The sequence below is a fragment of the Chamaea fasciata genome, unplaced genomic scaffold (assembly GCF_029207755.1).
Source record: "Chamaea fasciata isolate MVZ Bird 193981 ecotype frontalis unplaced genomic scaffold, bChaFas1.0.hap1 SCAF_287, whole genome shotgun sequence".
Classification (NCBI taxonomy): Eukaryota; Metazoa; Chordata; class Aves; order Passeriformes; family Sylviidae; genus Chamaea; species Chamaea fasciata.
This window is the reverse complement of record NW_027094372.1, coordinates 39,265-109,766: the sequence shown is the minus strand read 5'-3', so window position 1 is coordinate 109,766 and position 70,502 is coordinate 39,265. Positions and strand designations below refer to the sequence as shown.

Below are 70,502 nucleotides of genomic sequence, written 5' to 3'. Positions count from 1 at the left end.
AGACAGTTTATAGATACTGCCCTCCCCTGGTAGGTAGCTCTTCCTTGCACTTCCCTGGAGCAGATTTACTCCATCCTTTCTTCCCAAAAGCACCTCTCCAGCACAAATCCCACTTCTTGGACACAAACCAAACAGAAATCTACTACAGCGCGGCCTGGGGGGGGGCCGGGGTGGAGCCCAAGGCCACTGTCCAACCAGTGCTGCCTCTGGCTCCTCGTTATTTACACTGAGAGCATATTGTAGGACGCTCTGCAGCCTTTCTTTGCCATTCTGTATTGGAAAGAGGATGGATAGTAATGACACACACGTCCACAAACAGTCTTTACGGTTCTTCAAAAAGTTAATAATGCCTGTAATAAAAATGGTAAGTAATATTGTGTCTCAGATTGTTTAAGAAAGTGGAAGTTCGAGCTTTAATGTCCTCCTGAGAGACGCTGAATAAAATCTGTCCCCTGAGTTTGCACACAGAAATAAAATACCGATTTTTTTGATCAAACAAGTTAGGTCTGTATGAAAACAGCTGAGGAGGCTTTCATGGCTCAGTGTGATAATGGCAGAGCACAGAACATTAAAGACGGAATGTTAGTTCCCTGAATTAATGCCCTGATGGAGATAAATTCTTTTGCAAAGAGACACAATAGTTTCCTCTCCTTGTTTCTGAGTTTCCGAGCGATCCTGTAATTCCTAACCTGCACGAGTGCAGACCCATCTGACACGGGTAAGTGACATATCCGGCTCCTGGGCTCCAAGCCACGTGTCCCCGATGTCAACGGAAGTCAGGAACACAAAAACAGCTGTGGAAGAAAGTTGAGAGAAAAATCAGAACATATATTCTTCCCTTTCCACACAGTAATACCAAGCCAAGCTGTTCACCTCCAGGATTATGTTTTTAAATGGCTCCCTAACTACTTTTCCTAGATGGAAAATCTGGAGGTGCTTTGCCCATGCAAAACTAATGATCCTACTCACAAGAAGGAACAAACCAGTCTCCTGTTAAACAAAACAGTTTGAAATCTGACCTGTCAGCTGCTATCATTGACCAGCAATAGCAGTCAGCATCCAGGCCTAAGTGGACATTTTTTTGCAGACTATCTCCCCTCTTGAAATCATTTTGGGTTTTTTTTTTTTTACACCTTTTGTTTCATTTTAGTCCTTGTGTCCCAACACAAAATTTTGTGTCCTAACACGATCAACAACAAATACAGAATTAGCTCAATAAAACCGCACTTTTCTGATGGAAATGTCACCCCTAGAAACTGCAAGGTTTTTATAGGAATACTGTCTCAAGAATTCAGTAACTTCAGGTATTCCATACCACATGATCCTGAGATTGCTTGGGCATCCAGAGTTTATAGTATTGGCTGAACTGGTAGAGCTGAGGATACTTAACAACTTTCAGGGACTTGAGATCTTTATCATAGGGCTGGAACATCAAGCAGAGAGCAAGTGGTTCTCTCTGAGAGGGCAGGAGGTCAGTGAAAACAGCAACAAGGTACTCCACGATGCGTGCTCCTAGAAAAGTAAAAATAAATTAAACTATTAACATGAGCACAGACACTGGGGCAACCCTCATTCCTTTGGGCCTCGGCAGCAGCCCACAAAGCATCACTCAGAAAAGTATTGAATAAGATCAAGAAGTGTTTGTAGTGACCTAGACAAATGTTCCTGACCACTGAGATACCTGAAAAATCCTCCACACATCAGTACTTGCTGAAGTAAATAATCCACCCTCACTGTGTTGTGCTAAATATGCCTGTATTTCAACAGCAAAACACCCCTGCCAAGCCCCACCTCAGCGAAGAGCTGATTTGCACCGGGGGCACGCACCCCAGTGAACGTGTGCAAGTTAAATAGAATTTTCTTTCAGAATTGGGACTTCCAGTCCACCCCCGGTGCTACTCGATCGCCAAATACACCCAGAGAACGCAGTGAGGTGCTGTGGAGTTGGCAAGTCCTGCTCCAAGCCCGCCTGATGCCCCTGGGACTCCAGCGCTTTCTTCAAGGAGGTGGCAGAACTTTGCCACCAGAGCTTCATTTCTGGAATAGTTTTCTTTGGAAAATGCATCCATTTCCTATTTAACAGCGCAGTCCTCTCTCCCTGATCTCGGAAGAGCTGCCTACAGCCATGGAAACCACTTTCCTCTCCTGGTCTCCACACTCTGTCCTTTAAAACACTGTGTTACTGAAGCCAACTACCTCCAGACCCAGACTGTCCATGCAGGGGCAGTGTCTCTTCTCTTCAAGGTCAGGGAAAAGTGGCAGAAGCACCTACAGAGCTTCAATGCCTCTCTTGAGCAAGAAACACCGTGGATTTGAATCTCCTTCTGCTTGCAGGGAAGATAATGTCATGTCTTAAGCTAAAAAACGATAAATGGTAAAAAAATTATTAAAAATGGGTAAAAATGATGCCACTTCTCACTCCACTGGTAGAAATGACACATTAAACCAAAAAATCTGTACCTGTTCCAGTTTCAGACTGAAGCAACAGCATATTCCTGGCTTCTAACGCAGCAGGAACAACAGCACTGAAGGGAAATGTTTGGACATCACATCTTCATTTAAAGAGAGCCCAATTTCTTCATCTAAGCCATCACTGCCCTCGATCAGGACATCCACCATATAATCAGGACACCTAATAAGTGAAGAAAAAAATCTAAGCAGAGGATCTAGACTAACTGGGAAAACAACAGAGGCAGAACGCAACACTCCAGGAATATAAGGCATTTTTTTTAAATTCAATCCCTCCAAAAAAAAAAAAAAAATATCAAAGAAAGGATGAAAGCCCCATTTGTCACGCAATACATTGTTAAGTGCAACACAAAAATCACAGCTGAACTTCACTCTGCCTGTCAATGCTGCTGTCCAGCACAGGCTGCTCAGAGAAGCTGTCGCTGCCCCTGGATCCCCGGCAGTGCCCAAAGCCAGGCTGGATGGGGCTTGGAGCACCCTGGGCTACTGAAAGGTCTCCCTGTCCATAGCAGGGGGTGGAACTGACAAGCTTTAAGGGGCCTCCCCATCCAAACCATTCTGGGATTCCACAATTCTATGAACAGCCCCAGGCAGAAGGACTAAATTTCCATTTGAGTTCAAAAATGCTGCTGCAAGAGCATGAATAGAGACTTCAAATACTGTTAAAGTGGCACAACCACATCAGAAATTACTTTTGGGGGTTAAAGTGGTAACTGCAACTCCAACTTCTACTTCTGATACCAAGTTCACATGGAGGGCTGAGTCCTGGAGGTCCTTACTTAACAGGATTTCTATAGTTATCCATCCCCAGTTTGCTTACTGGGGATAGAAAATGTAGCCCCAAGTCGTGAAATTGTGTTTGAGGAGTCACCACATACCAGCAATGTGAGAGACGGGGATGCTGATGTTATCAGAGTCCTGTTTAATTAAACACGGTGACCTGGAGCATGCTGGCTTCCTGAACCAGGTCTGCTGCCTTGTCTGTGCAGGGGCAGGGCTCTGGCACCAGCTTCAGCAGGATCTGTCAGCAAAGGTGGAGAGGAAGGTAAGTGCGCTGGCTGTCAAGCGCAGGGGAAGCATATGCTGCTAAGAAAGACCGTGTGCAAAAAGGTGTTGGAAGATGGGCAGGTTTTAGAAGGACAACTTCCATATCACTTCTGCAGCCTTCTGTCTACGGTTCCTTCTCTGCATGGGAGTGGAAAAAAGAAAGGTCCACTGCAATTTGGCATCCAGATTGCTACCACAGACTGAGTCCCTGGGGAGACCGCACTGGAAATGAAGCACTGGGCATTCAACATCCTGAAGAGTAACAGCAAGTGTCAGCTTTCCTTGTAAAAGACCACAATTCACTGAGGTCTGATAATTTTGGCACCTAAAGAGGAGATAAAAGGTACCACACATACGGCTCTCTACACTTATACCAACAATGCTGTAATAAGAACTGATCCTTTTGGATTGCATTTTCCTGCAAATAATTTTCCTGTCCTCCCATTTGAGACAAGAATGATGCCACCTCTGTATAAAGAACCCCAAATAATGCTTTTCTGAGAATCCATTCACTGGTCTTTGACAGGTTTCTCAACAACAGAACAAGATCTCTAGTTCCCACCAACATTATTCTTTGCATTGTTCATCCAGCTAATTTGAACACTGTTACCCTTTCCAAAAACTGAATCACTGCTTCCTTCTGGTCTTCTTTTGCATTATCCAAATGTTCCAGCCAAACTGAAAGTTCCCTTCCATGTGTACTCAAACACGCCACTGTCACGTAAAACCTGTCCAGGAAACAAAGGGGGAGGTGTGTAAATAAACCTCAAAACACCTCAAATACAAAACTCCAAGAGATGCAGATCTTTTTGTACAGTAACTTCATGATCCCTTCTTTTGGGAAAGGAAAGAGGAAGCGCAGGTCGATGAAAAGAAGTACCTGCCACTCTCCTCACCCCCTCAACTCAAGAGGCCTTTTCTTTCCACTCACTAGTGGGACTTGTCAACTGCATAGTGGACAATAAAAACCTTACCTCTATAATTTCTGGAAAGCAGGTTATACTGCTTTCAGAGGGTTGTACATCTTCATGTCATCACAGGCAGAAAAAAAGTGCGCCTTACAAATAGCCTGTAGGACAGTTTAGAAAACTACTGATCTAACAAAGAAAATCATCGCTAAATTAAACCTGAATCCGGTGTCGACCACACAATCATGCAGTAAAGGTATCTGCTGCTTCAAGAACAAATTTTACCATCCTGGCATTTCAGACCTGTGGGATATAGTGAATATCCCGATATTTCAATTCAAATACGTACCCTGAAGATTAATTGTTTGCTGGAAGTTTTCAGATGACAGTGGGTACTTGTAACAAACATTTTCATCAGTAAATAGAAGACTGATTTTTCACCAGATAGCTTCTCTGTTTCAGAGATGTCCTACAAGAAAAATGTATTAGAATTCCTCTGCTACAGCAACACTGTATAGGACTATGTTGCACTGACAATGATACGCAAGGTAAGCGTGTTACTTTATAGACCTGCCCAAAAGTCCCAAGGCCAGAAACCAGTGGGATCATTTACACTACTTTGCAGTCAATGAGCCAGCATCGTTGCATTCATTTGCAAAATGTTTGCCCGAAAAGCGGAAGAAGACCGTAGTAACAGAAACCCCCAACTATTGAAAGGGCCCGAGACAAAGCAACTTCCCTCATCAATCATATTTCATTCCCTAATCATTCCATGTCTATCCCTGCTACCTCCTCAAAGCCAGGTCCACTCTTTTCTCCTGACATGACAAGCCAAGTCTTGACAGAGTTCTTATTTGACAAGCCTGCAGTAAAATAGAGTTGGGGCCCTGATGGCTTCCACCAATTATGGAGAGCATTAAAAAATGTTGGAATCCTCCTTGGGAAGGGGTGGGACAGCTCCCATCAGTAGCTCATTTCCCTGGTCTGCAGCTCAGGCTTTCCAGACAAGTGGAATCCAGCACACTCTTTCTTGTGAGGGAACATCTCCAGAGACACAAAGAGCTACAGCAACATCCTCCTCCGTTCATCAGGGAGGCAAAAAATGTTTTCCCTGTAAAAAACCTTCCAGCTCAGAAGGGAGTTTTCACTACTGCTAAGACTGTAATTCCTGCTGCTTTACAAAAGGGTCACCCCTAAAATGTCTGGACTAATTTAAAACAAGGCGATGCCAGAGGAAAACATTTGAGGACAACAGAGCAAGCAAACATAACTTTGCACCAGCCTCTTACCTGTACTCTGAACCAGGCAAACTTGTTGGCAGGAAGTTCCAAAGCCACTTTCAGGATCTGGTGCTGCAGAAGAGGAGGGACCTCCTCCCGCAGGCCCTTTCCAGTGACGATACCTGAGGTGCGAACGCAAGAAACAAACTTCACATCGGTCCATCTGCCTGAGACTTCAGAACATTCCTGTTTTAGGGTTTAGAACACAACTGTGAGACAAGCTGGCAATTCACAGATCTTCATGTCATGGGATCCCCAGACACACTGCAGCGAAGGCTGGCCAACCCAAGGCGGGAATCCAGCCCTCAGAGGGAGATTTCATCACCTAACCCCAGCACAAAGCACTGGTCGTGCATGGAAATATAAAATCTCTTCTATCAGTCTCAGCAACCTTGAAAAGCTGTGACCTACAGGCAGGACAAAGGACAAACTGGAGAGCAAAATACAGAATTTAACTCAACAAATGCTTATACCACGACAATACTTGCTCCAGACAATGGAACTTCACACTCATGTCTCTCCCTGCATCCCTGCTATCACCAGCTCATGAATAACCTCACTTATTCTTGTGACAGGTCAGGGAGCTCTCGCAGTGCAATCAGAACCTGAGCTGCCCCCATCTGACCTGACATCAGCAGCACAAAGCACTGGTGTCTGAGCCTCTCGGAGCCTGGGTAGGATCTTTGTGGCCCTCATCAGAGAAACAACAACACATTTTAAAAAGTCACCACCCAGGCAATCCAACAGTAAGACCAAACAACAAAAACTTAATAAATAATAAAAACAGAACAGAGAAACTAAAATGGGCTACTTTTAGAAAACAGTTCCTTTATCTCCACAGAAAAGCAAACCTTCCCTTCTGCTGTGGACTTTGTAAACAGCCAGAGAAAACACTGGAGGAAATACAAACCCCCATCACATACCTTTTAGCAGCTTGCTAAAATCAAAGTTGCTTTGTGCTACCAAGTGGGGCACAACCTTCTGATAAAGACATGACCTGAAGCAGTGCAGCTTTCAGAAGCAGCATCTCAGCATCATCTGAACCTAAACAAAATATTTCCACAATTGGCTTCTCCTTCCTTCACAGCAAGAGTGGAGTGTCGCACCTCCATTACCCAGCACAAGCATTAGCAACTTTATTTCCAGCACGCTTGCCTAGGAAATGACCTGCCGTCTTCCCAACAGGAATGAGAAAAACACCCACAGAATCCCCAGTTTCCTTCCCCACACCTTCCTGTATGAATACTTTCAAAACTAAATCCACTTATTCGGTGCTTAGATCGAGAGCTGCCGTTTCTAATTTGACTCACAAGTGCTCACACATATAAAGCACAACCTGAGCATCTGAATACTCCCTGTAAGAACCCCACCAGTCCCACTGCTGTTCAGTGCAGGGCTGAACAACAGGAAAAAGCGAAGGAAAGGATATGGTCGTGCTGCCGATTTCTGGGCGCGCTACTTTTAGCTAATGTCAGGTAGGTTTGGCTGGGGAAGTGCACGAGACAGTACACTACAGTTTGTGGCAAATTTATTATTTCACTTAAAAATTTCTCTCTTTCCCTTTCCCCTTTCAAAATAAGACTTGCCAGCGTAAGCTTTTGGCAAGAGGCAGACAACAAATACCTGTCTGAGAGAAACAGCAGTAGCACTTAATGCAACTGTTCACTTCCTAGGAAAAGCCATCTCAGGTTTCAGTTGTAACAGGAGGAGGCATAAAAGCTACTTGTTATCCAGCCATTAATGAAAGCAAGCAAAGCACATGGACCAAAACAATCAGCACCTAACTCTTCCCTGTTAACTTCATCTCCCTCAGGGAGCTAGAAAGAACTGGATGAATGCCACAAATAAACTTTGTTTGCCTGAGTCTCAGCTCCCATTAGAAAGGAATTCTCTAGAGGCCACTATGCAAATAAAGCTGTTAAAGGTGAACTGGGAGTAAGTGACAGCATGATGACCACAGAATGCTGAGGAACTACAGCTGCAGTCCTACAGAACCTAGCTGCCCCACTGGTTTCCAAGCCTTGGACTGTCAGTGCTGACATTTTGCTGCCCCATTAGTGCTCTCTACCTGGTTTGCATTTTAATTAGGTCATGTAAATGACCGTGCCTTAGAAAACAAAAACCCAAATGCAATTATGAAGTACCTTTTAATTCCAGCACCTGTGCCAAGACTGCATTGCCACCAGCAATGAGAAAGGAGAGAGCAAACTGAATACAGGCCATGCGGGCATCTGTTCTCCCCTGGAAACATAAAAATGTAAATATAAAATTAAAAAAAAAGCTGTCAGCACACAGGCGGTACCCAACTGCAGAATCAATACTGCAACTGCTGATTACCTGTACCAGCGCCACAAATGGGTAAATGAAACAACTTCTGTAAACATGCTGCATGCAGCCACAGACCCACATTTACATGCAATACATCCACAGTGTATTCAGCTAAAACGCTTCTGGCATGAAGCAGATCACTTTTACCTAAAAAGGAAAATGTGCTAGTTCACGTGCTCTTCAATTCCAGAGATATGAGACCAGGCCACAGATCTAAAGAAAAAGGAAACATGAACAGCAGTTTCATGCCAAACCCTGCGTCACTGAACCTCCTCACTTGTGCCCTGCTTGGTCAGGTCACAAAAATGCCCATTAAAAGGGGCAAGTATAAAACTACCAACTCAGGCACAGTGGAAGCAGCGACACCCTGACCTGTAACAGCACCACAGGATATGAACAACGGATCACAGAATGGTTCGAGTTGGAAAGGATCCTAAGGATCACCTCATTCACCTCCTGCCATGGGCAGAGATGGCTTCCACTATCCCAGGGTGCTCCAAGCCCTGTCCAACCTGACCTTGGACACTTCCAGGGACAGGGCAGTGACAGCTTCTCTGGGCAACCTGTGCTGGACAGCGTCTCACCACCCTCATGGCCAAGAATCTCCCCCCAATATCCTATGTAAATACACCCTCTTTTAAAAAAAACCTCATCCCTCATCCTATCACTACACTCCTTGACAGAGTCCCCCCATGGTTTACAATTTTTTATAAACCTGCTGTGCAAAATAATCTGCATGTAAAGATGATTCTGTGTATGCAAAAGATAAGGCAGCAGGGACTCATGAAAAGGCTGAAAGAAGAAATATAGAAACAAACAAAATTTTGCTGGAAGCTTTGGGCCTGGTATTTTTGTGTTAAAAACTCACCTCTGATAACCAGCTGTGACACAATTTCATGGAAAGCTGTACAAGAGTAAGACCTTTTGGATGCTGTTTCCTTGTACCTTACTGGAGCACTTGAGCAGCTTGTGGTCAAAAGACTACACCCAAGCACTCAAAATTAAGGGTGGAGGTACTCCTGCAGACAACTCCTGCAGTGAGGTCAAAACTCGAGGAATCTGACAGTTCCAGAACTATAAAAGGTGGTTCCAGGGAAAAAGGGATGTTTGGTTTTTTGCCTTCCATTTGACTGCTTAATAAAGAAAACGTCTGAATTTTCACCTCACATGGCACAAACCTAACACAAACTTACACATTCACTCTGCAAGTAATCTTTAAAATCTAGAAACAATATGTCAACATTGCAAACAATACTGGATTAATTTTATACTTGCATTTGGAATGACACTTAGATATTCTTGTTCTGGTTTGTGTCAATCCTGACTATTTTTAGCAAACAGGGAGGAAACAAGAGATAGTTTCTTCAGGAAAAAGAGGAGTGACTTCTTCCCCTCACTCACATATTCCTCTTAAGGATTTCCAGTTAGAGATAATTTGGATTATTCTGTTTATGCTTTCAAACACAATTACCCTGTATTAGTACTGAGCAATATCCCCTCTCCAACTTCCATTTATTTCAGTGGGACCAAACCACAAAATGACTGACTAGTTTCCAGGAGTGTACTATCGCTTTCACTCTGTTTTAGACACCAGAAGGACAGTTCACAGAAACTGTACATTTATGTTTCTCCACAGCTCGTTGGCAACACGTAAGGCATTTTCATGTGTCCAGTTAGGCACAGTCAAGGACTTCAGCCTGACACAGGACAGGAAGGGAGAGTTAAGCTCTTGCAGATGAAAATACAACAAACATTGGCAACAGTTTGTTCCCAACAGTTAGCTAAAAAAGCTGGTGGAGCCATGGCATAGCATTTCATTGCATGCAGGACCTTAATTTACCTTCTTGCATCTTCTTTCCAACAATCCAGGCAGGTATTTGTCATTGAAATCGAAATGACTATATAGATCCCTTGCTGAACCCGGGCCCTGAGCCACCATTGCTGACAGCAGTGTAAGGCACCCCTGGCTCATCCTAAAAAGACAAAGCAGAGGGAAAACCTGCAGGTTATTTCCAGGATCATGGTTATACTAATCACCAAACCAACAGATTAAAACTTCAAGAGAAAATAGAAGGGAAGTTAAATAATCAAAGCAATTATTTTAGGTAGTAATAACAGCAGCTGGGAAAGAGGGGTGAGGGAGGAAGGGAGAAGGAAATGCCTTTTCATATTCTTCCCCAAAATTAGGCCATAAGGTGAGGCTGGATGTTCCCTTTATCAAGTAGTTTAAAAGGGTGAAAGTGCCAAAACGAACAACTCTAAGATGACCTGTTCATGGCAGTGGGGCTGGACTACGCAAGCCTTAATTATGATTCTATGAACTCCTAAATTCATAGAGGTCTGCCATTTATTTCAACAGGAATACATAAGAGGACAGCAGACCTCCATCATCTGAACAGCCACTACCATGAACACATTTGTAACTTGTCCATCGTGCATCTGTCATGGACAATCTGTAAAAAGCCGTGTGGTTCAAGCAGAGATCCCATCTAGACATGCAATAAAGAAAATCCCTCTGCACAGCAAAGAGGTTGCACAGAAAATGCAGAGCATCTCCCACCAGAAATCTGCAGCCCCCTCTGTGCAGGTTCTAGAAGGATTCCTCCAGAACCTGCAATCTTTAAACATTTCATCAGAAGTGCACATCTTGCACAGCCTCAAAATTTGTTTCCAGTTTACACATTTGAGATTCTTTGTCAGGTTAAAAAGCCTGCTGCAATAAGATCAACTGCACAGCTCAGGAAGCACAGCTGTGCCTATGAACTAGGCAAGCAGAGAAAAGGTTTTCCAGTTCTGCTCAAAGACTGAAAGATGAGTCATTTGCCTCGGCCAAGTCAATTTCAGTCTGATTTTTTCTCTGCTTCCCTCTTCCTCCCAGGTCTGTACTGAAATGTCTCTGGCATTTGCAACTTTTTTCCCCATCCACAGGAGCATGAGAAATTGTTTGGTCTGGACTAAATAACAACAGTTATTGAGCAACCTAAAATGACCTCAGTTTTAGGAGACTGAAAAAATTACAGAAAAAGCCAGTCTGAAAGAGAAAAATCTATTATAAACACGGCAACCTGACTCCAAAAAAAATACAGGAAAACAAAGAACTCAAGAGCAGCTCTTTTTGCTGTCACAGGAAGACTGCCCAGCCCTGTTCCACGCAGTACATTCCACCCCACAAATCAAGCAGCAATAAAGTAAGAGGACTCAAGGTACCACCAGTGTTAGCTCTCACCAGGGCAGGCCCAACCGATGAAAACTACACCTTCAGGAAATTATCCTACAGCACTGGATTGTATGATGCATCAGAGCTTTCACTTTGCAAAGACTTCCACAGGCAATTATTTTATGACAAGTGGAAAAGGATTATTAAATAAAGGTGGATTATTAGCAATAACTCAAGATGAATTTTGAAACGTCCCGTACAGTCCCTCCAGATCAACTGACAGAGATTCTCCAGCAGAGCACCAAGAAGACTTACTTGTGATTTTCAGAATACAAAGCAGCATAGACCAGTCTCATATAGGAATGAATCAACTTTCTGACGATGTTCATTCCCACAAATGTGAGCGGTCGCTGGCTGTCCTCAGTAAAATGGCTTCTAGGGCTTGAAAGACTAACAGCATCTGCCGGATAAAAAAGTATGTTAGCATCTGACAATATCAGGTAAGACTTGAAATTATTAGCTGAGCAAATAGTAATAACCACCATCGATAAAGGGTAACCCCACCCCAAGAGGAAAGCTTCCACACACGAAAGTGACATTAACTTTTAGATTCTCTCCCAAATTAACGCTTCCTCTCGGAAAAGATCACTTTGGAGAGCATGTAGTTTCAAGGAATCATTGCTTTAAGAGACGGCTGCTCCTAAGTGGACGACGAAAAACAAAATGTCCCCGAGAAAAACACTGGGGCTGTTCCGGTCTTGCAATTATTTCCCTGCAGAGGAATCCAGAAACCACACAGCACTGGGCTGCGCCCATTACAAACACCAGCCCCTGTGAGCAATGGGATATTGAGGGAAGGCTGTCACTGAACACGACACAGATAAAAATGATACTGGAAGACAAAGAATAGCAGGCGATGGTTAAAAAGCCACACAATACAGTACTATGTTGTAAGCAGTCAGCAATGCTGCACCAGCATTCAGAGTGAAAAATTATTGAACTCTTTGTTCATTCGTCATATTCTGATGAGGATAAATTGTGTCCAGCTAAAATAAGAAAAATGAGGTCAACTTTACCAGCGGCTTCCTAGAAATACTGATATATCAGGGAGATACCTAAGAACATTTACTTTCACCAGACTATTGTTTTGCTTACTTAACTGCTTTTATTGATCCCCTTATTTCCTAAAAGATCTTTTGATAACATTTAAAGAACCTTAACAGCTTGATTTGGACGGGACGATTGGCTGTGTGTGTCATTAAATCCAGGAACATCTATGAACTGAAAAGAGCATCTCCCACTCGGTAGGTGCTTCTGCCACTGCTACTTCCAGAAAAAAAAGAAAAAAACCAAACCAAAGCCATAATCAATTATCAGAGTTATCTACACCACAAAGCATTTATTCACAGAACCACAGAGTATCTTGAGCTGGACCCACAAGGATCATCCAGTCCAACTCCTGGTCCTGCACAGCCACCCCAACAGTCCCACGCCTGACAGCGCTGCCCAAACCTTCCTGGAGCTCTGGCAGCCTTGGCCACTGTGACCATTTTCTGGCAACCTTTTGTCGCTTCTTCTCCAGGGTGGGATTGTTGGGACTGCAGCCGCCAGTCCCTGAATTACAAGCCCCCTGTCCAACTTACTTCACTTTCAGGCTTCCTTTCTCCATCGAGAAGCTTGAATATCTCAGCACACTCCATGGAAATTTTCACGTATCCCTCCACGACATCGTACACTTGGGCCGATGGCAGCGTCCTGGCGACGGACACGAACGTCTCCAGCCCTGCAAAGGCGCAGCGTCAACCCGGGGCACCGGCGCCCCGTGCAGGGCCCGCTCCGGCCCGGCCGCGACCCTGAGGGGCCGAGCGGTGCCATGTGCGCCAGCCCCGCCAGCAGCAGCACCGGTGCCACCCACCCCCTGCGACGTGCCCCGGGACAGCCGCCTCCGCCCGGGACGGCGCGGCCGCCGCAGCCCGGGACGGCGCGGCCGCCTCTGCCCAGCGCAGCCGCCTCAGCCCGGGGCGGCGCGGCGCGGCCGCCGCAGCCCGGGACGGCGCGGCGCGGCCGCCTCTGCCCGGGACGGCGCGGCGCGGCCGCCTCTGCCCGGGACGGCGCGGCGCGGCCGCCCCTGCCCAGCGCAGCCGCCTCCGCCCGGGACGGCGCGGCGCGGCGCGGCCGCCTCCGCCCGGGACGGCGCGGCGCGGCGCGGCCGCCTCCGCCCGGGACGGCGCGGCGCGGCGCGGCCGCCTCCGCCCGGGACGGCGCGGCGCGGCGCGGCCGCCTCCGCCCGGGACGGCGCGGCGCGGCGCGGCCGCCTCCCCCTGGGACGGCGCGGCCGCCTTTATCCAGCGCAGCCGCCTCAGCCCGGGACGGCGCGGCCGCCTCAGCCCGGGACGGCGCGGCCGCCTTTGTCCAGCGCGGCCCCCTCTGCCCGGGACGGCGCGGCGCGGCCGCCTCCGCCCGGGACGGCGCGGCGCGGCCGCCTCCGCCCGGGACGGCGCGGCGCGGCCGCCTCTGCCCGGGACGGCGCGGCGCGGCCGCCTCTGCCCAGCGCAGCCGCCTCCGCCCGGGACGGCGCGGCGCGGCGCGGCCGCCTCCGCCCGGGACGGCGCGGCGCAGCGCGGCCGCCTCCGCCCGGGACGGCGCGGCCGCCTTTGTCCAGCGCAGCCGCCTCAGCCCGGGACGGCGCGGCCGCCTTTGTCCAGCGCGGCCCCCTCTGCCCGGGACGGCGCGGCGCGGCCGCCTCCGCCCGGGACGGCGCGGCGCGGCCGCCTCCGCCCGGGACGGCGCGGCGCGGCCGCCTCCGCCCGGGACGGCGCGGCGCGGCGCGGCCGCCTCCGCCCGGGACGGCGCGGCGCGGCGCGGCCGCCTCCGCCCGGGACGGCGCGGCGCGGCCGCCTCCGCCCGGGACGGCGCGGCGCGGCGCGGCCGCCTCCGCCCGGGACGGCGCGGCGCGGCGCGGCCGCCTCCCCCTGGGACGGCGCGGCCGCCTTTATCCAGCGCAGCCGCCTCAGCCCGGGACGGCGCGGCCGCCTCAGCCCGGGACGGCGCGGCCGCCTTTGTCCAGCGCGGCCCCCTCTGCCCGGGACGGCGCGGCGCGGCCGCCTCCGCCCGGGACGGCGCGGCGCGGCGCGGCCGCCTCCGCCCGGGACGGCGCGGCGCGGCGCGGCCGCCTCCGCCCGGGACGGCGCGGCGCGGCCGCCTCTGCCCGGGACGGCGCGGCGCGGCCGCCTCTGCCCGGGACGGCGCGGCGCGGCCGCCTCTGCCCAGCGCAGCCGCCTCCGCCCGGGACGGCGCGGCGCGGCGCGGCCGCCTCCGCCCGGGACGGCGCGGCCGCCTTTGTCCAGCGCAGCCGCCTCAGCCCGGGACGGCGCGGCCGCCTTTGTCCAGCGCGGCCCCCTCTGCCCGGGACGGCGCGGCGCGGCCGCCTCCGCCCGGGACGGCGCGGCGCGGCGCGGCCGCCTCTGCCCGGGACGGCGCGGCGCGGCCGCCTCTGCCCAGCGCAGCCGCCGGCGCCCGGGACGGCGCGGCGCGGCGCGGCCGCCTCCGCCCGGGACGGCGCGGCGCGGCGCGGCCGCCTCCGCCCGGGACGGCGCGGCCCCCGCAGCCCGGGACGGCGCGGCCGCCTCCGCCCGGGACGGCGCGGCCCCCGCAGCCCGGGACGGCGCGGCCGCCTTTGTCCAGCGCAGCCGCCTCAGCCCGGGACGGCGCGGCCGCCTCAGCCCCGGGACGGCGCGGCCGCCTTTGTCCAGCGCGGCCGCCTCAGGGCGCGCCTTTCCCGCCACGCAGAGCCCCTCACCTTTGGCGGCGGCCGCGGGGTTCCGCAGCAGCGCCGTGAGGCGGGCGCCATCGAACTCCTCGTCCCGCGGGCCGCAGGCGCCCCGCTCCGCTTCCCGGCCATGCCCGGTTCGGAGCCGGCACGGCGGCACCCCGGAATCGCCGCTGCTCCCGCAGGCAGGGGCGGGCGGAGCGGGAGCGGCAGCGGCCCGGAGATATCGCGGCCCGGGCAGGGTGGTGCTCCCGCGGTCCCGCCCCGGCCGAGTTGTCGGGCCTGCCCAGCGACCGGTGCTCAGGTGAGCAAAAAGAGTTAAAAATAGTTACCATGGAACGGCACAGAGTCCCCCTCCGGTTCACAAATTCAGAGTGTGCAGAGCCCGTTTTTATACAGTTTTTGGGCTTGGGCAACCGATTACGTCATGGGTTCTTTGTGTGTATGATTCTTGATTCATATTCATCTAGGGTCTTTTACGGTTGCAAGTCAGGTGAATAGTTTTTTCCGGGGAGACAGAAGCTTTTGTCCGGGTTTGCTGGAACCGGGTATTGAGATGTATGTCCTTGACGACAGTCGGGATGATGGCTGTGGGGCGCTGAGCACTCGGCTGACGGTGGCTGATGGCGGTGCTCAGCTCCATCAGCCAGGGGTCACACCCTCCTTTCTCTCCGCGATGGGTGATTATCGTCCCTCTCGGCAGAGGAATGTCTTCCAGGAACCCCGCATTCCTTTACGCTTAAGAAAGTGATGTTATCCAGTAAAACACAAACTAACTCTAAAATATCTACTACACAGGCTTATAAAGTATATTATTAAAAAACCCACGAATTAATCTCAAAACATTCACCTCAATCTCGTTCCACCATCCCTTCCCACCCCCTGCCGTGGGCAGGACACCCAGGCGGCTTTACCTCTAGTTCAGTCAGGCCACAGGGATCCGGGGCAGCCACAGCTTCTCTGGGCCCTGTGCCAGGGCCTCGGCACCCTCACAGACGAGAATTCCTTCCCAGTATCCCATCTGCAGCAGTCTCTCTCTTTTGTTTCAGCCTTACAGTTTTCTTGAAACTTAAATTTATGCAGGTATCCAAATACATTGGCAATTCCAGAAATCGGTAAGCACATAATATGGAAAGTAAATAACATTCTCAAGAGGGAGTTGCTCTGTTTTTGAGGGGGCGAAAAGAAAGGCTAGTGCTAGCAGAACTAGGGAAAAAAAAATTGATTTAACTCTGTTTTAAAAGGCTTAAAGTACCCATACTGAGATCTTCAAGGTAAAAGTCCTAGTTACCAGGCTTACAAGCCTGATAGTTATCATCACACCATATTTCACGGTTCTAGTATTTTAAAAGTACTGCAGAATGCTACTGAAAATTATTTTTATTTCAACTTGAAGTGAAATTATTCTCTCCCCTCACTGCCTGTGGAGCTGTTAGAGGCTTCCAGGAGGCTGGGGAAGCAGACTACGGGTTTCATTTCCAGCCAGGTCACTTCCATGTTCTGCTGGAGTGGACTTTGAAGCCTGTGTCCTTTTCTTTCTCTATTATATCTGACAACTTTCCTCCCCCGAGTCTGCTTTTTGGCAAGACGCATTTACGGAGGGTCAGTCGAAGACCTCAGGCTCAGAAAAAAATCATCTGTTCTGCTGTGCTTACGTGTGCAACAGATGGGAGCAGCAATGAGTCGAGTAGTAACTTCTGAGCTGCCCGGTTTTTCAGTAAATCAAAATATTCTGTGATTCTTGCCAGATGAACTTATCATCATATCCAAGTTACACACACCCCTCTGGCATTTTCAAGGCTAAAAAGCAATTCCTGGTCCCTTGCATGAACCTCAGCTCCCCCCCTTGTTCAAGGAACAATTCTAGATACAAGACTAACTGAGCCAAGCGACCCTTTCCTGCCTCAGTTACGTCCTCTGAGGCCTTTACTGTCCTGAACAGAAGGTAAACAGCCAAGCCCCAGCCCCGCAGTCCTGCCCAACTTGCCTTTGCTCCCAAACCTGAACCTTTTTCTTTGCTGTGGGATTCCTTACTCGTGCAATCCTGAAGACAAATATCTGATTTGGCAGATGAGACCATTTCTAACACAAAATCTTCACCGAGGTTTCTCTTCTGATTTCAGCCTTAAGCACTCCCGTCCTTCTCAGGCAGCCCCTATCTCCAGCCGTTAGCCATGGATCCTTGCTGTTCTATAGCTGACATTGCCACCCCTCAAGTCTCTTGATACGCATTTACATCACTCCGTAACGGCGTCCTCCTGACCCTTCCCAAACTCAGCCTGATCTCCAGGCCTACAGCCTCTCCCTGCAGATGAGGGACTATGAGAAGGGCTGCAGACAGACCTTTGCATGACCCCAGCTATACAGCCCATGCTAATCCCAGCCCAAACCTGTCCTGCTGTTGGGATACCCCACTTACAGTTACAGTAACCCCTGTGGTGGTTTCACTTCACTTCATCTGTGAGTTGCAATCTCCCACCCTTCACTCCTTTGGTAAGAAACGCATTAGTGTCTTAAAATAAATGTTTCTTTTTATGTATAAATTAAGTATAGAAAGCATTCAGAGGGAATACATTTAATCCAAAATCGCACCTTAAAACTGTAGCTCTCAGTGTTCGCTCTCAGTTTACACAACTATTACACAGAAAAGTTTCCTTCAGTTTTTCCCCAAATTTCAAGTGTGATATAGAGCTCTTTGTCAAATCTTCCTGCTTTCCAGCCTTTGGCACCCTGAGGCATGGGATGACAGAAGGAGAGAGGGTGACGCTGCCCAGGGATGGGCTGACAGGACCACCTCCTCGGCACGGCCTCCCAAGAAGGGAATGCTCCCAACACTATCTCTTCTTTGTCATCACATGTCCAAATGCCCTGTGCCCTGCACCTCCATGATCCTTGCTGGGATCAGCCCAGTGCCAGCTCACACACTTGGACACAGTCATTGCAGAGCTTGAATTCCAGGAGTTTGGCATCGAGGAGTCCAGGGTATGTGCAAGGTCCGTGTATGGACCCAGGAGACGAGTGGGCTGGCAAGGCTGAGGTAAAACCACAACTTTTTTTACTCTAGATGCTGTAAAACAAAATCATCTCTCCTCCTCTTCTTCCTCCTCCTCCAATCCCGTAGTTATTTCAGCTGGAGTGCAAGGAGTGCATTTTAAGCCTGACTAATGGCAATTTATCTTCCTCCCACGAGGAATATTAGAGCCTGTCGATATGGGAGGATCTGCCGACCAGGCATTATGAGCATCAGGGGTTTGAGTCAGAGCATGGGGAGACTCTGGAACTGGGCCGCATGCCCAGGTGCTGAAGATGGGTGGAAAGATCAGAAAAAGAGGGAAGAGGACAGAAAAGTGTCAATGAGCAGGCTGTGCATAGCCAGAGGAGGCATTTGCTGAGAGCACCTCTGAGTATCTACTGCGATTCTCGGGTATTTCTGTGTACTGAAATCCTTCCCACCTTATACACATGGAATAATCTTCAAGCATCATCCAGTCTGAGTTTGACAAAGTCACTGAGTCACAGAATTTACCAGGGAGCCCTTACAGTCTTGATGGGAAAAGCAGGCACTTATAAGCACTGCAATATCATTTTAAATTTTTGTTATATGCTTCTAATTTCACTGTGCTCAGGTCGAATTAGCCTGAGGTCTGGATCTCAAAACTATTAACTCTCACTGATTAGATATTGATACGGGCTATTCTTTTCTGAAACACCATCAGTTTTGCATGCCTTTGCATACCTAACTTGAGACATCTGGAAGCCCGAGTTTTTCAAGGCTCTTGGAAAAGCCACAGTTTTTTCAGTGTTTTGACATTGATTCTGTGGCTTTGAAAAGCTTCTGTCTTGAATTTCAAGTACGTAGTCATTGGTCATTTTGGAAAATCTTGTCTTAAATACTTACGGAAGGGGAACAGTGTCATGATAACGACCCATCAGAGGCAGGCTCATAAAACCGTAGTAAAGCACTTTGACAAAGAGGGTGATTTCCCTGACCGTGCTCCACCCAGTAACTGTGGCCTAATGTCCTTCCTAACTGAGGGGCAGGACACACAGTCTTTCCCACTGTGTCTTTGAAACATCATGTCGGGAAGTGACCAGGGACATTCTCTTGTTTGCAGCAGTAAGCTCTCTGAGATGGGCCATGCCTCTCACTTCATGTCTATACAAGTGCCAGGTGCACTGCTAGAAAAAACAATCTGCGTACAGGAGAAGTGCCAGCAAGACTGGCAGCATTCAGGGGGGTGGGGAGCGGGGACCTTCTGCTGCCTCTCCTGAGGAAACGGAGTGAGGTTTCATTCCAAATGAAACGTGAGGAGACTGGCTTTGCAAACTTCATGGGTCACATCTTCTGTCTCGTGAAGTGGTGGGGGTCTCTATGGTGTTTTGACTAGTTTGGCCAAGGAGCAGCTCATGATCACCAAACTCAGAACTTGCTTAGCTCAGCTCACTCTCTCTGAAGCAAGTCAAAAAATAGCAGAAAACAGCAAATCATTCCCCTCCTTCTAAACCTGCTGGGTGGAGTACTTCACTCAGTATTCATTCCAATTTCTATTTACACACACAAGAATGTTTCCTAACTCTGGCTCACAGAATTGGTCCTCTCCAGTTCAAATTACAGCACACTTGAAGCTCTTGTTAGATCGTATCATCCATAGCGCCTTGTGAGAACTTACAGCATCCAAAACAAATTCAGAATTGGAAAAAACTATGGAACAGGCTTCTCTACAACGATTTTCAGCTTGTATCCATAGAAATAGAGGTTGGATTGGGAAAACTGCGCTCTGTTATTTTAAATAATCAAAATGTAGTGATTACTGTAAGGTATGTGCTTTGTTTTAAGTGGTCTGACACTCATTTCCATAGAAACAGAGAGAGGATAACAGCCCACTTGTTTGAACTGTCCTGTGGATTCTGTCTGTGTCAGAATGCAGGAATATAAAGCTTTTAAAAATGTGGGAAAGGCCTGGGGTTTTGTTCTTAATTATGGGGGGTTTTTTGGTTGTTTTTTTTTTTGTTTTTTTTTTCTTTGTTTTAATTCTCAAAAGCCAAAAAGAACATTAGGGAACTTCTTGGAAATTTTATTCTGGGCGAATAGAATGAAAATGACAAATACCAGCTCTTAAAAAATTACAGGGGAGAAAGCAGGAAGAAAAAGCAGTAGGATGGGGAGAAGTGTACACACACACACAGAGGAATGTGTGTGTGTGTGTGTGTGTAAAAGTATTTCTGAGATATTTTTCTGACAACTCTTGTTATTCTACATTAGATCTAGTGATTTTTTTTCACTAATAGAAGATTTTAGACCATCTAACTGAACTATTTTATTTCAAATTACTATTTTCACATTCACTTTCTTTATTTCACATTGTTTTCTTCTTAACTGACACACTAATTTTATCGGAATTTCCATACACTAAGCAATGATATGAGTTTTGAATTGGCAGTTTGGCTGAAATTCAGGGGAAAATGAATATCAAGGAGAAAAAGAAGTGAAGTGTTCAAATTTTGTCTTTGCTTTTTTAAAGCTTCCATGTAACAACACAATTCCTGCATTTCTGGCACAGTAAAATCATTCCTCCCCAAGTTCAAAAGAGAGAAACTCACTGAAGCAGATGTGATATCTTTCTTGGATTCTAACTTCTGGACTTTCAAGTGATTTTTTTCTTTGGGGAAAAAATTAATCCAATTCCTGTTGCTCGTGAGGGAAGGACAAGGCTGAGATTCTGGAATTCTACATGCTGAACATGTCTGGATTAGTTATATTGTCTTCCAGCAACTGAATATTGCCAGCTTGTAGAAGCAGCTTTCAAGGCTGTAGCAGAGAGGTGCATTCTGCACATCGTGATAAACACTTGCTCCCTTCCTGCCTTTGTGTTTTATGCTACTGTCTCCAAGTTTTCTATTCACACACTACCCATCACGGGGGATAGCAGAGATTCGCAAAAATACTTTTTATATTTTAGGGTACTTGGTTTTTAGGTTAATGTTGAATAGCAAAGTAGCCCCCATTCAGCGGGAAAAGAAAAAGAAAGTGTATACATATATCTCAGTGCCATTCTACTGAAAGCATGTCTTCAGTTCCTGTCAGCCACAGTGTCCGTGAGTTTTCCTTCTCCACAGGAAGGCTTCCCTGGAAGATGTGTACAAGCCGGAGCACCCAGCTGCCTCTTGCGCTGTGCTGTCTTTCAGCCCTCCCCGCTTCACCTCCCTGGAGGTTACCTGCATTTCAAACCTCTCCCAGTTCAGTCATTCCACTTGGAAACTGCCTTTGCCTTCGGGTTATACTTGCACACTGCCAAAAGAATGCCAGGCTCATTCCTGCGCTTTGGGATGGTCTTTTGCTTACAGCATCACCAGGCTAGAAAAAGTTACGTTATCTCACTGGGAAGATTCACAAATACTCATCAGGCAACAGCCCTGGCAGACCTTCTGATTCAAAGCCTTTCAAGCACAAGAATGGGATACTTCCCAGTGATTTTGGATGCTGTCTATATTCTTCTGCATTGATTGCGCTTCAATGACCCCCCACAAAATTTGTTTGAATTTTAAAACCCCGCTGTGTTAAGAGAATCTTCCCCCACAAAACCGGGGGACAGACAGTAGAAAAGGTTTGACTGCAGCAATTTGCATTAAGTGTCCTTTGCAGGCTTTGACTATTTCCACCCACCCCTGAAAGAGCCTGGGAGACGGGCATTAACGGCCAATCATTAGGCAATGGCTTTTTGAGATAACAATCAGGCTTGCCTAGTATCAATGAGACCTGTTAAAATTAAGTCTTTGCCTTGCAGAGTCACTTTGTGTTGTCATGTGGGATGCTGAGATGTGACACAGCACGTCCTCTTCCCCTAAACAGGTTTAATCCCATCTTCTCATAATCTCAAAATTCTGTTTGTCCCTGCCATGGCATCCTGGTTATCAAACCAGCTGCCCAAGACTACGGAGGCATAGTCTGATATATGTGATACCCCGTTGTTTTTCTGGGTGTTAAAAGGGACAAGGTGAGGAATAAAAGTGGATTCAGATTCAAACACGAAGACCAAGTTGGTCAAAGTTCAGTGTAACCTCTGAAAAGAGGGGCCAGACTTTGGAAATTCAAATCTGGATGCATTCCAACTTCAGTTGGAACAGGAGGAGAGGAATAGTTTTAACACAATTAGTTTGGTCCTGTTAGAAATCTATATTATAGGGTTGGCTTTCCGCAAAATGTATGTTATATAAGTAATAATGTTGTAGTAAAAATATAAGTTTTTCTTTTATTTCTTCTATTAGTAAAGAAAACTAAGCATAGTAATATTCGCTAATATAGTATGCTTAAACTGTCTATTTAGCCAAAATAACATCCAATAAACATATAAAAAAGACTCTGCTATTTGCTTAAACTGTCTGTTTGGTCAAAACAACATCCAGTAAACATACAAAAAAACCCCTCTACTATTAATATACCAACTATCAAACATCTACCATCTAAAAAAAGCACAAACCAAAGCCCAAATTAAAAGTAATAACAAAAACACAAACAAAACCCACATACTCTAAAAAAGCAACCCCCCAAAAAAGCCATACAAAACAATTCCTAAAATATAAAAACTAATTTATAAAAAAATGAATATTCAACAAACTAATGCAATAAAAAAGTATCTAAAGTATAACTTTAATATAGCAAAGTGTAGACTTAGCTGAGTGCCAAGTCACCCAACCAACCCTATTTTGCTTTTTTAATCTCCCTTATAACTTTATTAAATTTATTTTTAAATTTTACATTTTAAAAAAATCTCGTTTTTCACAGTTCCATCATCTTTCACCTACTCACTCATGGGGTTTTGTTGATTTTTTTTTTTCCAGGAGAAAGATCAGTGTGAACATGCATAGCAGGATGTAAACAGTTGGATATTCATGTTTACCCACTTTACACCCCAGCACAGCCCCAGGAAGAAAAGATGCTTTCATTCCCCATTTCCAGAGTTGGTTCTAAGCTCTCTTTCCTGAGGACAGCTCTTACAGGAACTGGGAAATGAGTGTCCTGATTTATCCCCTTGAGTCCCTCATACCTTAAAAGAAGCACCAAATGACATTTGAAGGTAGTTTAGCAGGTAGTAGTGACAATTTGTTGGAACTTCTCACCGGTTCACTTTTCTGTATCACAAAAGATTACAGGGAACAACTTGGACTCTCTCAAAGTAACTTTAAGATGTTTCCCCACTTTGCAGTGAAGGTTTTAAGCCAAGCCTACACACTTCAAACTCAAGACCCGCTGGAGTCGGAACGCTGCGGGGATGAGGCAAGGAGGTGCCACCGGTGTGAGGAAAGAGAGAAGGTCCTTTTGCAGCCTGGAAGAGTCAGTGCTGTTTGCCCACTGAAATCCCCCACCCAGAGATCCTGCCAGGCGTAGGTCCCAGCTGGGTCCCCTCAGAGACCCGTGAGCCGAGGTGTAAGGGCTGCAGCGGCAGACTTGGCAGGGTCGGGCACGAGGGCCGAGGGCGCCTGGAGCAGGCAAGGCAGGGAAGTTGGGCTGCGGGGGACGGGGAGTGATGGGGAGCACCTGGCACCTGCCTCGGGAAAAACACGGGCGGGGAAACGCGGTCACGAGTCGCGGTGTGTGCAAGTCCGTGACAGTCCTCCAACCATTGCCAGGCGAGAACGATGGGGGAGACGGTGAGATGGAGCCTCTAGAGCAGAGGGAGGCGCGAACTGCTCGGAGAGGGGTGGGGAGAGCCGGGGAGGGCGGGCGAGGTGCAGCCGGCTCTGAGTCAGCCCGGCCGCGCGATGTGCGCGGAGAGCAGCGCCCGGCACGGCGCCGCCGGGAGCCCGCGTCCCTTCCCGTCCCCTCCCCGCCGCCCCCGCGTCCCGAGCGCCCGCGCCCGCCGGACCCGCTCCCGCCGCGGCCGCTGGCAGGGCTGCTCCGCCCTCGCCCTCCCTCTGCCCCTTCTCCTCCTCCGCCCGCGGGGCAAGGGCAGCCCCGAGGGCGCCAGCCGGGACCGGCCGCACCATGTGAGGCGGCGGGGCTGCCGCCCGCCCCGAGCCGCCCTCTCCCGCACCACGAGGGACGGGGATGCGGGGCAGCGCCCACGCCGCGCACAGGCAGAGCCCGGGCCGGTGCCGATGCTGGGGAACTGGGGCAGAGCCCGGGCCAGGGGAGTGGGGCCGGGCTGAATCCTACAGTCTGTACATCAGCCCTAGAATTTCTTTGTCACGCTAAAAGTGATTTGAGCTCGAGCCCTGGAGCATCCCCTTCCCAGGCCCAGTGATTTCAGCTCTTGACCCACAAGCTTTATTTCACGGCCAGCTCGCTTCTTCCAGCTCCACGTGCGCATTCCTCCGACTCTGGCAGCTGAAAATTCTCCACCGTCCACGGGGCAGGGTCTTCATCTTGGCCCCAGCTGAGCAGCCATTGAGCCCTGACCCCACCGTGTCTATGCCCACCCCGCAGTCAACATCCCAGCCCCAGCCCTACAGTGGGTATCCCTGACACGGGCAATATCCCAGCAGCACCAGCATTTCAGGAGCAATCTTACAGCAATCCCTTTTCAGCTCTCCACCCTCTCTCCCATTTCTGGGCTCAGTACCCAGCTACAACATCAGTATCACAGGCCTACAGTCATTTCAGCGCACCAATCTCACAGTCAGTTCGTCAGCCCTAAAGTTCCTATGTTACTCTAAAAGTGATTTGAGCTCGAGCCCTGGAGAGTCCCCTTCCCTGCCCCAGTGATTTCAGCTCTTGACCCACAGGCTTTATTTCACTGCCAGCTCTTGTTTCACTTTTGTCTCCATGTCTTCCCAGCACTGGCACATAATAACGTTGCTTTTGGTTCTCAGAGTATGGTTGTTGTTTTAGGTCTAACTCTGTGTTGTTTCAGCACAGCTCTTGTACCCACATTCCAGCCCCAACCTACTAATCCTTACTGCAGCAACAGCTCTACCATCCCTATCCCCCCCTTACAGTGATTTCAGCTCCAGTCACGCAGTTCCCGTCCCGGCTCCATACTCCCTAGACCAGCCCCACAGGGGTTTCACCCCAAACCCTACCATCTTTGTGTCTCCTCCAGCTCGGCTGTCTCAGCTCCAGCTCCTCAGCGTTCCGCTGCTTGCCGCTAAAAGCCGCTACTGCTTCTCCCTGCAGCCCAGGACTGTTGATAAGGCCACAAGTCAGTTATTATCATCGTTTCAATGTCCTTAGGAGCTCTACCACCCATCCTCCTGGGTTCCCAGCCCTGGGAACACTTGGCACCTGAAGCCCAACATCTGTCTTCCCCCTCTCGCTGGGTCTCAGCCCAGCACTTGCCCAAAGGCCCCCCTCACCTCCCCCAGGCAGCACCGGGGGCTGGGAAGAGCCACTGGGCCCCTGCTCCCCCATCCCAAAAAGTGCCCTTGTGTTGGTTCTCGGGCCCTGGTGCCCTCCGACCCCCCACACCCTCAGCCTCTGCTTGGTACCACAGGGCAAGGGCTGGCAACCCCCCAGGCATCTCCTGCAGGCCCTGAGCTGCAGCTCCATCCCCTTCTCCCGTGGCATTTATCCACTCCAGCCCCAGCATTCCCATTGCTCCTCATTGTTTTGGGCCGGCCTCTAGTGCCAAGATCCTTATTCCACACCCTGGGGCTTTATGCCTCCACTGGCCTCGCAACCGGTCTTTCAGCCCTAGCCCTACAACCTTTACTGAAGTAACAACAACTATCTAGCAAAAGAAAACAAAAATAAACCAAAATAATGTAATAAAGCGACGAAATTAATGAAACGGAGTAATAAAGAAAAAAATCATAATTATTTCGAATTAAAACAAAATAAAACATTAAAACTGAAAAAAATGCAGCTTTATTTTTGATATCTTAAGCGTTACTTTGTATCCAGAAACCACGGAAGCACTTCTCCCCTGGTAGCCCCAGCCGGTCTCCCCGCGCCGCACCAAGCCCCGCACCAGCCTCCGGCCGTCCGAGTCACGCAGGGCGCGGCGGAAAGAACCGGGCACGGCCGGCAGCGCTGCCCCAGGACACCGCCAGTCCCCACACGCTAGCACAGACAGACGCGGGAGTCGCGTGCGGGCTCACCGGCGCTCCCCTGACCGGAAGCCGCAAACATCCCGTCCTGGCGCAGCCGCGCTCCTCCGGCGGCGCTCCTCCGACCGCCCAGTCCCACCCGTCGCTCTCCGCGCCGCCGCCGAACTAGCGCCGAGACCCCTCAGGGCACGCTATTTATCCCCCAGGGCCGGGCCACCCCAGCCAATCACAACCTGAGGCAGCGGCGGCCGGGCCAGCCCAACCTATCACAGCGCAGTGTCGGCCCGCCAATCCCGGCCCGCCCGTTCCCGCCCCCCTCGGCTCCGCGACCCCCCGCTGTCCCCTCACGCCCCGCTCCCGCCATTCCGCCCGCTCCCCGCCGTCTCCCCGTTTCCCTGGGAGAACTCCCGGCCGGGACCTCAACGGGGAGCTCCCGCCGCCCTTCCCGGGTCCCGACAGCACCTGCCGAGGCTGCGGCAGCGGAGGCACGGCTCCGCTCGTTCCCAAAGCCGGGGCGGCGGGAGGGACGCCTCAGGCGAACGGGGGACCGGGACCGGGCTGAGGGGCCGGGCCGCGACTGAGCGGGCTGATCTGGGCGGGACCGCGCCCGGATTGAAAGGGCGGCTGTGATTGGACGGGGCGGAGAAAGGCGGGCCGGGATTGGCGGGGCTTGGCAGCTGAGGCTGCAGCCAATGGGAGCGCGAGCGCTCAGGCGGGCGGAGCCAGGGGCGCTCGGGGGTCCGCGGTCGCCCGGGGTCCCGCTCCCGAGACCCCCGTCCCCTTCTCCGACCCTCCCTGTGCCCCGGTCCCGGCTGAAAGGCCCCTGCAGAGCCCCCACCGGAGCGCCCGTCGGCACTCGGGGCAGGGAGGGGCGTAGCCGGCAGCCCGGCCGGGAGCGGTTCCGAGTCGCCAAGGCGGACTCTGCGGTAGCAGCGCGGGCCAGGGAGCGGCGGCGACGTGGGGGGGAGGGGGGTCGGCGGCGGGGAGCGGGGGCGCGTGCAGAGCCCGCTGCCGGCTGTGGGCGCCTCTTTCCCCGCAGCGGTTCCGCTTCTGCGGGGACTTGGGCCGCCCCGACTGGGTGCTGGCCGAGATCAGCGCTGGGAGGATCAGCACCCTGGCCAAGATACTCAAGTGCCCGCCCCCGCCTGCTGCGGGCCCGCTGCTCACCGCGGGGGGGGTCAAGCGCTTCAACACTACAATGGCATAATCAGCAACATTATTTAATCTCGTGTTCTTCATGCAAGCCTCAGCGTTAAGAACACTACCGGCCTCTTCTAGTAGTAATAATATGCGTATATTATGCATATGTTATTAGTATTAATATTTAGGTAAGAATTGTTAGTGTTAACACTGATAGTGAGTGTGTTAGCTGGTGTTTACCGTGGTGCTCTGCTCTCCCACAGTATGACAAGATCCCGAAGCTGCCCTTAGATGCAAAGTTAGGTGAGCACTGCTGTCCTTACCACGATCCCCTGATGGAGCCATGCTCCAGGCATGGGCAGCAGTGTGTCTGGGGATGCCTTTCCAAGGTGACAGAGCTCACCCCCCCTCCCGTCTGCAGAGTCGGGGGATTTGAAGGCGACCATTGCTGTCCTCGGCTTCATCCTCTCCAGCGCGGCCAAGCACTGGGTAGATGGTGAGTCTCTGTCAGGTGACCTGCAGCAGCTGGGGCTGCCCAAAGGTTCCTCAGGCGTGCTGGGATGTTGCTGACAGTTCCCAGCCTTGCCTTCACATCCAGATGGAGGGCAGGCTGGCTGCTGTGCTGTCCTCTGTCACCTCCCTTCTGTCCATCAGTCCCTGGGGCCTCCCCAGGTGCTTTGGTGGAGTTTGGCAGCTTCAGGTCTGGTGTGAGCAGAGGGGTTCTTCTCTTGTCTCCCCTCAAGAGCAGAGCATGCCAGCGCCTTGTGCCATTCCTTTGAGGAGAAGCAGAGCCCCTTCCAGGACTGGCTCAGTGCCTGCAGCCTGAGGTGTGAGCGGGGTGTTGGGTCTTAACAGGAGTGTGGGGGTCAGTGTAAATCACCATGCTGGAGTGAACCGGGGTGCTGACACCATCCCACTCCCCACCGTACTGACCCAGCTGGGCTCAGTGTGCTGGCACGTGGATTACACCCTCAGCTCCAGCGAGTTGCAGGAGGTCAATGAGCCCGTGGTGCACCTGACCTTCAGTGTGCGGGACAGAGTGTGAGAAAATGACAGCTGTCCCTGCAATGCTCTCGGCCAACAAGTTCCAGGTGCTGCTGGCAGGTGAGGCGCCCGGAGGGGTGGCAGCAGGGAGGATTCTGCAGGGGAAGGTGCTGTGGGAGGCACGCTGGGAAGGGGATGCTGGAAGGGATGCTGCAATACCAGCAGCTCCCCCACATCTCCGTCCTCTCTCTGCAGTTCTGAAACAGCCCTGCCATTCCCTCCATCTGCCCCAGACCGCTCACCATTCATTTGCAGGCTTGGTTTGATAACCAGGATGCCATGGCAGGAACAAACAGAACTTTGAGATTACAGAAGATGGGATTAAACCTGTTTATGGGAAGAGGAGAGATTCAATCAACCCCCTACGAAAAAGATGCTGTAAAATGCATGAGCTGTTTGTATGATCTTTTAACCTAATTATTGTAGTAGAAACTATTAACCTTCCTGAAATGGTATACAAGCTTTTGGAAAACCTCAGTGAAACCAAATTCTGATCACTGAATCAGTCTTCCTGTGTCTCCTTCAATCGCCAGTAGCTGAAGGGCCAAGGAAGGGACGTGCTCGTGGGAGGAGGAAAGTGACTGCTGCTCCAGCCTTGCCTGAGGTGCCTCCAAGTGTCAGAAGAAGCTGCTGGACATCTGCTCGCAGGGCCAAAGGTGAGACTGGCAGTCCCTGTGGGGGCTGTGGGGAGCTCTCCCACAGCCCATGGGGCAGAGCCAGATATGCCCTCTGACTCCTCATTTCCCTCTTCCTTCTCCAGGTGCAGCCCCTGCCATGTGAGTGTCACCTGCTGCCACCTCCTGAGGGACATTTAAGGGGCCGAGAGGAGCTCAGGCAGGGCCTGGCCACAGACGGAGCTGCCCTGTACCTGTGCTCACGCTTCTTTGCTACTGTTGCACCCTGCCAGTGTGGGAGGGAGAAGCTGAGCCTGGTGGTGGGGCTTTTTATGGCCGGCCACAGGCATTTCAGGGGAAAAGGGTGAAAACCACATGCTGTGCTGGACTCTGACTCTTTCCTCTCCCTCTTCCCTTTCCGGCTGCTGATCCACTGCTTTTAGTTGACTAATAAAGTATTTTGTGTAGAAATCACCGTGCGTGCCTTTTCACGGGAAGGATAAATCCCTGTGCCCAGTCTCTTCCCCACAGGGGCTGAAGCAGACTTCCCCTCCACCTCATCCCCAAAAAATAAAGGTAAGCTCAGCCTCCCCAGTCCCAGGAGTGAGATACTGCTCAGAGGCAGACACTAAAAGAGCAACTACAACAAAGCCCCTGGGAGGAGGAAGGTCAGTGCAGTTACCTGGAAACAAGTTAAAAAAACAGGCTCCAGCTTGTTTTTACATAATCCTCTTGATTTTTTTGTGTTTCCTCTTCTGCAAGGGTGGTGCAAGGGACAGGCAGAGGGAGAAGGAAGGGAGTAGAGTGTGTTTCTACACTCACTGCTAGGCAAGATGAAGGCTGCAACACAGGAGTCACTGTGGAAGCTGCTGCTCCCCACACCTCTATGGCTGGAGCAGAACTTGTGCACACCAGCCTTTCTGCACCTTTGTCCACACTTAAAGAACTCAGAACTCGCTCAAGACCACCTACCCTGGCTGGGCAGTGGGCAGCTGTCCTCCTTCCCTGAGGAGCAGGGTTGTTCAAGCGCGTCTCTGCAACACTTGGGTGCAGGACATGGGGACACTGCTGTTCCCTGGAACTGCTGCCTTGCACAACGCTCGGGATGGGGAACAGCTCAGTCTGTGATTTGAGCTCACAGTGTTGGCCTGGGTGGCTGCAGGAGGACCAGGAGGTCAGAGAGCACACGAAGGCTGCAAAGGAAAGCCTCAGGCCCTGTGGCTCCAGCAGCAGGTGGCCCCACACAGCCAGATGCTACAGGAGGTCACAGCTGGGGGACAAAGCACAGGGCTGAAGGGACTGATCTCCATCGCCACATGCCCCAGCCCTTCTGCAGGGACTCACAGCATCGCCTCCGTAACGGGGAGGGAGGCCTGGAGCCGGGCGGTGACTGTGCTGCCATGGGCCTCGTACAGCCAAACCACCAGAGCCTCAGCCCTGTCCTCGGCCTTTGGGGCAGCTCAGACAGACGAGACAGGCATCATCTCTCCAACACCAGTTGCTGTGCTCAGCTGAGCCTGGCCACCACTCGGTGTGGGTGAAAGAGCAAGCCCTGCCCAACAACAGCACCTCAGCCCCCTGCCCTCCCCTCGTCCACCCCAGCACCTGCCTGACAGTCTCCAGCACGATGGCGCGTGAGCTGACAGAAAAGGCACTCCAGGATGGGCACTGGGCACAGCTGGCTGGACCACATGGAGGGGGCAATTCAAACTGTGGGCTTGCTGAATCACACCAGCCTCCTGAACGGAACCTGCAGCACAAGAACCTCCCTCCAGTCAGCCTCTGTACACTGATGGGCAGCACGACGGAGAGGGATTAAAAAAGAACAGGGACAGCAAACAGGACACAAGGATCCCATGGGAAACAGTGGCACGGGGAGCACCACAAAGCCACAGAGAATAAGCATGAACACGAGGCGTGGAGAAAGATGGAGAAAAAGAGAGAGTGCCAAACACATGGCAAGGACAGAGGGATACAGAGACAAAGAGGGAAACAAGGACCCAGAGAGGAAATGACCACAGCACACCAGTGGGGAAAGACAGGCAAGATGCTTCTCACTCCAGCCACTACACAAGTGCAGCTTCCCTGGAATTTCATGCTCCGCATCTCTTCCAAGCTCAACAGGTGAACAAACAGGTACCGCAAACACCTCCTTTCTTTGGACAAACCCATTGGGAGAACCTGGAATCCAAGGATGGATCTTAACATGGCAGTCCCACTTGCTACTCTCCACCTTTTCTCCAGCTTAGTCCTGGGCTGGAAAACAAAAAACAACAAACACTTAAAAACCAATCTAGAGGTGTCTTGAGGATGCCCAGGCCTGGGAGAAAGAGAGGTCCCACTACGACCCTCTTGGCCTTTTCCCACTCTGAGGACCTGTGGAAATGCCCATACAGTTCCTAGGTGGACAGCCTGGGATGTTTTCTGCACACCAAATGCCACAGCCCTAAGCACCAGAAACCGGAAGATGGTCGGGATTGCAATTCACAGCCTCAGTGAAACCTGTGTGGGACAGCCAAATCATCAGTGTGCAGAGGAATTAAAAGTCACCATTTTTAAAAGTTAAAATATCCATGGAAGTTACTGGCTACTTAAAACAGTGTGCTTCATACAGCCTCCCATGCTTATGGATTTATCAAAAGAAGCAGCTTCAGGTTCCTTCCTTTTGGAGCCCAATTCCAAACAGGAAACTTCTCACATCTGCTCCTGAGAGAGACAAATGGAACTTCAGGAGCTCAGGAAAGCGACTCCCTCCCCTGAGTCACGTCTCACCTGTCCGAGCACCCACAGAGCTTTTATACTACCTCTCTCTCAGCTTTCCACGTTCATTTAAATGTAAGAAGCCTGCAAGCTCTGCCCCAGCCGCATCTTCCCTGCGCCCCAGCACTGCCCCACCCGCTCAGGTGCTGCTCCCTTCTGCTGCGCTGCCCCTCGCCACGGGGCCGAGGTGGGAGAAACCGCAGGTTTTGCTTCCCAGGAAAGGCTCCGCCGGGCGGCCCCAGCCGGCCCCGCTGCTCCTCCCCGGCTCCGTGCCCGCGTCGGGACCGCCTTCGCCCCACGCAGCCCCGGCCGCCCGCTCCCGGCCCGGCTCCGCTCGGGGCCGCCCCCCGCGGCTGCCACCGCCGTCCTCGGGGCTTCTCCCGGGACCGGCCGTTCTCCGCTCCGCTTCAACCGCGCTGCGGCAGCTCCCGCCCTCCTCCATTGTCAGCACAGCCCTCACGGCCGCCACTGCCGCAGCCGGGGCCCGCGCCCGGCGCTCCCGAGCCGCTGCCGGCGGCCCCGCGGGGTGTTACCGGTCAGTCTCCCTTTCTTTACCTGAGTCCCAGCCAGGTTTTCCGGGCAGCTTTCAAGAAATGTGGCTGTAACTGCAGATCAAAAATGAAGTAATTGTGATAGCATAACTGGGGTGAGGAATGACTTTCTGGGTGTGAACAGAAAGCAGCCGCTGCTGCTGGTCGGGCCGGCCGCCGCCCGGCTCCAGCAGCGACAGCGAGTGCTCCCGCTCCGGGCACAGCGGCCCCCGACATCGCCTTCGAACCGCCGGCCGAGGAAGCGACAGGGAGGGCGGGCACCGGTCCGGGATCACCCCGAACTGCCCTCGGCTGAGTCCGGCTGCTGGCCGAAAGTCGGCGATTTTCGTCAAGCCTCGGCTATTTTCGGCTGCACTCGGTTACAATAGGTTGCGAGCAGCGTGCCAAGACTTCCGCCCTTCATCGCCGCCATACTGGTTGAGGCTGAAGCCACTTCCGGTCGAACCGTCATCTTCAGTGCGGGCACTCGCTGGGGTGCCCCCCCGCTGCTGGCACAGGCGCCTGGCTCAATGGACCGCCGGCAGCGGTGCGGTTGAGCCCCCATCCCGTGTCCGCACACCCGCAAACGCCGCGGAAAATCGCGCCCGGACGGCTCCGGGGTCCGGGTGGCGCGCGCAGGCAGCCGGCTGCCACGCGCCCGGGCTCCTTGCCTTTTTCCCTCCCTTTCGGCCCCGAGCTGCGGGCGGGCGGGCGGCAGCGCCGCCCCCGAGCTCACAGTGCGGGGCTTCCACGCGCGTCGGGGACGGGCGGGGGGGACAGCTGCACTACCGCTCTTTGGCCACAGGGTGGCAGCATTGCCGCACGGCTCCGGCGGGACGGGCACGGGGGACAGCTGCACTACCGCTCTCTGCCCACAGGGTGGCAGCACTGCCGCGCAGCGGCGCGGAGCGGAGCCATAAACGAACGTGCCCAGGAATGCCCTGGCGAACAGCCTCCGGAATAAATGGCCCAAAAGACCCCCGAGCACACCTGCGAGAGCCCTGCCAGCAACCAGACCGAAACAAAACAGCCTTTCGTTCAGGCTCTATTTCAATATTTTTTATCTTTGTGATTCTGATATTTACATTCATCATTACAATTCATCTTTTATATTATGTACATTATACATCATGTATTATGTTTATTATACCATTATATTTATTATATATATTAAATATAGAAAGTTATATAAAAATAATTTATTATTTATTATGTAATGTTATAAATAATACATTTCATTTAAATATGATTATGTACATTATAGATGTTTATATTATGTATATTACATATATTTATAAAACGTGTAGTATGTAATAGTATATTGTGTATTTATTATTGATATTATTTTTCATATCCTATACTTTTTGTTATTTTTCTTTTTCATTATTTTTTAAATTCGTTTGTTTATATTTTAAACGATATTTTACACTAGATGAATTCATTAACCTAACACATCAGAAACACAATTAATTTGAATTAAATGAGCCTGGTTTTCTAAGGGGTAAAGTTTTAATCTTTATTTAGATAATATGGGCATATTTTCTCTATCTGTATGGGGTTTTTTTGGTGGGTTGCGGGGGAGTTTATTTTGGGGGTTTTCTTTTTTTGTTCGCTTTGTTTTGGATTTCTTTGCTAATAAACAAGCAGGGTCGGAGAGTTCAAAATAAAACGTCTACTTTGTTTTTATTGCTCCCTCTGAAATACGCCTCGACAGCCTGGACAGCAGGCTGCTGCTGGTAACACTGTGCACGGGTAGGAGGAGACCTGGTCGGGGCTGGAAAGGAAAAAACGGCACCACGGTGGTCACAGCTTTCTCCCTTCAGGAGTTTTATGGAGCAGAAAATACAGAGCTTTTGCCAACTGCGCTCTCTATGACATCCCGACGTCCAGCGGGCACCGAGGTCATTTCTCATCTTTCTTGCCAACAGCCAAACCCCCAGGCGCCCGGGGGAAGAAAGAGTATGGGGAAAAAAAAAAGGAACAAAGAAAACATGAAAAAATAAACCAAAACTATAGAAAATAATAAATAAAATTAAAATACCAAAAGAAAAAAATTTCAAAGTAACAAAAAAGTGGAAAAAAAATTTAAACAAAAAATTAAAATAAAAAACGAAAAGTAGTTTTAACAAGTAAATAAATAGCTAAAGAAAAAAAATAAAAATTAAAAAACTGAAGAAAAAGTCTTTGAAAAACCACAAAACGCAACATGAAAAACCACAACAAAAGAGCACAAAAATACAAAAATAACAAAAAATAAAATACAAAATTAAATAAACGCAGCTCTCACCTCCTGCCACTGCCTAAAAAAGCGCCATGGCTTTCCTCAATTATGCAGCAATAAGGGAAACAAACCCAGTGCCCCCCAGAACAGAAGGTTTTCTAGACAATTCCCACTTCTGCTTGGAAACAAATTCTATTTTAGTGGGAAGCTCATTTTGGACAAACATCCAAATGTGCCAAGGTAGGAAAGAACCAGCCCCTTGTGTCCAAGGAACAGCAGCTAGGCCTGGATTCAGGTTTTAATGGCATTTATGTAATTAAAAATGCAGTAAATTGAACTTTACAAAGAGACGAATCGTGGCAAATAAATACTTCAAAGTTTTCTTGGGAATTCACAGAATTTTGTGGAGATGGTGCTGGACAATTGCTGATTTACCAACATTAATTGGGTAAATTTCCTTGGAAATGTGCTCTACAAGGTACAAAAATTCCAATTAGGATGGAAAATTGGAATAAATAAATATTCCCTTACTAAAATCAGAGAGAAAATCAGAGTTATTCCTTCAATTAAAAGGAAGGAATAACATCTAAATCCAAGCCTGCCTGGAAAACAAGCTCAGGAATTTCTAACATTGAAAACTTTTGCAAGAGTCATGAAGTTGGTGAAAGTTCATGGAATGATGATTAAAAATCTGCTTCCTCTGCTCTGATTTAAAGGGAAGTGGGAATTCAACAGGTCCAGTTACTCCTATCCAAGAATGATCTGTGTTTTGTGGGAGTACCAATGCAAAGAAACTCCAATCTTACTTGGATTTGACATCTGAAACTCTCAGCAGAGTTGGCAAGTTTCAGTGGAACAAAAGAGCCACAATTCCTGTAATAACCAAAATTCACCTTGGCAAAACAGGAGGAGGAGGAGGAGGAGGAGGAGGAGGAGGAGGACACCAGGAACACACTCCGGCTGACAGCAAGGATTTCTTGGAAAAGGCAGGAAATCAAACTGACAGTCTCTGTCCAGTTATGGCCAGGCAATTATCTAGGAGTCAGAGAGAAAAGTGGGAACCTTGGACTGGGATAAGGCCTTCCAGTGGCTTCACTTCCTACTGGCTCTCTCCTTTTTTTGCCAGCTACCTGGAAGAGGAAAAACAACAGGAATAAAGTCTCAAACAGGATGGCCTTGGTCCAGGCAGACTGAGGTGCAGCTCCCAGCGAGGGAGGCCAGGCTGTGCCTCGGGGAGCTCCGGGAATCTGGGATTGCCCGTGGGATTCAAGGGCTGGAAAAGCACACCCACCTGCCAGGTTCAGTGCTGGGACAGAGCAAGGCCGGGGCTCGGGGGCAGCAGTCAGAGCTGGGACTGCAGGAGAACACCCCAAACCCGGGTTAAACATCCGGCACGACACGCAGCACGCTCCGGGAGAAACTCGGGTGGGAGAAGCCCCGGGATGCTCCACGTTCCTTGCCCTTGGCAGCTGTGCCAGGGCCTCCCTCAGAATGCTGACCTCACCGTGCAGCTCCTACAAAATAGGAGAACTTATGGAAATCACCCAGCAATCCATGGACTTCCAGTTATTAAGAACCACAGCTGCAGCGAAAGGTGCCCAAACTCTACTGCAAACCAGCAGGGCTGAGGAGACGCAGGAATTTATTCCAGAGGGGACACAAGGATCCCTCAGCCAGCCAGGATTTCTGGGCAGAATTCCTGCAATAACCAAAATTCACCTTGGCAAACAGAGGAGGCGGAGGAGGAGGAGGAGGAGGAGGAGGAGCAGGCGGAGGAGGAGGAGGAGGAGGAGGAGGAGGAGGAGGAGGAGGAGGAGGAGGAGGAGGAGGAGACCAGGAACACACTCCGGCTGACAGCAAGGATTTCTTGGAAAAGGCAGGAAATCAAAGGGACAGTCTGTGTCCAGTTCTGGCCAGGTAATTACCCAGGAGTCAGAGAGAAAAGTGGGAACCTTGGACTGGGATGAGGCCTTCCAGGGGCTTCACTTCCTACTGGCTCTCTCCTCTTTTTGCCAACTACCTGCAAGAGGAAAAACAACAGGAGTCAAGTTCAAACACGGACAGGATGTGCTGGCTTCAGGCAGACTGCAGTGCACCTCGCAGGAATCACTGAAAGGCATGAAAGGAACCAAGGGAAATTAAAGAAGAGCTGCCACCTCCAAGGGCTCTCCAAGGCAGGCTCAGAACCCTTACCAACGATTGGCTTTAATAAAGCAACTCACACAAAGTCACCAACACCACACGGACACAGCACCGTTCTTTTGGAGTGGAGTTCTAGAGAAATGCGGAAGAACGGAAAAGCCTTCCTAAACCCGGAAACTCTTTGAAGAGATAGACAGGGCACAGCTGCTGACAGAGCCTTGGGATTCAGGGGGAAAACCCCAAGTTTTCAGTCTTTAGCATCTTCCACTCTGCCATCGTTGACAGCAAACACGGCTTCAGCCTCAGGGAGACGCGGAGAACTCCGAGATTTTGCAGATCCTGCTCTCACCTCTCGCCCCATATTTTTCCTTTCTTCCAAAACGATGACAACAAGAAAAGTCAACTATTGCAGTTTTGCTTGCTTGATGTGTTTTTTGGTTTTACTTACACGTGACTTTCAGATCCCCATCCACACTCAGAATCATTCAAACCTTCGAGCACAGAGCCTCCAGGCACCGCTTATTTCTTCTGAGATTTGATTCAAGAAGACCATTTTTCAGAACCTGACATGAGATTGGCAACTAAGTTTCATTTTACAGCTCTTCCCCTTTTTAAACTGTGTTTCCTCAAAGCTTCCCAATTGTGCTAAGCTTAGAATTCACCCCAAGGAAGACCTGAAAAATGCCTTGTCATTTCCTTTCCTCCTCCCTCAAGCTCCATCAGACTGGCAGAAGGCATTAGTACTGTTTCCAGAGCAGTTGGCCTCACTTGGACTGTTGGTCTGTAACGGCTGCAACAAAATACGCCCTCCTGGAAGCAGTTCAGCACTTACTGATCACTCCTTTGTTTTGGCACTTCCCAGCCAGGGCCTGCGGGGCCTCCTGCAGATGCAGGTCTTCGCTGACAAGGCTCCACTTGTGCAGCAGCAGCAGGAGCAGGAGCAGCAGCAGCAGCAGCTCTCTGAAATTTTAGAAAACATTAGAAAAATACAGGCAAAAGCTCACCTCTGTCCTCCACTAAGGACATCCCCAGGACATCATCCCAGTTTTTCCCAGCTAGGAGCTGCAAGGAATTCAGGCAGGGGAAATGACATCAGGGAACAGCTTTGTAAAGTCAAAGGCAGAAAGAGAAGATCCACCAGCAAAGGGCAGGAAAGGGGAAAGGTTTCTGAAAACATTTCTGCAGTCTAATTAATAATTATTTCCGCTTCCCCAGCGAGAAGAACACAGACTCACAGCCATTCAGGCCTGACAGTCCCCTGCAGCCAGAGCTCAGCACACATCCACAGAAGCAAGTCCAGCATCTGAAAGAAAAAAAAAAAAAAAAAAACAAAAAACAAACACAACAATCAAACCAGTAGGAAAAGGTGATTTCTTTGGCTTCAAAGTTATTTCAAGTTCTTAAAGCCCAACACAGCCGCTAGGAGAAACAGAGTCAGGGCTCCTGGCAGACAGAGGGTGTTTTCCCCCCGAGGGGATTGCAGAGGAATTGTCTGGGACTTGGACTGTCCCTCGGGGTGACACCAGTTGCTGTGACTTCTATCATTCCATATGTTTGACTCCCAAAACTTCCCAGCCCAGGGGCTTGAGCTGACAGGGCAGCACAAAGATTGTTCTCTGTGTGGTGCCCAGATTTGGGGTTCACTGTCACCTTTGCTAGTTTAGATGAATTATACCCACGGCCCCGAATTCCCTGCTCAGTTCCCGCTGCAATAACCTCACAGTGCCTCACGGAGCACGGATATTCCCACGCAGAGCTGCTGCTTGAATGCCAGACGTGTCAGGAACCAGCAGAGCTTCCAAGGAAGCTCAGCAGGATGGGGACAGGATAGGTTTCTATTCCATAGATTTGGTTAATTATAACCCTCACCCCCTGGGGGTCACCTGTCAGATTTCCCTGGAATTCAGCCACCCCCTGAGCTCGGGCTCCAGGTGATGTTTCAGAGCAGGAGAAGGCACTGGCCGGCCTGTGCTGAGGCAGCCCCTGTGCCCTCGGGAGGACACAGCTCCCTGCAGGAGCTCAGCTCCTTTCCGAGCCCCAGCAGTGGCCTCTGCAAGTGCCTTTCCCTCAGGCAAGGGACGCCCATCCCTGCCTTCAGCACACCTCCAGTGGGACCCACCTGCAAAAGCTTTCCATCACTTCTGCACTCCGGCCGGCTCCCTGGAAAAGTCCAGACTTCATCCAAACGAAACTCCATCCCACTCAAACCTTTGATTTTGAGGCATCTCCGAGGGCCGTTGCTCTGGATTTAATTTCTGTGAGGGAGGAGCGCCTTGGCTTTAATGCTGCCGACGGGTGATGTCCTCAGGCTGAAAGGGAGGGGATTTGGGGTGGCCAGGACATCCCTGGCAACTGTGTGGGAGCTCCGGGAGGTGGGAATTGCTGTCTGAGCCCCTCTGCAGACAGCCCGAGCCGCCGTTCCCGGGCAATGCCAGCTGTTCCCTGGGGAGCTCTTGGGCTGTGGGTGCCTCTGTCCGGGCTGCAGCATCTCCCCGTGCCCGGCGGGAGCAGCCCCTGGCCGAGGAGCCGCGGCAGCCCCGGGGCCGTGTCCGTGCCAGCCCCGAGCCCGGCCCCGGGCCCTGCGTTTGGCCGCCGCTGCCACGGGCGGGGCCCCGCAGGCACAGCTCCTCCCCTGCACATCATCCCAGGGCTGCTGGCCCCGCTGGGGCTGCCGGCCTCCTTCCTCCCTGCGCCTCCGGGCACCCGGGACACCTGCAGGAAACCCCGAGGGACACTGCAGGCGGCACGGGGGGGCACCGAGGCCTCCGGCCAGAAAAGCAGCCCCGGCCTCAGCAGCTGCCATCATTTTGGCCCGGCAACACTCACCTGCAGGAAACGCCCCTGTGCGGGTGGGACCGGCCCTGCCTCTCTGCAGAGCTTTGGCCGTGGAAGAAGGGAAGCCTCAGGACTCGTCCTGTTCCTTTCCGCCCGGAAAGAGACTTTGTGTGAGTACTTTTACGGCAGCTGTTGGGTAAATCCTGGAAAGGACAGGAAATCAGCGTCACTGGAAGAGCTTTGTGCTGTCGTGAGCTGCCAGCCACTTCTGCCCTCGAGCCATTCCAGGGGCTGGTGTGTGAAGCAGCTTTGGCAGAGAAGGCGGCACTGCACTTACCTTAGTGGGGCCAAGCGTTGCCATCCTATGGAGGTCCATCCCCATAATGCAGAGATTGGTTCAGCTGCTTGGAGCAGAGTCCGGGTAATGCCAAGGTGCTGAGTTCGATTCTCAAACGGTCCGTCCGCTTGAGAGTCAGATTTTAGGATCCCTCTCAGCCTCAGTATATCCTGTGACCTGGAAATAAGAGGAAAATTCTCGGCTGAGTTTTAATGAAACAGCTTTTGCCATTGCAGGGTGTGAGCTGCACTCGGCGATTTTCGGCCGCGACGAGCCCCACGAGCCTTCCGCCCTTCCTTGCCGCCATCTTGGTTGCGTCTGAGGCCACTTCCGGTCCCGCCGGCATCTTTTTTGCGGCTCGACATAGGCCCCGGCAGGTGTTTACACAGACGCCTGACTAAATCCACGAATTTAAAAGCAAACGCGGCGCGGCTGAGCACACGGCCGGTGTCCCCACACCTGGAGACGCCGCGGAAAATTGCGCCCGGGCGGCGCCGTAGTCGGGGTTTTTGTGCAGGCATCTGGGTAAACGCCTATAGGGTCCTTATTTTTCCCGCCCTTTTGGCCGCCCTTTTTGGAAGGTCGGGCGCCTCGCGCCTGGGCGCCATTTTGTGAGGGGCGTCGCGTGACTTCCGCTTTTGCCTGCCGCCATCTTGGTTGGCCCTGAGGCCACTTCCGTCCCGGCCGCCATGTTCTTTGTGTCTCGGAATAGGCCCCTGCCAGGTGTTTTCACAGACGCCTGACTAAATTGACCAAACCAAACCCGACGCGGCGCGGCTGAGCACACAGGCCGTGTCCCCACACCTGGAAACGCCGCGGAAAATTGCGCCCGAGCGGCGCCGTAGTCGGCGTTTTGTACAGGCAGCTGGCTAAACGCCTATAGGGTCCTTATTTTTTCCCGCCTTTTTTGCCGCCCTTTTTAGAAGGTCAACCACCTCGCGCCTCGGCGCCATTTTGTGAGGGGCGTCGCGTGACTTCCGCTTTTGCCTGCCGCCATCTTGGTTGCCCCTGAGGCCACTTCCGTCCCGGCCGCCATGTTCTTTGCGACTCGGAATAGGCCCCCGGCAGGTGTTTTCACAGACGCCTGACTAAATTGACCAAACCAAACCCGGACGCGGCGCGGCTGAGCACACAAGCCGTGTCCCCACACCTGGAAACGCCGCGGAAAATTGCGCCCGAGCGGCGCCGTAGTCGGGGTTTTGTACAGGCAGCTGGCTAAACGCCTATAGGGTCCTTATTTTTTCCCGCCTTTTTGGCCGCCCTTTTTAGAAGGTCAGGCGCCTCGTCTCCAGCCGCCATCTTGGTAGTGGAACTAAATAAGGTGCCACCTCGGCTGCTCGCACAAGCGCCTGACTCAATGGACTGCCGCCCGCGGCGCCGCTGCGCCCCCATCCCGTGTCCGCACACCCGCAAACGCCGCGGAAAATCGCGCCCGGACGGCTCCGGGGTCCGGGTCGCGCGCGCAGGCAGCCGGCTGCCACGCGCCCGGGCTCCTTGCCTTTTTCCCTCCCTTTCGGCCCCGAGCTGCGGGCGGGCGGCCGGGCGGGCGGGCGGCAGCGCCGCCCCCGAGCTCACAGTGCGGGGCTGCCACGCGCCTCGGGGACGGGCGGGGGGGGGACAGCTGCACTACCGCTCTTTGCCCACGCGGTGGCAGCATTGCCTCACAGATCATGAGGGACGGGCACGAGGGACAGCTGCACTACCGATCTTTGCCCACACGGTGGCAGCATTGCCGCACCGGTCAGGCTGGACGGGCACGGGGGGCAGCTGCACTACCGCTCTTTGCCCACACGGTGGCAGCATTGCAGCACAGATCATGCGGGACGGGCACGGGGGACAGCTGCACTACCGCTCTTTGCCCACACGGTGGCAGCATTGCCGCACAGATCATGTGAGACGGGCACGGGATAGCTGCACTACCGATGTTTGCCCACACGGTGGCAGCATTGCCTCACAGATCATGAGGGACGGGCACGGGGGACAGCTGCACTACCGCTCTCTGCCCACAGGGTGGCAGCACTGCCGCGCAGCGGCGCGGAGCGGAGCCATAAACGAACGTGCCCAGGAATGCCCTGGCGAACAGCCTCCGGAATAAATGGCCCAAAAGACCCCCGAGCACACCTGCGAGAGCCCCGCCAGCAACCAGACCGAACCAAAAAAGCCTTTCGTTCAGGCTCTATTTCAATATTTTATATCTTTGTGATTCTGATATTCACATTCATCATTACAATACATCTTTTATATTATGGACATTATACATCATGTATTATGTTTATTATACTATTATATTTGCTATATATATTAAATATATAAAACTAGATATAAAATTATTTATTATTTGGAAGGTTGGTATAAATAATAAAACATTTAATTTAAATATCATGTTTATTATGTACATTATAGATGTTTATATTATGTATATTATACATATTTATAAAACATGTAGTATGTAATAATAGATTGTGTATTTTTATTGATATTATTTTTCATATCTATACTTTTTGTTATTTTTCTTTTTCTGTATTTTTTTAATTCGTTTGTTTATATTTTAAACGATATTTTACACTAGATGAATTCATTAACCGAACACATCAGAAACACAATTAATTTGAATTAAATGAGCCTGGTTTTCTAAGGGGTAAAGTTTTAATCTTTATTTAAATAACATGGGCATATTTTCTCTATCTGTATGGTTTTTTTTCGGTGGGTTGTGGGGGATTTTATTTTGTGGGTTTTCTTTTTTTGTTCGCTTTGTTTTGGAGTTCTTTGCTAATAAACAAGCAGGGTCGGAGAGTTACAAAATAAATCGTCTACTTTGTTTCTATTGCTCCCTCTGAAATACGCCTCGACAGCCTGGACAGCAGGCTGCCGCTGCTAACACTGTGCACGGGTAGGAGGAGACCTGGTCGGGGCTGGGAAGGAAAAAACGGCACCACGGTGGTCACAGCTTTCTCCCTTCAGGAGTTTTATGGAGCAGAAAATACAGAGCTTTTGCCAACTGCGCTCTCTATGACATCCGGACGTCCAGCGGGCACCGAGGTCATTTCTCATCTTTCTTGCCAACAGCCAAACTCCCAGACGCTCGGGGGAAGAAAGAGTATGGGGGGAAAAAAAAAAAAAGGAACAAAGAAAACATGAAAAAATAAACCAAAACTATAGAAAATAATAAATAAAATTAAAATACCAAAAGAAAAAAATTTGAAAGTCACAAAAAAGTGGAAAAAAATTAAATAAGAAATTAAAATAAAAAACTAAAAGTAGTTTTAACAAGTAAATAAATAACTAAAGAAAAAAAAAATTAAAAAAAGGAAGAAAAAGTCTTTGAAAAACCACAAAACACAACAAGAAAAACCACAACAAAAGAGCATAAAAATACAAAAAAAACCAACGACAACAAAAATAATAATACAAAATTAAATAAATGCAGCTCTCACCTCATGCCACTGCCTAAAAAAGCGCCATGGCTTTCCACAATTATGCAGCAATAAGGGAAACAAACCCAGTGCCCCCCAGAACATAAGGTTTTCTAGACAATTCCCACTTCTGCTTGGAAACAAATTCTATTGTAGTGGGAAGCTCATTTTGGACGAATATCCAAATGTGCCAAGGTCGGAAAGAACCAGCCCCATGTGTCAAAGGAACAGCAACTAGGCCTGGATTCAGGTTTTAATGGCATTTATGTAATTAAAAATGCAGTAAATTGAACTTTACAAAGAGATGAATCATGGCAAATAAATACTTCAAAGTTTTTTTGGGAATTCACAGAATTTTGTGGATATGGTGCTGGACAATTCCTGATTTACAAACATTAATTGGGTAAATTTCCTTGGAAATGGGCTCTACAAGGTACAAAAATTCCAATTAGGATGGAAAATTGGAAAAAAAAATATTCCCTTACTAAAATCAGAGAGAAAAACATCAAATAAAAGGAAGGAATAACATCTAAATCCCAGCTTGCCTGGAAAACAAGCTCAGGAATTTCCAACATTGAAAACATTTGCAAGAGTCATGAAGTTGGTGAAAGTTCATGGAATGATGATTTAAAATCTGCTTCCTCTGCTCTAATTTTAAAGGGAAGTGGGAATTCAACAGGTCCAGTTACTCCTATCCAAGAATGATCTGTGTTTTGTGGGAGTACCAATGCAAAGAAACTCCAATCTTACTTGGATTTGACATCTGAAACTCTCAGCAGAGTTGGCAAGTTTCAGTGGAACAAAAGAGCCACAATTCCTGTAATAACCAAAATTCACCTTGGCAAAAACAGGAGGAGGAGGAGGAGGAGGAGGAGGACACCAGGACCACACTCCGGCTGACAGCAAGGATTTCTTGGAAAAGGCAGGAAATCAAACTGACAGTCTCTGTCCAGTTATGGCCAGGCAATTATACAGGAGTCAGAGAGAAAAGTGGGAACCTTGGACTGGGATAAGGCCTTCCAGTGGCTTCACTTCCTACTGGCTCTCTCCTTTTTTTGCCAGCTACCTGGAAGAGGAAAAAAAAACAGGAATAAAGTTACAAACAGGATGTCCTTGGTCCAGGCAGACTGAAATGCAGCTCCCAGCGAGGGAGGCCAGGCTGTGCCTCGGGGAGCTCTGGGAATCTGGGATTGCCCGTGGGATTCAAGGGCTGGAAAAGCACACCCACCTGCCAGGTTCAGTGCTGGGACAGAGCAAGGCCTGGGCTCAGGGGCAGCAGTTAGAGCTGGGACTGCAGGAGAACACCCCAAACCCGGGTTAAACATCCGGCATGACACGCAGCACGCTCCGGGAGAAACTCGGGTGGGAGAAGCCCCGGGATGCTCCACGTTCCTTGCCCTTGGCAGCTGTGCCAGGGCCTCCCTCAGAATGCTGACCTCACCGTGCAGCTCCTACAAAATAGGAGAACTTATGGAAATCACCCAGCAATCCATGGACTTCCAGTTATTAAGAACCACAGCTGCAGCGAAAGGTGCCCAAACTCTACTGCAAACCAGCAGGGCTGAGGAGACGCAGGAATTTATTCCAGAGGGGACACAAGGATCCCTCAGCCAGCCAGGATTTCTCCCAGGCTCTTCCCACTGCTCTCTGAGAGCACAAACAGCAGTTTTTCCCTGGAGTTCCCCTTTCCACCAATGCCAAGACTTCTGTTCTCCTCCAACTCCAGGTTCAGGAAGGAAAATGGGAATATTATCGCTGCACAGACTGTCCAGGAGGGTGAGACCGAGGCAGGATCACCAGCTCCCACTCCACTGCTGCTCTGGATTCCTGAGCAGCTCCTTTCCATCCTGCCCTTCCCAGCACCATTCCCTGGGTGCCATGTCCACAGACACCTTCTCCATGCAGCTTAAAACCCACAGACACCAAAAGAAAGGAGATCAAAAATCAATTCACATGTTGCTAGTCAGAGAGAATGGGGGAGGCCTAAAAATCTGTATTTATTTTAGAACACTAGAGCAATTTCTTCATGACCTTGACTATCAGTGATGGGCAGATAAACACCTTCTTTAACTTACTACCCGCAAAAACATCAAGTTTCAAGTTTAGTAAAGATAAAATTTTGCTGCAAAAATAAAAGAGGTGGGATGCTGGTGTTAGTGCTTTAACCTTCGGACATTAGCGGCTATTTGTAAAACAAATTCATTATTGAAGCAGCTAACTTGAAAATAAGGGGTTTTTACAATAAAGTTGACCAAAAAAGAGTCTCAAAATTAAGATATAGGCTGCACAAATATTTAAGAAAAAAAAAGTTGTCTTTCGTGCGTATAACCTGCCAGCCTCTCATGTTTTCAGTCCTTACCATTTATTTTTACCAAGGTGATGATTAAAACCTTGTCAAAAGCTCAAAAAAAAAAATTCCAGGACAAGGCAGGTGTTTTCCCAAGCACCCTCAGTGTGGAGCTGTGTCAGCCACAAGTGTTTGCTCCCGCAGCCCAGCCCGGAGCAGGCTCCAGCTGCTGCCCAGGGGGGTTACCAAGGGACTCACCTGTTTGAAGCTGTAAACGCAGGTGGCCTGCACTGGAGTGCCAAAAAATGTGAAATGTGTGACTCTCACCTTGAATAGCGATCGATCTTCTCAGGGGAGCCCCTCACCCAGGATGGGGGGCTCTGCCACACATTTCATCTCTCCGCATCTGAAACAAAGTCAGGACAAAAGTCAGAGTGCTGCAGGATACCTTGACAGCTCCAGACATCTTGTGGCAATCTAGGAATACCCTCTACAGTCTAACCACACCCCACATCACAAATTTCAAGCCCCCGGCACTATTACCCTCGTACCCCTACACCCAGACTGAGCAGCAAGGCAGAGCAGCTCCGGGCCAAACACACACCAACACCCGTGACACAGCACAGGACAAACGAGGGGACGCAACAGGGACAGAAAACTCTGGCAAGAAGAATGACCCTGAGGGTCCAGAGAACTCGGAATGAGATGACCGAGGTAAGATGGAAGGTGAGCTGGCCAGGCTCAGAGAACCCTGCAGGAACAAGATGCCATCGGGATGACTTATCCCAAGAGACGCAGAGATGGATGCCCGAGAATCCTACGGTCAGAATCCTCCACCTGTCTTTGCATTCTCACAAGACCTAACCCGCCGGAATGGATCAGGGCGGTGCACGGCTGTCAGTACAGCTCAGAACAAGACCTGAAAAGGCATCGGACCGGATGCTTGTGAAGAGAGATGGATTCTGATGAGTGTCCGAGCAGCTGAGACAAAGGCACCCGGCTGAGGAGCACAGAGATCAGAAATGCTAAGACTGATGCCAGGGGTTTGGACAGGCCCCTGAAAGGACTAAAGGAAAAGACAAGACACCAAACAGACAGAGTGCACAAGAGACAAGTGACACAACACACACCAGGACTGCTCTGCCCTGCACACCTCAGCACTGACATGAAAAATGAGACTTTTCCTTCACGTAGCCTAAGGGGTCACATCTGGGACATCCCCAGCTCCAAACCCGACTCAAAAAAATCCCTCCCGCTGACCCCTGCCCTGGTACCCCGCTTTCATCCCCTCTGTGGCTCCAAGCCCTCCACTTATCTCTCAAATGTCTGGGGAGGTGAATCCACGCCGGGTGCCAAAGAAGGCTGCCTCTCCCTCAGAAAAATTCCTCCCGTCACTGGGCTGCTGTCTCCTAGTCAGCTACGATAAAGAAAACCAAATATCAAAGCATAATCTTAGCTGCACATCAGCCAAAACCCAGCAGCTCTGCTACTCACCGTCTCTTAAGCAGCACCGGGTCCTCGGGCCCCGTGCGTGCGTCAGCTGAGCTCGGAGGCCGACGCTCGCAGCGCCAAAGCCTTAGAGGCGTTACTGGCACCGAGCCCACCCACCGTGGCCTCCATTAGGGCTGTGAGCATCCCCGGTTAGAGCAGGACAGGAACGCAGGGTGGACATCCCCGGTGAACCTCAACCCTGTGGACTCTGCCCCACCACGGTCACTTCCTGCCTGGCCCTAGCTTAGGGTTACTGCCTGCACCTCTCAGGACTTCTGGCCTTGTCTTGCGTTAGGATTGCTGCCGGCACCTGCTCTCAGGGAAACGGTGTTGGCAGCAGCGCTGTGAGGGCCGGGATGCCTGTACTCTGACTTGTATCCTAGGCTGTACCCCTGATTTTCACTGTGTGTTCTCTAGTCCTTGAGTCCTTTACCTCAGCCTCTGTGTGTATCACTGTAACCTCCCCCCTTCTGAACCCTGCTTCTTCAGAGCCCTAGACCTTGCAGCCGGGGACGCTCTGCACCGTTAGGGTCCCAAGAGCTGTCCCGCACGCAGGACAGGTACATCCACAGTTGTTCCCTGCCTACCCTAAGAAACGTGGCCCTGAGACAGGGCAGAGGCTGACAGAGCCGAACTCTTTGCGGTGGCAAAAGGCACGAAGCCTTACCAACCGCCGCCTCGAGAGGGAATCAGGAGCACTTCCACCGGCTGCGGAGAGACAGGGAATCCCAGGGTGGGTGGGGCGGGAAACCCCCGTTATCCCCAGCCCTGTTGGATCCTGCTCCCCACTATCGCTTCCTGCCTGGCCCTAGCCTGACTGTGTCTGCACAGGTCAGAGCTTCTGGTGTGTTCCTGCACTAGGGCTGCTGCCTGCACCTGCTCTCAGGGGAAGTGTGCTGGTAGCAGTGCTGTGAGGGCCGCTACACCTGTACTCTGACTTGTATCCTAGCCCGCTCCCCTGAGTTTCACCGTGTGTCCTCTAGTCCTTGAGTCCTTTACCTCAGCCTCTGTGTGTGTGGCTACACCTCCCCCCTTCTAAACCCAACTTCTTTAGAGCCCTGCACCTCGCAGCCAGGCCTTCTGGCATTGTCCTGCATAAGGGCTCCTGCCTGTACCTGCACTCAGGGAAACGGGCATGTCTTTAGGGCTACTCCTTCGGGTCTGGGGTAGGGGTGGGGTCGGGCTGGTACACCTGTACTCTCAATTGGCACATCTTGGACATCCCTATCTCCACACCTGACTCAAAAACCCCTCCTGACAAGTCCTGACCCAGCACTCCACTTTCATCCCCTCTGTGGCTCTGAACCCTCCACTTATCTCTTGGACGTCTGGGGATGAGAATCCACGCCGGGTGCCAAAGAAGGCCGCCTCTCCCTCAGGGAAACTCCTGCTGTCGCCGGGCTGTTGTCTCTTAGTCAGCTACAACAAAGAAAACCAAACATGAATGCGTGATCTTAGCAGCCCATCACCCAAAACCCGACAATTCTGCTACTCACCGTCTCCTAAGCTTGCCTGTGTCCTCGGCCCTGCGCTTCAGCTGCGCTCAGAGGCCAACGCCGGCGTCGCAGGGTCTGCCTGGGTAAAGAGCAGACAAGGTGACGTGGCAGCGCTGGAACTTGAGGGGACCCTCCCTCCTTCTCCTCCCTGACTCACCTCAACTCCTCGGCCGTTATCCAAGCCTACCTGGATGGGGCCTTCACAAGGAGAAGATCAAGGCTCCATCACAGACTCCTGGAATGCTCCCGGAGGGCTCACGGGTGAGGTGACGCGGGTCTGTCGTCCCGTTGGTGAGAGGGGAGCTCGGCCTCCTGCGAGTGGACTCCCTAAAACGCACAATAACGGAGGCTTAGAGTTGCACCAGCGAGTGAGGCTTGAACAATAGCAACGGCTTCTGTCCACCCGTCACTGCTCACCTCGCCCACGTCAGCTTGACTGCTGAGATCCGGCTTCACCACCTAAAAATAAAGACAAAGAACAGAGCTGTAACACAGCCATCATTTACACCTCCCCTGCAAACAGAAACAGGGACTGACCTTCTCAGGGGAGCCCCCTCACCCAGGATGGGGGGCTCTGCCACAGATTTCATCTCTCTGCATCTGAAACAGAGTCAGGACAAAAGTCAGAGTGCTGCAGGATACCTTGACAGCTCCACACATCTTGTGGCAATCTAGGAATACCCTCTACAGTCTAACCACACCCCACATCACAAATTTCAAGCCCCCAGGACTATTACCCTCGTACCCCTACACCCAGACTGAGCAGCAAGGCAGAGCAGCTCCGGGCCAAACACACACCAACACCCGTGACACAGCACAGGACAAACGAGGGGACGCAACAGGGACAGAAAACTCTGGGCAAGAAGAATGACCCTGAGGGTCCAGAGAACTCGGAATGAGATGACCGAGGTAAGATGGAAGGTGAGCTGGCCAGGCTCAGAGAACCCTGCAGGAACAAGATGCCATCGGGATGACTTATCCCAAGAGACGCAGAGATGGATGCCCGAGAATCCTACGGTCAGAATCCTCCACCTGTCTTTGCATTCTCACAAGACCTAACCCGCCGGAATGGATCAGGGCGGTGCACGGCTGTCAGTACAGCTCAGAACAAGACCTGAAAAGGCATCGGACTGGATGCTTGTGAAGAGAGATGGATTCTGATGAGTGTCCGAGCAGCTGAGACAAAGGCACCTGGCTGAGGAGCACAGAGATCAGAAATGCTAAGACTGACGCCAGGGGTTTTGACAGGCCCCTGAAAGGACTAAAGGAAAAGACAAGACACCAAACAGACAGAGTGCACAAGAGACAAGTGACACAACACACACCAGGACTGCTCTGCCCTGCACACCTCAGCACTGACATGAAAAATGAGACTTTTCCTTCACGTAGCCTAAGGGGTCACATCTGGGACATCCCCATCTCCAAACCCGACTCAAAAAAATCCCTCCCGCTGACCCCTGCCCTGGTACCCCGCTTTCATCCCCTCTGTGGCTCCAAGCCCTCCACTTATCTCTCAAATGTCTGGGGAGGTGAATCCACGCCGGGTGCCAAAGAAGGCTGCCTCTCCCTCAGAAAAATTCCTCCCGTCACTGGGCTGCTGTCTCCTAGTCAGCTACGATAAAGAAAATCAAATATCAAAGCATAATCTTAGCTGCACATCAGCCAAAACCCAGCAGCTCTGCTACTCACCGTCTCTTAAGCAGGACCGGGTCCTCGGGCCCCGTGCGCGCTTCAGCTGAGCTCGGAGGCCGACGCTCGCAGCGCCAAAGCCTTAGAGGCGTTACTGGCACCGAGCCCACCCACCGTGGCCTCCATTAGGGCTGTGAGCATCCCCGGTTAGAGCAGGACAGGAACGCAGGGTGGACATCCCCGGTGAACCTCAACCCTGTGGACTCTGCCCCACCACGGTCACTTCCTGCCTGGCCCTAGCTTAGGGCTACTGCCTGCACCTCTCAGGACTTCTGGCCTTGTCTTGCGTTAGGATTGCTGCCGGCACCTGCTCTCAGGGAAACGGTGTTGGCAGCAGCGCTGTGAGGGCCGGGATGCCTGTACTCTGACTTGTATCCTAGGCTGTACCCCTGATTTTCACTGTGTGTTCTCTAGTCCTTGAGTCCTTTACCTCAGCCTCTGTGTGTATCACTGTAACCTCCCCCCTTCTGAACCCTGCTTCTTCAGAGCCCTAGACCTTGCAGCCGGGGACGCTCTGCACCGTTAGGGTCCCAAGAGCTGTCCCGCACGCAGGACAGGTACATCCACAGTTGTTCCCTGCCTACCCTAAGAAACGTGGCCCTGAGACAGGGCAGAGGCTGACAGAGCCGAACTCTTTGCGGTGGCAAAAGGCACGAAGCCTTACCAACCGCCGCCTCGAGAGGGAATCAGGAGCACTTCCACCGGCTGCGGAGAGACAGGGAATCCCAGGGTGGGTGGGGCGGGAAACCCCCGTTATCCCCAGCCCTGTTGGATCCTGCTCCCCACTATCGCTTCCTGCCTGGCCCTAGCCTGACTGTGTCTGCACAGGTCAGAGCTTCTGGTGTGTTCCTGCACTAGGGCTGCTGCCTGCACCTGCTCTCAGGGGAAGTGTGCTGGTAGCAGTGCTGTGAGGGCCGCTACACCTGTACTCTGACTTGTATCCTAGCCTGCTCCCCTGAGTTTCACCGTGTGTCCTCTAGTCCTCGAGTCCTTTACCTCAGCCTCTGTGTGTGTGGCTACACCTCCCCCCTTCTAAACCCAACTTCTTTAGAGCCCTGCACCTCGCAGCCAGGCCTTCTGGCATTGTCCTGCATAAGGGCTCCTGCCTGTACCTGCACTCAGGGAAACGGGCATGTCTTTAGGGCTACTCCTTCGGGTCTGGGGTAGGGGTGGGGTCGGGCTGGTACACCTGTACTCTCAATTGGCACATCTTGGACATCCCTATCTCCACACCTGACTCAAAAACCCCTCCTGACAAGTCCTGACCCAGCACTCCACTTTCATCCCCTCTGTGGCTCTGAACCCTCCACTTATCTCTTGGACGTCTGGGGATGAGAATCCACGCCGGGTGCCAAAGAAGGCCGCCTCTCCCTCAGGGAAACTCCTGCTGTCGCCGGGCTGTTGTCTCTTAGTCAGCTACAACAAAGAAAACCAAACATGAATGCGTGATCTTAGCAGCCCATCACCCAAAACCCGACAATTCTGCTACTCACCGTCTCCTAAGCTTGCCTGTGTCCTCGGCCCCGCGCTTCAGCTGCGCTCAGAGGCCAACGCCGGCGTCGCAGGGTCTGCCTGGGTAAAGAGCAGACAAGGTGACGTGGCAGCGCTGGAACTTGAGGGGACCCTCCCTCCTCCTCCTTCTCCTCCCTGACTCACCTCAACTCCTCGGCCGTTATCCAAGCCTACCTGGATGGGGCCTTCACAAGGAGAAGATCAAGGCTCCATCACAGACTCCTGGAATGCTCCCGGAGGGCTCACGGGTGAGGTGACGCGGGTCTGTCGTCCCGTTGGTGAGAGGGGAGCTCGGCCTCCTGCGAGTGGACTCCCTAAAACGCACAATAACGGAGGCTTAGAGTTGCACCAGCGAGTGAGGCTTGAACAATAGCAACGGCTTCTGTCCACCCGTCACTGCTCACCTCGCCCACGTCAGCTTGACTGCTGAGATCCGGCTTCACCACCTAAAAATAAAGACAAAGAACAGAGCTGTAACACAGCCATCATTGACACCTCCCCTGCAAACAGAAACAGGGACTGACCTTCTCAGGGGAGCCCCCTCACCCAGGATGGGGGGCTCTGCCACAGATTTCATCTCTCTGCATCTGAAACAGAGTCAGGACAAAAGTCAGAGTGCTGCAGGATACCTTGACAGCTCCACACATCTTGTGGCAATCTAGGAATACCCTCTACAGTCTAACCACACCCCACATCACAAATTTCAAGCCCCCGGCACTATTACCCTTGTACCCCTACACCCAGACTGAGCAGCAAGGCAGAGCAGCTCCGGGCCAAACACACACCAACACCCATGACACAGCACAGGACAAACGAGGGGACGCAACAGGGACAGAAAACTCTGGGCAAGAAGAATGACCCTGAGGGTCCAGAGAACTCGGAATGAGATGACCGAGGTGAGACGGAAGGTGAGCTGGCCAGGCTCAGAGAACCCTGCAGGAACAAGATGCCATCGGGATGACTTATCCCAAGAGACGCAGAGATGGATGCCCGAGAATCCTACGGTCAGAATCCTCCACCTGTCTTTGCATTCTCACAAGACCTAACCCGCCGGAATGGATCAGGGCGGTGCACGGCTGTCAGTACAGCTCAGAACAAGACCTGAAAAGGCATCGGACTGGATGCTTGTGAAGAGAGATGGATTCTGATGAGTGTCCGAGCAGCTGAGACAAAGGCACCTGGCTGAGGAGCACAGAGATCAGAAATGCTAAGACTGATGCCAGGGGTTTGGACAGGCCCCTGAAAGGACTAAAGGAAAAGACAACACACCCAAAAGACACAGTGCACATCAGACAAGTGACACAACACACACCAGGACTGCTCTGCCCTGCACACCTCAGCACTGACATGAAAAATGAGACTTTTCCTTCATGTAGCCTAAGGGGTCACATCTGGGACATCCCCATCTCCAAACCCGACTCAAAAAATCCCTCCCGCTGACCCCTGCCCTGGTACCCCGCTTTCATCCCCTCTGTGGCTCCAAGCCCTCCACTTATCTCTCAAATGTCTGGGGAGGTGAATCCACGCCGGGTGCCAAAGAAGGCTGCCTCTCCCTCAGAGAAATTCCTCCCGTCACTGGGCTGCTGTCTCCTAGTCAGCTACAATAAAGAAAACCAAATATCAAAGCATAATCTTAGCTGCACATCAGCCAAAACCCAGCAGCTCTGCTACTCACCGTCTCTTAAGCAGGACCGGGTCCTCGGGCCCCGTGCGTGCGTCAGCTGAGCTCGGAGGCCGACGCTCGCAGCGCCAAAGCCTTAGAGGCATTACTGGCACCGAGCCCACCCACCGTGGCCTCCATTAGGGCTGTGAGCATCCCCGGTTAGAGCAGGACAGGAACGCAGGGTGGACATCCCCGGTGAACCTCAACCCTGTGGACTCTGCCCCACCACGGTCACTTCCTGCCTGGCCCTAGCTTAGGGCTACTGCCTGCACCTCTCAGGACTTCTGGCCTTGTCTTGCGTTAGGATTGCTGCCGGCACCTGCTCTCAGGGAAACGGTGTTGGCAGCAGCGCTGTGAGGGCCGGGATGCCTGTACTCTGACTTGTATCCTAGGCTGTACCCCTGATTTTCACTGTGTGTTCTCTAGTCCTTGAGTCCTTTACCTCAGCCTCTGTGTGTATCACTGTAACCTCCCCCCTTCTGAACCCTGCTTCTTCAGAGCCCTAGACCTTGCAGCCGGGGACGCTCTGCACCGTTAGGGTCCCAAGAGCTGTCCCGCACGCAGGACAGGTACATCCACAGTTGTTCCCTGCCTACCCTAAGAAACGTGGCCCTGAGACAGGGCAGAGGCTGACAGAGCCGAACTCTTTGCGGTGGCAAAAGGCACGAAGCCTTACCAACCGCCGCCTCGAGAGGGAATCAGGAGCACTTCCACCGGCTGCGGAGAGACAGGGAATCCCAGGGTGGGTGGGGCGGGAAACCCCCGTTATCCCCAGCCCTGTTGGATCCTGCTCCCCACTATCGCTTCCTGCCTGGCCCTAGCCTGACTGTGTCTGCACAGGTCAGAGCTTCTGGTGTGTTCCTGCACTAGGGCTGCTGCCTGCACCTGCTCTCAGGGGAAGTGTGCTGGTAGCAGTGCTGTGAGGGCCGCTACACCTGTACTCTGACTTGTATCCTAGCCTGCTCCCCTGAGTTTCACCGTGTGTCCTCTAGTCCTCGAGTCCTTTACCTCAGCCTCTGTGTGTGTGGCTACACCTCCCCCCTTCTAAACCCAACTTCTTTAGAGCCCTACACCTCGCAGCCAGGCCTTCTGGCATTGTCCTGCATAAGGGCTCCTGCCTGTACCTGCACTCAGGGAAACGGGCATGTCTTTAGGGCTACTCCTTCGGGTCTGGGGTAGGGGTGGGGTCGGGCTGGTACACCTGTACTCTCAATTGGCACATCTTGGACATCCCTATCTCCACACCTGACTCAAAAACCCCTCCTGACAAGTCCTGACCCAGCACTCCACTTTCATCCCCTCTGTGGCTCTGAACCCTCCACTTATCTCTTGGACGTCTGGGGATGAGAATCCACGCCGGGTGCCACAGAATGCCGCCTCGCTCTCTGGGAATTTCCTGCTGTCACCGGGCTGCTGTCTCTTATTCAGCTACAAGAAATAAAACAAACATCGATGTATGATCTCAGCAGATCTGTTGGCCAATCGGTCAGGGCGTAAGACAAGTAGACCACCTAAAACACACAAACAATAACATATGCTGAAGAGTTACATCAGAAACACCAGCACACTTAACTGCATAAATATATAAATTTTCAAACAGACAACCCCAAAAAAATTCCAGCAAAAAAAGCCAACTCTTATCACCCCTAGTCAAACTACTGAATATAATAAAAACAACACCATGTCCAAACCCCTTAATAATACTCCAGAACATATACTCAGAGCCCCCCCAAAGTTAAAGACTTCCCCCTAGCCAAATAAAAAGGAAAAAGCCCATGTCTTGCAACCCATATTAATTCATTAACTTAAAACTTTAAAAATAAACGTTAAAGTTTAAACCTTTAGACAACACTAGCACACCATAGACGCCAATCCCATCACTACATGCCAAACCAAAACTTATTTCAACCTTTTGTGCTGCTGCTGCTGCTCGGCACAAAGGTTTGTCCCTCAGCACCTCCTGAAGTAATGTTCCACGCCCAAGGCCTCCCCCAGCCCCTGTGAGATGAACTCACCATCCTTCCATGAGCCTCACCTGGGAGCCCAGCATAAACCCCTCTCCTCCCGCAGCTCCGTGCCAAACTCAGCTCGGGCTCCCCTCTTAAAGCAGTGCTGGCAGGACCCGCCCCCTCGTTATCCTTTACAGCTTCCACCTGTCCCCTCATCAGTGTGACAGCTCTCACCTGGGGCTGCTCTGTCCCCTCAATCATCCTGTGACAGCTCTCACCTGCAGCTGCTGCCAGTCCCTGCTGCTCATTTCCTGGACATTGCACTGTGTGCACTGACACGCTGGGGCACCGGGCTTTCCTTGCTGTGAATAAGGATCCCTCTGCTCCTGCACGTGCCCAAGGCTGAAACTGGGATTCCACCTCCTAAATTCCGTTTGTGTGAGGTTCACAATTCCTAAGGAAATTTCCCAGCAATCGTTACCCTTCATTTACATTTTCTCCTTTGGAATCATCACTACCTTGTCTTTCTGTGCAAGGGTTCCAAACGTTCATTGGGAGTTCAGTAGCCGGGTTGGCTTGTTTATAACTTAGCTGACAATCCCAGGCTAAATCCAAACACCCAGAGATACAGGGAAATATGGAGACAGTTTATAAATACTGCCCACCTCTGACCCTGAATTCTTCATCGCACATCCTCGGAGCAGATTTACTCCATCCTTTCATCCCAGCAGCACCCCTCCAGCACAACTCTCACTTCTCACACATGTTTCTTCCCACAAACCAAACAGAAATCTACTACAGGGCGAGGCGGGGAGGGGCGAGGCCGGTCTCGGGGCAGAGCCCCCGGGCCCTCAGGGCGGGCCGGGGGGACCGGAGCAGAGCCCGGGCCGGGTTGGAGCCGGAGCCGGTCTGAGGGCGGAGGCCCCGGGCCCTCAGCGCGGGCCGGGGGGCGGGGGCGGTTCCCGGGGCCCGCTGTCCAATCAGCACTGCCGATGCCTCAGCGAGCCCGCCAATCGCGGGGATTCAAAAGGGTGGCGGAAGTAGCTGCTGCTCTATGGGCTCGGTGAGGAACGCCCCGGTGGGGTCCCGGCGCCGTGCACTTGGGACCCGCCCCGCGCCCCTGAAGCCGCGCCCCCGGTACTGCCCGGCCCCGGCTGCCTCCGGGCCCCGCCTCACAGAGCCCCGGCTCCGCCCCGAGCCCGCCCCGGCTCCGCCCCGAGCCCGCCCCGGCTCCGCCCCGAGCCCGCCCCGGCGCCCCGCGCTGCCCGGGATGGGGGCGGGACCATCGCCCGCGGCCCCGCCCCGCCCCTCACAGCTGAGCCGAGCCGAGGTTGCTCGCGGCCCTGCGCGGAGCCAGGCGGGGCCGGGAATGGGACCGGCCGTTCTGGTTCGGGTCCTGTCAGTGTCGGCTGCGGCTCCCGAGCGGTGCGGCCTCCCCCGGCGGGCGGGCTATGGGTCTCGGGGCCGGAGGACCAGGGGGGCGTTGCGATCGGGATCGGGACCGGGATCGCTGCGGGCGGCAGGAGCCGCTCCTGCTCCGCCTGCAGCCGGAGCTGCGCTGGGGTCCTGGCGGGGCTCTGGGCACGGGAGGACGGCGGCGGCGATTTCCTCTGATAACCTCTGATATCGGCCCCCCCACAGCATCATTGATCCCCACCCGAGTGTCACTGACCCCCCCCAATGTCATTGATGCCCCCCCAATATTCCACTGATCTTCCCTCAGCGTCGCTGACCCCCCCAAAATTCCAGTGATCCCCCCCACTTGATCCCGCCCTTTTTCTCCCCTCACGTTTCCCGCCCTTTTTCTCCCCTCACGTTTCCCGCCCTTTTTCGTGGGGAACGATCCCTGAGGGGGCCTGTGGAGGGATTCTGGAGGTCCGAGGGGTGAATTTGGGGTTTGGAGGGAGGTTTTGGGGGGTCCCAGGGATGGATTTTGGGGTTTTTGGGGGTCCAAGGGATGGATTCGAGGGTCCCGGGGTAGATCTGGGGTCCTGGGGAGGTTTTGGGGGGTCCCAGGGGTGGATTTGGGGTTCATGGGTTTTATGGCGCCTCAGGGGTGAATTTGGGGTCCGGGAAGAGGTTTTGGGGGTTTTTCGGGGTCCCAGGGGTGAATTTGGGGTCCGGGGAGGGGTTTTTGGGGGTCCCTCACCTGCAGGGCGTCGCGGGGGTGGCAGGGGGAGGGGGCAGCGGGGGGGGCCCAGCGCCCACCCCCCCTTGGGCTTCAGGAGGGCGTCGATGAGACCGAAACAGCTCGGGGGGGGGGGTCAAAAACGGGGGGGGTCACGGGCTGGAACCCCCCAGTGCCCCCCAAACCACCCCCAGGGCCCCCCCCGACCTCCAGGAGCCCCCAAAACCCTCCTCAGGTTCCTTTGATGCCTCAAATGGGCCGCCCAAACCTCCCGAAGATCCCCCAAAAACACCCAAAGCAGCCCCCAGGACTCCCCCCAGACCCCCCAAAACCCCCCAAACCCCTCCAGGACAACTCGGGACCCCCAGGACCCCCCAAAATCCGCCCCCCCGTCCCCCTGAGGCCTCGTTTGACCGGCTCCACGTTGCGGACAGGCAGCAGCTGATCAAGCCACAAGCACCAACACCTGCGGGACTGGGATGGACTGGGAGCACTGGGAGGGTGATCAGAGAGAACTGGGATGGACGGGGAGTGGACTGGGATGAACTGGCAGGTGTGTGGGGGTCCGTGGTGGGCACACGGTGCCTAACTGGTCTATACTGGGATGGGTCGGATGGCCCCAGGGGAGGGGGTGTGGCCACACTGGTCCAGACTGGGAGGGGTGTCACCATGGCGCCGGAGGCGGAGTCGAGGATTCGGGCGAGGCAGGGACACCTAGGGGACAGCCAGGGCACCCCCAGGGACACCTAGGGGACACCAGGGCACCCCTGCGTACACCTAGGGGACAGCGAGGGTACCCCTGGGTACACCTAGGGGACAGCGAGGGCACTTTTGGGGACAGCCAGGGCCCCCCCAGGGACAGCCAGGGCACCCCCAGGGACACCTAGGGGACAGCCAGGGCACTCCCAGGGACACCTAGGGGACAGCCAGGGCACCCCCAGGGACGCCTAGGGGACAGCCAGGGCACCCCCAGGGACGCCTAGGGGACAGTCAGGGCACCCCAGGGACAGCCAGGGCACTCCCAGGGACAGCCAGGGCACCCCCAGGGACACCTAGGGGACAGCCAGGGAACCCCCAGAAACACCTAGGGGACAGCCAGGGCATCCTCAGGGACACCTAAGGGATAGCCAGGGCACCCCCTGGGACACCTAGGGGACACCAGGGCACCCCTGGGTACACCTAGGGGACAGCGAGGGTACCCCTGGGTACACCTAGGGGACAGCGAGGGCACTTTTGGGGACAGCCAGGGCCACCCCAGGGACAGCCAGGGCACTCCCAGGGACACCTAGGGGACACCAGGGCACCCCTGGGTACACCTAGGGGACAGCGAGGGTACCCCTGGGTACACCTATGGGACAGCGAGGGCACTTTTGGGGACAGCCAGGGCCCCCCCAGGGACAGCCAGGGCACCCCCAGGGACACCTAGGGGACAGCCAGGGCACCCCCAGGGACACCTAGGGGACAGCCAGGGAACCCCCAGGGACACCTAAGGGACAGCCAGGGCACCCCCAGGGACGCTTAGGGGACAGTCAGGGCACCCCAAGGACAGCCAGGGAACCTCCAGGGATACCTAAAGGACAGCCAAGGCACTCCCAGGGACACCTAGGGGACAGCTAGGGAACCCCCAGGGACACCTAAGGGACAGCCAGGGCACCCCAGGGAGAGCCAGGGCCCCCACAGGGACACCTAGGGGACAGCCAGGGAACCCCCAGGGACACCTAAGGGACAGCCAGGGCATCCTCAGGGACACCTAAGGGAGAGCCAGGGCACCCCAGGGACAGCCAGGGAACCCCCAGGGACACCTAGGGGACAGCCAGGGCATCCTCAGGGACACCTAAGGGAGAGCCAGGGCACCCCCAGGGACGCCTAGGGGACAGTCAGGGCACCCCAGGGACAGCCAGGGCACTCCCAGGGACAGCCAGGGCACCCCCAGGGACAGCCACGGGACAGCCAGGGAACCCCCAGAAACACCTAGGGGCCAGCCAGGGCATCCTCAGGGACACCTAAGGGAGAGCCAGGGCACCCCCAGGGACACCTAGGGGACACCAGGGCACCCCTGGTTACACCTAGGGGACAGCGAGGGCACTTTTGGGGACAGCCAGGGCCACCCCAGGGACAGCCAGGGCACCCCCAGGGACACCTAGGGGACAGCCAGGGCACTCCCAGGGACACCTAGGGGACACCAGGGCACCCCTGAGTACACCTAGGGGACAGCGAGGGTACCCCTGGGTACACCTATGGGACAGCGAGGGCACTTTTGGGGACAGCCAGGGCCCCCCCAGGGACAGCCAGGGCACCCCCAGGGACACCTAGGGGACAGCCAGGGCACCCCCAGGGACACCTAGGGGACAGCCAGGGCACCCCCAGGGACACCTAAGGGACAGCCAGGGCACCCCCAGGGACAGGGGACAGCCAGGGAACCCCCAGGGACACCTAAGGGACAGCCAGGGCACCCCCAGGGACGCTTAGGGGACAGTCAGGGCACCCCAAGGACAGCCAGGGAACCCCCAGGGACACCTAGGGGACAGCCAGGGCACCCCAGGGACACCCAGGGCCCCCCAGGGACACCTAGGGGACAGCCAGGGCATCCTCCAGGGACACCTAAAGGACAGCCAAGGCACTCCCAGGGACACCTAGGGGACAGCTAGGGAACCCCCAGGGACACCTAAGGGACAGCCAGGGCACCCCAGGGAGAGCCAGGGCCCCCACAGGGACACCTAGGGGACAGCCAGGGAACCCCCAGGGACACCTAAGGGACAGCCAGGGCATCCTCAGGGACACCTAAGGGAGAGCCAGGGCACCCCAGGGACAGCCAGGGAACCCCCAGGGACACCTAGGGGACAGCCAGGGCATCCCCAGGGACAGCCAGGGCACCCCCAGGCGTTGAAGGGGCCCCCCCGCTCCAAACCCAGCACGGCCGCCTGCGTTGCGGCCCCCCAAAAACCCATGGCCGCCCCCCGAGCTGATATCGACCCCCCCACAGCATCATTGATCCCCACCCGAGTGTCACTGACCCCCCCCAATGTCATTGATGCCCCCCCAGTATTCCATTGATCTTCCCTCACCGTCGCTGACGCCCCCCAAAATTCCATTGATCCCTCCCACTTGATCCCGCCCTTTTTCTCCCCTCACGTTTCCCGCCCTTTTTCTCCCCTCACGTTTCCCGCCCTTTTTCGTGGGGAACGACCCCTGAGGGGGCCTGTGGAGGGATTCTGGAGGTCCGAGGGGTGAATTTGGGGTTTGGAGGGAGGTTTTGGGGGGTCCCAGGGATGGATTTTGGGGTTTTTGGGGGTCCAAGGGATGGATTCGAGGGTCCCGGGGTGGATCTGGGGTCCTGGGGAGGTTTTGGGGGGTCCCAGGGGTGGATTTGGGGTTCATGGGGAGGGGTTTAGGGGTTTTATGGCGCCTCAGGGGTGAATTTGGGGTCCGGGGAGAGGTTTGGGGGGTTTTTTGGGGTCCCAGGGGTGAATCTGGGGTCTGGGGAGGGGTTTTTGGGGGTCCCTCACCTGCAGGGCGTCGTGGGGGTGGCAGGGGAGGGGGCAGCGGGGGGGGCCCAGCGCCCACCCCCCCTTGGGCTTCAGGAGGGCGTCGATGAGACCGAAACAGCTCGGGGGGGGGGTCAAAAACGGGGGGGGTCACGGGCTGGAACCCCCCAGTGCCCCCCAAACCACCCCCAGGGCCCCCCCCGACCTCCAGGAGCCCCCAAAACCCTCCTCAGGTTCCTTTGATGCCGCAAATGGGCCGCCCAAACCTCCCGAAGATCCCCCAAAACCACCCAAAGCAGCCCCCAGGACTCCCCCCAGACCCCCCAAAACCCCCCAAACCCCTCCAGGACAACTCGGGACCCCCAGGACCCCCCAAAATCCGCCCCCCCCGTCCCCCTGAGGCCTCGTTTGACCGGCTCCACGTTGCGGACAGGTAGCAGCTGATCAAGCCACAAGCACCAACACCTGCGGGACTGGGATGGACTGGGAGCACTGGGAGGGTGATCAGAGAGAACTGGGATGGACGGGGAGTGGACTGGGATGAACTGGCAGGCGTGTGGGGGTCCTAGGTGGGCACACGGTGCCTAACTGGTCTATACTGGGATGGGTCGGATGGCCCCAGGGGAGGGGGTGTGGCCACACTGGTCCAGACTGGGAGGGGTGTCACCATGGCACCGGAGGCGGAGTCGAGGATTCGGGCGAGGCAGGGACACCTAGGGGACAGCCAGGGCACCCCAGAGACACCTAGGGGACACCAGGGCACCCCTGGGTACACCTAGGGGACAGCGAGGGTACCCCTGGGTACACCTAGGGGACAGCGAGGGCACTTTTGGGGACAGCCAGGGCACCCCCAGGGACACCTAGGGGACAGCCAGGGCACCCCCAGGGACACCTAGGGGACAGCCAGGGCACCCCCAGGGACACCTAGGGGACAGCCAGGGAATCCCCAGGGACACCTAAGGGACAGCCAGGGCACCCCCAGGGACACCTAGAGGACAGCCAAGGCACCCCCAGGGACACCTTCGGTACAGCCAAGGCACCCCAGGGACACATAGGGGACAGCCAGGGCACCCCCAGGGACACCTAGGGGACAGCCCGGGGACCCCAAGGTGCACCTAGGGGACGGCAAGGGCACCCCAAGGGACAGCCGGGGCACCCCAAGGGACAGCTAGGGGACAGCCAGGGCACCCCTGGGGACACCTAGGGGACAGGGAGGGCACTTTCGGGGACAGCCAGGACACCCCCAGGGACAGCCAGGGGACAGCTGGGGCCCCCCCAGGGACACATACGGGACAGCCAGGGCACCCCCAGGGACGCTTAGGGGACAGCCAGGGCACTCCCAGGGACACCTAGGGTCAGCCAGGGCACCCCCAGGGACACCTAAGGGACAGCCAGGGCACCCCCAGGGACGCTTAGGGGACAGCCAGGGCACCCCAGGGACAGCCAGGGAACCCCCAGGGACACCTAGGGGACAGCCAGGGCACCCCCAGGGACACCTAGGGGACAGCCAGGGAACCCCCAGGGACACCTAGGGGACAGCCAGGGCACCCCAGGGACAGTCAGGGCACCCCAAGAGACACCCAGGGCACCCCAGGGACAGCCAGGGAACCCCCAGGGACACCTAGGGGACAGACAGGGCACCCCAGGGACACCTAAGGGACAGCCAGGGCACCCCAGGGAGAGCCAGGGCACCCCCAGGGACGCCTAGGGGACAGTCAGGGCACCCCAGGGACAGCCAGGGAACCCCCAGGGACACCTAGGGGACAGACAGGGCACCCCAGGGACACCTAAGGGACAGCCAGGGCACCCCAGGGAGAGCCAGGGCACCCCCAGGGACGCCTAGGGGACAGCCAGGGAACCCCAGGGACAGCCAGGGCACCCCCAGGGACAGCCACGGGACAGCCAGGGAACCCCCAGAAACACCTAGGGGACAGCCAGGGAACCCCCAGGGACGCCTAGGGGACAGTCAGGGCACCCCAGGGACAGCCAGGGAACCCCCAGGGACACCTAGGGGACAGTCAGGGCACCCCAGGGACAGTCAGGGCACCCCCAGGGACACCTAGAGGACAGCCATGGAACTCCCAGGGACACCTAGGGGACAGCCAGGGAACCCCCAGGCACACCTAAGGGACAGCCAGGGCACCCCAGGGACACATAGGGGACAGCCCGGGGACCCCAAAGTGCACCCAGGGGACGGCAAGGGCACCGCAGAGACAGCCAGGGCACCCAGAGCTCCAAGGGCTATCCAAGGGATGCTCAAAACCCTTACCAACGATTGGCTTTAATAAAGCAACTCACACAAAGTCACCAACATCACGCGGACACAGCACCATTCTTTTGTTGGTCTGTAACGGCTGCAACAAAATACGCCCTCCTGGAAGCAGTTCAGCACTTACTGATCACTTCTTTGTTTTGGCACTTCCCAGCCAGGGCCTGCGGGGCCTCCTGCAGATGCAGGTCTTCGCTGACAAGGCTCCACTTGTGCAGCAGCAGCAGGAGCAGGAGCAGCAGCAGCAGCAGCTCCCTGAAATTTTAGAAAATATTAGAAAAATACAGGCAAAAATCTCACCTCTGTCCTCCCCTAAGAACATCCCCAGGACATCATCCCAGTTTTTCCCAGCTAGGAGCTGCAAGGAATTCAGGCAGGGGAAATGACATCAGGGAACAGCTTTGTAAAGTCAAAGGCAGAAAGAGAAGATCCACCAGCAAAGGGCAGGAAAGGGGAAAGGTTTCTGAAAACATTTCTGCAGTCTAATTAATAATTATTTCCGCTTCCCCAGCGAGAAGAACACAGACTCACAGCCATTCAGGCCTGACAGTCCCCTGCAGCCAGAGCTCAGCACACATCCACAGAAGCAAGTCCAGCATCTGAAAGAAAAAAAAAAAAAAAACAAAAACCAAACACAACAATCAAACCAGTAGGAAAAGGTGATTTCTTTGGCTTCAAAGTTATTTCAAGTTCTTAAAGCCCAACACAGCTGCTAGGAGAAACAGAGTCAGGGCTCCTGGCAGACAGAGGGTGTTTTCCCCCCGAGGGGATTGCAGAGGAATTGTCTGGGACTTGGACTGTCCCTCGGGGTGACACCAGTTGCTGTGACTTCTATCATTCCATATGTCTGACTCCCAAAACTTCCCAGCCCAGGGGCTTGAGCTGACAGGGCAGCACAAAGATTGTTCTCTGTGTGGTGCCCAGATTTGGGGTTCACTGTCACCTTTGCTAGTTTAGATGAATTATACCCACGGCCCCGAATTCCCTGCTCAGTTCCCGCTGCAATAACCTCACAGTGCCTCACGGAGCACGGATATTCCCACGCAGAGCTGCTGCTTGAATGCCAGACGTGTCAGGAACCAGCAGAGCTTCCAAGGAAGCTCAGCAGGATGGGGACAGGATAGGTTTCTATTCCATAGATTTGGTTAATTATAACCCTCACCCCCTGGGGGTCACCTGTCAGATTTCCCTGGAATTCAGCCACCCCCCTGAGCTCGGGCTCCAGGTGATGTTTCAGAGCAGGAGAAGGCACTGGCCGGCCTGTGCTGAGGCAGCCCCTGTGCCCTCGGGAGGACACAGCTCCCTGCAGGAGCTCAGCTCCTTTCCGAGCCCCAGCAGTGGCCTCTGCAAGTGCCTTTCCCTCAGGCAAGGGACGCCCATCCCTGCCTTCAGCACACCTCCAGTGGGACCCACCTGCAAAAGCTTTCCATCGCTTCTGCACTCCGGCCGGCTCCCTGGAAAAGTCCAGACCTCATCCAAACGAAACTCCATCCCACTCAAACCTTTGATTTTGAGGCATCTCCGAGGGCCGTTGCTCTGGATTTAATTTCTGTGAGGGAGGAGCGCCTTGGCTTTAATGCTGCCGACGGGTGATGTCCTCAGGCTGAAAGGGAGGGGATTTGGGGTGGCCAGGACATCCCTGGCAACTGTGTGGGAGCTCCGGGAGGTGGGAATTGCTGTCTGAGCCCCTCTGCAGACAGCCCGAGCCGCCGTTCCCGGGCAATGCCAGCTGTTCCCCGGGGAGCTCTTGGGCTGTGGGTGCCTCTGTCCGGGCTGCAGCATCTCCCCGTGCCCGGCGGGAGCAGCCCCTGGCCGAGGAGCCGCGGCAGCCCCGGGGCCGTGTCCGTGCCAGCCCCGAGCCCGGCCCCGGGCCCTGCGTTTGGCCGCCGCTGCCACGGGCGGGGCCCCGCAGGCACAGCTCCTCCCTGCACATCATCCCAGGGCTGCTGGCCCCGCTGGGGCTGCCGGCCTCCTTCCTCCCTGCGCCTCCGGGCACCCGGGACACCTGCAGGAAACCCCGAGGGACACTGCAGGCGGCACGGGGGGGCACCGAGGCCTCCGGCCAGAAAAGCAGCCCCGGCCTCAGCAGCTGCCATCATTTTGGCCCGGCAACACTCACCTGCAGGAAACGCCCCTGTGCGGGTGGGACCGGCCCTGCCTCTCTGCAGAGCTTTGGCCGTGGAAGAAGGGAAGCCTCAGGACTTGTCCTGCTCCTTTCCGCCCGGAAAGAGACTTTGTGTGAGTACTTTTACGGCAGCTGTTGGGTAAATCCTGGAAAGGACAGGAAATCAGCGTCACTGGAAGAGCTTTGTGCTGTCGTGAGCTGCCAGCCACTTCTGCCCTCGAGCCATTCCAGGGGCTGGTGTGTGAAGCAGCTTTGGCAGAGAAGGCGGCACTGCACTTACCTTAGTGGGGCCAAGCGTTGCCATCCTATGGAGGTCCATCCCCATAATGCAGAGATTGGTTCAGCTGCTTGGAGCAGAGTCCGGGTAATGCCAAGGTGCTGAGTTCGATTCTCAAACGGTCCGTCCGCTTGAGAGTCAGATTTTAGGATCCCTCTCAGCCTCAGTATATCCTGTGACCTGGAAATAAGAGGAAAATTCTCGGCTGAGTTTTAATAAAACAGCTTTTGCCATTGCAGGGTGTGAGCTGCACTCGGCGATTTTCGGCCGCGACGAGCCCCACGAGCCTTCCGCCCTTCCTTGCCGCCATCATGGTTGCGTCTGAGGCCACTTCCGGTCCCGCCGGCATCTTTTTTGCGGCACCTCTAAGGCCCCCGGCAGGTGTTTACACAGACGCCTGACTAAATCCGCGAATCCGAACGCAAGCGCGGCGCGGCTGAGCACACGGCCCGTGTCCCCACACCTGGAGACGCCGCGGAAAATTGCGCCCCGGCGGCGCCGTTGTCGGGGTTTCGTACAGGCATCTGACTAAACGCCTATAGGGTCCTTATTTTTTCCCGCCCTTTTGGCCGCCCTTTTTGGAAGGTCGGGCGCCTCGCGCCTGGGCGCCATTTTGTGAGGGGCGTCGCGTGACTTCCGCTTTTCCTTGCCGCAATCTTTGTTGCGGCTGAGGCCACTTCCGTCCCGGCCGCCATGTTCTTTGCGGCTCGGCATAGGCCTCCGCCAGGTGTTTACACAGACGCCTGACTAAATCCGCGAATCCGAACGCAAGCGCGGCGCGGCTGAGCACATGACCGGTGTCCCTACACCTGGAAACGCCGCGGAAAATTGCGCCCGGGCGGCGCCGTAGTCGGGGTTTTTGTGCAGGCGTCTGGCTAAACGCCTATAGGGTCCTTATTTTTTCCCGCCCTTTTGGCCGCCCTTTTTGGAAGGTCGGGCGCCTCGCGTCTCGCCGCCATCTTGGTAGTGGAACCCACTAAAATGCCCCCTCGGCTCCTCCCACAAGCGCCTGACTGAATGGACTGCAGCCCGCGGCGCCGCTGCGCCCCCATCCCGTGTCCGCACACCCGCAAACGCCGCGGAAAATCGCGCCCGGACGGCTCCGGGGTCCGGGTGGCGCGCGCAGGCAGCCGGCTGCCACGCGCCCGGGCTCCTTGCCTTTTTCCCTCCCTTTCGGCCCCGAGCTGCGGGCGGGCGGGCGGCAGCGCCGCCCCCGAGCTCACAGTGCGGGGCTTCCACGCGCGTCGGGGACGGGCACGGGGGACAGCTGCACTACCGCTCTTTGGCCACAGGGTGGCAGCATTGCCACACAGATCAGGCGGGACGGGCGGGGGGGGACAGCTGCAGTACCGCTGTATGCCCACAGGGTGGCAGCATTGCCTCACAGATCATGAGGGACGGGCACGGGGGGACAGCTGCACTACCGCTGTTTGCCCACGCGGTGGCAGCATTGCCGCACAGATCAGGCGGGACGGGCGGGAGGGACAGCTGCACTACCGCTCTTTGCCCACAGGGTGGCAGCATTGCCTCACAGATCATGAGGGACGGGCACGGGGGACAGCTGCACTACCGCTCTCTGCCCACAGGGTGGCAGCATTGCCTCACAGATCATGAGGGACGGGCACGGGGGACAGCTGCACTACCGCTCTCTGCCCACAGGGTGGCAGCACTGCCGCGCGGCGGCGCGGAGCGGAGCCATAAACGAACGTGCCCAGGAATGCCCTGGCGAACAGCCTCCGGAATAAACGGCCCAAAAGACCCCCGAGCACACCTGCGAGAGCCCTGCCAGCAACCAGACCGAAACAAAAAAGCCTTTCGTTCAGGCTCTATTTCAATATTTTATATCTTTGTGATTCTGATATTTACATTCATCATTACAATTCATCTTTTATATTATGTACATTATACATCATGTATTATGTTTATTATACTATTATATTTATTATAGATATTAAATATAGAAAGTTATATATAAAATAATTTATTATTTATTATGTAATGTTATAAATAATAATACATTTCATTTAAATATGATTATGTACATTATAGATGTTTATATTATGTATATTAAATATATTTATAAAACGTGTAGTAAGTAATAATATATTGTGTATTTTTTATTGATATTATTTTTCATATCCTATACTTTTTGTTATTTTTCTTTTTCATTATTTTTTTAATTCGTTTGTTTATATTTTAAACGATATTTTACACTAGATGAATTCATTAACCTAACACATCAGAAACACAATTAATTTGAATTAAATGAGCCTGGTTTTCTAAGGGGTAAAGTTTTAATCTTTATTTAGATAATATGGGCATATTTTCTCTATCTGTATGGGGTTTTTTTGGTGGGTTGCGGGGGAGTTTATTTTGGGGGTTTTCTTTTTTTGTTCGCTTTGTTTTGGATTTCTTTGCTAATAAACAAGCAGGGTCGGAGAGTTACAAAATAAAACGTCTACTTTGTTTTTATTGCTCCCTCTGAAATACGCCTTGACAGCCTGGACAGCAGGCTGCTGCTGGTAACACTGTGCACGGGTAGGAGGAGACCTGGTCGGGGCTGGGAAGGAAAAAACGGCACCACGGTGGTCACAGCTTTCTCCCTTCAGGAGTTTTATGGAGCAGAAAATACGGAGCTTTTGCCAACTGCGCTCTCTATGACATCCGGACGTCCAGCGGGCACCGAGGTCATTTCTCATCTTTCTTGCCAACAGCCAAACCCCCAGGCGCCCGGGGGAAGAAAGAGTATGGGGAAAAAAAAAAGGAACAAAGAAAACATGAAAAAATAAACCAAAACTATAGAAAATAATAAATAAAATTAAAATACCAAAAGAAAAAAATTTCAAAGTAACAAAAAAGTGGAAAAAAAATTTAAACAAAAAATTAAAATAAAAAACGAAAAGTAGTTTTAACAAGTAAATAAATAGCTAAAGAAAAAAAATAAAAATTAAAAAACTGAAGAAAAAGTCTTTGAAAAACCACAAAACGCAACATGAAAAACCACAACAAAAGAGCACAAAAATACAAAAATAACAAAAAATAAAATACAAAATTAAATAAACGCAGCTCTCACCTCCTGCCACTGCCTAAAAAAGCGCCATGGCTTTCCTCAATTATGCAGCAATAAGGGAAACAAACCCAGTGCCCCCCAGAACAGAAGGTTTTCTAGACAATTCCCACTTCTGCTTGGAAACAAATTCTATTGTAGTGGGAAGCTCATTTTGGACAAACATCCAAATGTGCCAAGGTAGGAAAGAACCAGCCCCTTGTGTCCAAGGAACAGCAGCTAGGCCTGGATTCAGGTTTTAATGGCATTTATGTAATTAAAAATGCAGTAAATTGAACTTTACAAAGAGACGAATCGTGGCAAATAAATACTTCAAAGTTTTCTTGGGAAATCACAGAATTTTGTGGAGATGGTGCTGGACAATTGCTGATTTACCAACATTAATTGGGTAAATTTCCTTAGAAATGTGCTCTACAAGGTACAAAAATTCCAATTAGGATGGAAAATTGGAATAAATAAATATTCCCTTACTAAAATCAGAGAGAAAATCAGAGTTATTCCTTCAATTAAAAGGAAGGAATAACATCCAAATCCAAGCCTGCCTGGAAAACAAGCTCAGGAATTTCTAACATTGAAAACTTTTGCAAGAGTCATGAAGTTGGTGAAAGTTCATGGAATGATGATTTAAAATCTGCTTCCTCTGCACTGATTTAAAGGGAAGTGGGAATTCAACAGGTCCAGTTACTCCCATCCAACCTTGGACTGGGATAAGGCCTTCCAGTGGCTTCACTTCCTACTGGCTCTCTCCTTTTCGCCAACTACCTGCAAGAGGAAAAGCAACAGGAATAAAGTCTCAAACAGGATGGCCTTGGTCCAGGCAGACTGAGGTGCAGCTCCCAGGGAGGGAGGCCAGGCTGTGCCTCGGGGAGCTCCGGGAATCTGGGATTGCCCGTGGGATTCAAGGGCTGGAAAAGCACACCCACCTGCCAGGTTCAGTGCTGGGACAGAGCAAGGCCGGGGCTCGGGGGCAGCAGTTAGAGCTGGGACTGCAGGAGAACACCCCAAACCCGGGTTAAACATCCGGCACGACACGCAGCACGCTCCGGGAGAAACTCGGGCGGGAGAAGCCCCGGGATGCTCCACGTTCCTTGCCCTTGGCAGCTGTGCCAGGGCCTCCCTCAGAACGCTGACCTCACCGTGCAGCTCCTACAAAACAGGAGAACTTATGGGAATCGCCCAGAATCCCTGGACTTCCAGTTATTAAGAACCACAGCTGCAGCGAAAGGTGTACAAACGCTACTGCAAACCAGTAGGTCTGAGGAGACACAGGGATTTATTCCCGAGGGGACACAAGGATCCCTCAGCCAGCCAGGATTTCTCCCAGGCTCTTCCCACTGCTCTCTAAGGACACAAACAGCAGTTTTTCCCTCGAGTTCCCCTTTCCATCAATGCCAAGACTCGTGTTCTCCTCCAACCCCAGGTTCAGGAAGGAAAGTAGGAATATTATCACTGCACAGACTGTCCAGGAGGGTGTGACTGAGGCAGCAGCACCAGCTCCCACTCCACTGCTGCTCTGGATTCCTGAGCAGCTCCTTTCCATCCTGCCCTTCCCAGCACCATTCCCTGGGTGCCATGTCCACAGACACCTTCTCCATGCCGCTTAAAACCCACAGACACCAACAGAAAGGAGATCAAAAATCAATTCACATGTTGCTAGTCAGAGAGAATGGGAGAGGCCTAAAAATCTGCATTTATTTTAGAACACTAGAGCAATTTCTTCATGACCCTGACTATCAGTGATGGGCAGATAAACACCTTCTTTAACTTACTACCTGCAAAAACATCAAGTTTCAAGTTTAGTAAAGATAAAATTTTGCTGCAAAAATAAAAGAGGTGGGATGTTGGTGTTAGTGCTTTAACCTTCGGACATTAGCGGCTATTTGTAAAACAAATTCATTATTGAAGCAGCTAACTTGAAAATAAGGGGTTTTTACAATAAAGTTGACCAAAAAAGAGTCTCAAAATTAAGATATAGGCTGCACAAATATTTAAGAAAAAAAAAGTTGTCTTTCGTGCGTATAACCTGCCAGTCTCTCATGTTTTCAGTCCTTACCATTTATTTTTACCAAGGTGATGATTAAAACCTTGTCAAAAGCTCGAAAAAAAAAATTCCAGGACAAGGCAGGTGTTTTCCCAAGTACCCT

The 70,502-nt window shown here is 53.1% G+C and overlaps 1 protein-coding gene and 2 long non-coding RNA genes across 5 annotated transcripts; 1 reads left to right on the top strand and 2 right to left on the bottom strand.

Moving 5' to 3' along the window:
* Positions 1-10,031: 10,031 nt before the first annotated feature.
* Positions 10,032-15,601, bottom strand: LOC136305118 (nucleolar pre-ribosomal-associated protein 1-like). Its single transcript, XM_066208509.1, has 4 exons — positions 15,439-15,601; positions 14,989-15,240; positions 12,833-12,972; positions 10,032-11,649 (listed from the first exon to the last, which is right to left on the bottom strand). Exons 1-4 carry the CDS (start codon positions 15,599-15,601, stop codon positions 11,575-11,577), a joined length of 630 nt encoding a protein of 209 aa, XP_066064606.1. The 3' UTR covers positions 10,032-11,574.
* A 12,514-nt stretch (positions 15,602-28,115) lies between these two features.
* On the top strand, positions 28,116-29,207 carry LOC136305116 (uncharacterized). Of its 3 annotated transcripts, none has more exons than XR_010725053.1 (3): positions 28,116-28,188; positions 28,384-28,784; positions 28,889-29,207. It is a non-coding gene; the product is annotated as an uncharacterized lncRNA (long non-coding RNA). The 3 variants fall into 3 exon arrangements; XR_010725051.1 differs by lacking the exon at positions 28,116-28,188 and having other exon boundaries at positions 28,438-28,522; positions 28,662-28,784; XR_010725052.1 differs by lacking the exon at positions 28,116-28,188 and having other exon boundaries at positions 28,440-28,526; positions 28,662-28,784.
* LOC136305117 (uncharacterized) lies at positions 28,369-32,470 on the bottom strand. Its single transcript, XR_010725054.1, has 3 exons — positions 32,058-32,470; positions 30,352-30,998; positions 28,369-28,455 (listed from the first exon to the last, which is right to left on the bottom strand). It is a non-coding gene; the product is annotated as an uncharacterized lncRNA (long non-coding RNA).
* Between the last annotated feature and the right edge of the window lie 38,032 nt (positions 32,471-70,502).

Excerpts from the sequence above, each read along its gene's own strand:
- LOC136305118 (XM_066208509.1), bottom strand. The coding sequence starts at position 15,601 with ATGGAGCTGAGCACCGCCATCAGCCACCGTCAGCCGAGTGCTCAGCGC. Across the intron at positions 12,973-14,988 it reads CCCCGCGGCCGCCGCCAAAG|GGCTGGAGACGTTCGTGTCC; the intron begins GTGAGGGGCTCT and ends GCGCCTTTGCAG. Across the intron at positions 11,650-12,832 it reads AAAGGAAGCCTGAAAGTGAA|ATGCTGTTAGTCTTTCAAGC; the intron begins GTAAGTTGGACA and ends TTTATCCGGCAG.